Source organism: Neophocaena asiaeorientalis, unplaced genomic scaffold (assembly GCF_003031525.2).
Source record: "Neophocaena asiaeorientalis asiaeorientalis breed wild unplaced genomic scaffold, Neophocaena_asiaeorientalis_V1.1 scaffold4, whole genome shotgun sequence".
NCBI lineage: Eukaryota > Metazoa > Chordata > Mammalia > Artiodactyla > Phocoenidae > Neophocaena > Neophocaena asiaeorientalis.
The window spans coordinates 5,290,013-5,359,991 of record NW_020173682.1 but is presented as its reverse complement, the minus strand read 5'-3'; the positions used below and the strand labels follow the sequence as shown (position 1 = coordinate 5,359,991).

At 45.2% G+C, this 69,979-nt stretch overlaps 1 protein-coding gene across 1 annotated transcript; it reads left to right on the top strand.

Moving 5' to 3' along the window:
- The first annotated feature begins 9,323 nt into the window (after nt 1-9,323).
- Nucleotides 9,324-18,673, top strand: LOC112402920 (lysozyme-like protein 1). The gene is made up of 4 exons (XM_024750143.1): nt 9,324-9,463; nt 9,959-10,117; nt 17,685-17,763; nt 18,537-18,673. Exons 1-4 carry the CDS (start codon nt 9,325-9,327, stop codon nt 18,604-18,606), a joined length of 447 nt encoding a protein of 148 aa, XP_024605911.1. The 5' UTR covers nt 9,324; the 3' UTR covers nt 18,607-18,673.
- The last annotated feature ends 51,306 nt before the right edge of the window (nt 18,674-69,979 follow it).

Here is a 69,979-nt window from a genome sequence, read left to right as displayed (position 1 = left end):
GACGCGCAGGCTCAGCGGCCATGGCTCACGGGCCCAGCCGCTCCGCGGCATGTGGGATCTTCCCGGACCGGGGCACGAACCCGCGTCCCCTGCATCAGCAGGCGGACTCTCAACCACTGCGCCACCAGAAAAGCCCAGGAGTGTCTTTAACACATAACACAGGACCAGATTCTCGCTTGGCCCAAGTAAGTATCTCTAATTAATCTCCCCAAAGAAACCATAATCATCCCAAAGCCAGTCGCTGCTCTCTCAGCTCCAGAAACCAAATTAAATATGATTATTCTTTCTAGCAGGACACAGGAAAGGCATAACTAGTTTAAATCCACAGAAACCTCAACCTCATTTTTACCAATCATTTTAGCATCTCCTCCTTTGAAATCTTTTGCAAGAGCTGCCTTCAAAACAAAATGGGCCTGTGCCTACCTTTTCCCAGTAGCTAATGGAGATGTTAATCACCAGGAAAGTGCATGGATTGTGTGCAGAAACCAGAGACAGGAGGTTCAGATACTCCACAAACCAGGTTACCAGTCAAAGGAAAAATATAAAGGATCAAGAGTTTCCCCAAATCCCCAAATGAAATTAGAAATAATAACCGCTTGGAAGTGCCCATGATTTTTAACATCCGTGGAACGCTTGCTTGAGCTCATATCAAATATTATTACCACATCTGGGTCAGCAAATGGAATTGCCATGAAATCTTGGATCCTCGATTTTTCTTAAGCAAACTCAGTGGTGCAAACTCTGCCATGAAAACCCATCCAGATTCGCCAGCAGTGTTATCTTTTCATCAAAAAACATTAAATTGTGGAAGGCAAAGTGTAAAATCCTGGGCCGTGGGTACACGGGAGCAACTATAACGTGAGGTGCTGGCCCGGTGGCAGTACCTTATGGAAACAGGCTGAGGATCTACTGCTTAATGAACGGAGGTGAGCAGAGATGGGGGCCGGCCTTCTGAGCACTGAGGGCTTGGCGTGGGGGGCGGGCCAAGGGTTCTAGAGATGGTGAAAGAAATGACAATTTCTAAAGGGTGCAGCATGCCCTTAATCCAGGTCAGCCACTCCCCAATTAACTGTATAAAGATATTGGGCAACAGCAATGATTATGTAAATAATTCTTGCTTAGAATTCTGCTAGATGATTGCTGTGCTCAGAAGGGAGAGTGATGACTCCAATTGTTGTTGGTGATATTAGCTGGTTTGTGGAAAGCTGCATCACTGGGTTAAATGGTTGTTCATTATGATCGGCTTTTACATTGAGTTTCCATAGATATGTCCTATTAACTCAATACTTATTAAGCTCTGACTAGGTAGGGCCAGGCACCAGGAAACTTTTTCTTATAGCAAAGTGACTTAATCACAAAGATTCATTCAACAGGCACTTACTGCATGCTCACTTGGAGAGAAACTGTGCTACACGTTAAAACGCAGCAAGGTAACGCTTCAAGCCGCATCTCTCTAACCAAAGACAGTACTAGACTATCACATTTCTAGAGTGTCTTTCTGGTTGAAAAAAAAATCTCATTTTGATTGGTTTTATTATTTGTTTATAAATAGTTTGTCTTTCATTGTAAACTTCAAGAATCCAGATTCGTTATTGGGATTTTTTCTGAATCTAAATTATAATCGGAAAGGTCACCAGACGATTCAGTTCTCACCATTGGAGTCTGCCAGCATCGAGAACAGAGATACACGTTAGGTGGAATTTTAAACACATGCTTACAAATTACTGCAAACCTCGGATACAATAAACAAATGACAGCAAGGGAATCAGGATTATTCCCACAGAACTTCCTTCCCACTTAAAAGTGGCAACGTAATCGGGATTCCAGCAGAGTTGGGGCCCTCCTTTTGGGGGGACACATTCAAGGCTAGAGGTAGTTTGGTGGGGACCTCACTCCCCAGTCATCTGGCTCCCAGGAGCATCTATCTTGCCTATGCCACACAGACATTTTCCTCTCAAGAAGTGAAGGAGAGTTCAGCCACAGTGCAAGTTTTTTCTGCATTGATCTTGGACTGCAAAAAAATTAGAAATGGAGATAACACAACACGCTGACATCTGAAAGTGAAAATGGGGAAGATTTGCAAAGATGATGGCAAAGAAAAAGGTCTACCAATAGGTGGGCATTTGTGGGGGGAAAAGGTAGCAGGAATTCGATGGGAAGGACTAAACACTAACACACACACACACACACACACACACACACAGATTCTCCCAGGATCAGAGCACGAATGACTGCCATAAAGTTTAGTTAGTGTGTGTTTCATGGAGTAATCAATGTTATCCTATGGTCCTGAACCATGCCTGAAGGACCTGGGAGTGTTTGGAACACTGGAGATCTTTCATTATGTATTCTGTAAATGTCAAAAATGTCAAGGAATAAAAACATTAAGAAGGCAAAACATTAAGCCAGGGTAAGATGTGTGTGGCATGAAAGACTCACGGAAGCTTCGTGTCCTATCCAAGCAGGTCCCTCGAGGCAGGGCAGAGGGCTCCAGGGGGTGAGCCGTCTAACCTTAGCGGAGCAGGCTCAAAAGTAGCAGTTCCTAATATTTTGGAAGTCCCAGATTCCTTTGGGGATTTGGTCAAATTTAGAAACCCTGTAAAGAAAGAACGCACGTGAATACCCTCACTGTACAATCACTTACAAAACGTTTTCAGATCTCCCAACGTGCTGCACTGAGAGCTCTAACTTGAAAATCCTCCAGACCCTTCCGATGAATGAATCTTTATTTAGAGTGGTCTCATGTTTCTTCATCAAAATAGCGACCCAACCTGTCTGCTGCTTTTACCTAAGACTTCATTTTCTTCCCCATGGTAATAAAAAGAGCCACAGCGGTCATCTCCATGAATGACGGTAGTAACCAGCATGTGTGGAGGCTCTTGTTATGTATCAGGCACTATTCTAACAGCTAACAGGTATCACCTTCACTTGGGCTACCAAGTAGCTACTCTGTTGAAGAAAGTACTGTTACGATCCCGTTTTACAGAAGGCGCCACTGAAGCACAGAGAAGTTAAACTAACCATTCGTAGTTGGCCAGGGCAAACATTCAGACCCTGGCAGTCCGATTCCAGACCTTGCATTCTTAACTTTCCAGGTTCTTCTACTCACAAAAATGGCAGAGAAAACTGTAAACATAAACAAACACGCATGGTTAAAAAAAAAAAAAAAAAAAAAAAAGATGAACCAAAGCATTTTTTTGATTGTTTTATCCCTTTTCCTTATTATTTCAGAGGAAGGTAGCCTAGAATCCTGACCAAAGTCCATCCCTTGTAAAGATGGGTTCCTCTCCAATTCCAGGGACCAGTCGCCAGCAGTCACATACCTGAGCTGTATTGTTCTTGAGTCTTTCATCCTATTTTACATGCCCCAGAGAAGCGGAGTGACAATAATATAGACACCCATTTCTTTCAGCTTATTGCAACATATGGCAAGTTAGACGGCCCAGATTATCACCAACGTGGTCCCATTTTATAAAAAAGTAAGATCAGGCTATATTAGTAGGGTTAACTGCATTAGTAGTTACTATGGTTAATTTTATAGACATGGGGCCTTTAAATAATAGAATCTTCACAATAATTTGTAATGAGAAGAGTGATCTCAAAAATCTTTTGTGCCATGGTTGCTGGGTTTGTCATGGGCAAGGTAGCTAAAAGTGTTGTCAGATTTAGCTATTAATCATTTTTATTTTACCATAAGCAAGTCCATCGAGTCTGTGTGTTTTCCCAGCACCACCAAGCAGCTCTTCAATTCTCAATGGACACGGACTGAGTGTCCTGTAATTTAACTCAGTCCTGACACTATCTCCATGGAGAAGCAGCCATCAGATCCCACAGGGTAAGGGCTCGGTCCCACAAGACAGCCAATCACAAATCCAGGTTGATACTTGTGCTTCCAGCCAACAGGCTATAATTTGGAGGCTTCCACAATCCCCTCTTCTGGTTTGATTCATTGGCCAGAGGGGCTCACAGAACTCAGGTAAACAGTTTACTTACTAGATTATCAGTTTATTACAAAAGCCATTAAAGGTTACGAATGAACAGTCAGATGAAGACATCCACAGGGTCAGGCCTGGAAGCGTCCTGAACACAGGAGTTTCTGTCCGGGTCGAGTTTAGGAGGTACCAGCCCCGCAGCGTGTGGATATGCTCTGGTTCACCAACCTGGAAGCTCTCTGAGCTCCTCCTTTTGGGTTTTTATAGTGGCTTCGTTACATAGACACGATTGATTAAATCACCGGCCACTGGGGACTGGACTCAACCTCCAGCCCCTCTCCCCTCCCTGAAGGCCAGGGGTGAGGTGAGGGGATGGGACTGAAAGTTCCAACCCTCTGATCACATGGTTGTTTCCCCTGGCGACCAGCCCCTATCCTTAGGTGCTCTGACAGTCATATCATTAACACAAACTCAGGTGTGGTTGAAAGGGGTTTGTTATGAATATCAGACACCTTTCTCACTCTTATTACTTAGGATGTTTCCAAGAAACCGGGGTGAAGACCAAATATATACTCCTTATTGTAAAGCACCGTATCACACAAGTATTTCACGTTTGCTCAACTTTGTAAGTGGCATCAGAGTTATGCAAACGAGCAGATATTTTTAACTTTAGATTTATTTATTTAGAACAACTTTAGACTAAATTTATATTTATCTCTATCTTCCCTTTACCCAGGTCCTTAACACTAACATGTGACCTATCCACGGCACATTTGTCAAAATTGAGAAATCAATGCATTAACTATAGGCGCTATTCAGATTTCGTCAGTTTTATGAATATTGTCCTTTCTCTGTTCCAGGAGCCGATGCAGGACAGCACATTAGATTGAATCATTGTATCTTCTTCACCTCTTCTGGTCTGTAACAATTTCTTGTCTAGTTTTTCATGACTTTGATACATTTAAAGAGTTCTGGTCAGGTATTTTGTAGAATGTCCTTCATTGGGATTTTGACTTATCTTATGATTGGACTGGGATTGTGGATGCCAGGGGAGAAAACCACAGAGATAAGTGCCCTTCTCATCACATCACATCAGGGGCTACAGAACATGACTCTTGACTGATGAGATCAACCTTCATCACTGGCTAAGGTGGGGTCTTCCAGGTTTCTCTAATATAAAGTCACTTTTTTTCCCCTTTCCATACTCTCTCTGTTGGAAGCAAATCACTAAATCCAGCCCCTACTCAAAAGGAAGAGAATTAAGCTCCATTTCCTAGACAAGGGATTATCTACAAAGATTATTTAGAATTCTTCTGTATATGTCCTTCAACATACCTGTTTTATTTTTATTGTTTTATTGGTGGTGCACTTTTGTTTGTTTGTTTTGCAAATATACACCCAATCATTCCAGTAGCATTTGTTGAAAAAACTCATTTTTCCTTTTAATTGCATTTACATCTTCGTAAAAATTCAGTTGACTATATTTTTGTGAGTCTATTTCTGGGCTCTCTATTCTGTTTTATTGTTCTGTGTGTCTATCTTTCCACCAATACCCTACTGTATTGATTACTGCAGTGTTATATGAAGTCTTAAAACCAGGTTCCAAGATCCTTCAACTTTGTTCTTTTTCAGAATAGTTTTGGGTATTCAGTCCCTTTACCTTTCCATAAAAATTTTAGAATCATCTTATTAACATTTCAAAACAACTTTCTCAGTTTTTGTTTGTGATTCCATTGAATCTATCAATCAAATCTTAATAATACTGAGCCTTCAAATCCATGAACATGGTGTATCTTTCCATTTATTTAGATCCTCTTGATATTTTCATTTGTTATAGTTGTCAGCATATAGGTCCTGCATATATTTCGTTAGAGTTAAACTTAAGTACTTCGTTTTTGTGCTATTTTTAAAAGTATTTTATAATGTCAAATTCTATTTTGTATTGGTGGTATATAAGACTATGACTAACTTCTGTATATTTACTTTATATCTCACAAACTTGCTAAACACATATATTTGAAGAAAGAAAAAGGCACCATCTACCTTGATTTTCTCACTGATTAGTAAAATCCTTAATTCAAAGGGAGTTGAAAAAGATGTTTGAAGACCAAACCTATAATATTTTTTATATTAGAGACAGTTCACAGAAAAAGATCCACAGATGGCTCCTGAATGTATGAAAGGAAATATAAATTGAAACTGTATTAAGAAACCATTTCTCACCTCTCAGATGGGCAAAGATTAAAAAGTCTAATAACACCATTGCTGGCCAGGCAGAGGGGAAAGAGCCTTATCTTCCTGGTACAGGCCCATGTCAAAGGCAATTTGGCAATGTCTAGCAAAATTACAAAAACACTCTAAAACTCAGCAATTCCACTTCTAGGAATTTATCCTACAGATATTTTTACAAATATGCAAATAACATATGTGTGAGATTAGTTTAATATGTTTATAATACAAGAATGAAACAATTTAAATGTGCATCGATACCCAGTCGACTAAATATGTTATATCACACTGCAATACAGCACAGTCATAAAAATAGATCCTTAAAATATATTATCAAGCTTTAAAAGTAAGGTACAGGAATAGTTTAAGAAGAAAAATCAAAGACTATATTCATATATGTGTGCGTATGTATCACATCTCTGGAAGACATAGTTGTATCATTTGTTGCCTGTAGGAAAGAAAACTAGTGCTTGACTGAGAGGGTGGGAAAGAGAATTTTTTACTATCCTATTTATGTTTTTGGAATTTTGAGATTTGGTACTAAAAATTGTCTTATATCTGCACACTTCTAAAATCTTAGCAGTACTTCCCAACCTCTTCTAAAATCTTCCAAAATAAAATGATAGGTTTCAAGGCCATTTATTAAAAATAGAAAACTCTGATTATTTCTAATTAAGTTACAAAAGCAAAGATTGATAACTGGAAAAGTAAAATTGTATTAGGTAAATTTCAATAAAATCTTTGATTAATTGGCATATAGAAGTTAAGAAAAGAATATAATGATTATTATGTGCAGCCAACAAGAATTTCTTTTCCTTAGATCTGCATACCACGATGAGAATTAATTTCAAATATCCATTAAATCTGAGCATGGAAATAAATGGATCTTGAAACTAGCCCTTTAGTTATTGATCCACTAAGCATTAAACCAAAGTTTTCAAATCTAATGAATCCCATCCAATCTTTCTGTTCTCACTAAAAACATTTTATTAATAATAACAATTCAATTAGAGAAAGATATTTTGTGCTGTTAATACAAGTTTTGAATGTTAATTTAACCTCTGTCTCACCCTTTTCCAAATTTTAGTTTTGTTATGTTTATAATTTACATCACGTATTAATACAGAAGAGCACGAGTGTGATTTATAATTCAGTGTACACCTACTGGGAATACACACTTAATTTCCTTTACCAATGGGATTTGTGATAAAGTTTAGAGACTGCTGCTTTAGAAACAAGCTCTCACTGGAATGGGAGGCCCCAGTGCAGTCGAGTAGTGAGGAAGAAGAAGAAAGGAGAAGTAGACAGTTCCAAAATGTAGTTACCACCTAAGTCCCAAGAAATAGAATTCTAGAATCTCTAGACAGTTGGAGACAGAAGAGCTAAGAATTCTTCTTTCTCTAAAGCTCTAAAGAAAGGTCCTTGGTTGAGGCCAAGATCGCTTGTGCCTTGTAAGAATCAGGAATGGCTTCATGGGCTACAGGAAGCTCCTGTGAGCTGCCGATCACTGATTGAGTAAGTAGAAGTGTTTCTCCGCCAGAATCACCTGGGGGGTGTCTGTGAGGCAGGTACCTTTTTAGTAAGGCCAAAATTACTCTAATGAAGCCACTGTCCCCAAGAATCAGCAATGGCAACCCCTGGCTTGAAGGATGTAGAACTTTGTACTTGGGGCCAGCACTGCTGTGGGGTTTTGTTTTATTTTGATTTGTTTGAGACCAGTGAGATTCTAAGACAAGGGGTGGAAACCATCTGAATTTGTAAGCTCTGTGTCATAAACCTCCTTGGTCTCCTTCTCAGTGCCTGGCACAATGCTAGGTTATAGCTCACTGCTATACCCCAGGGACTTTCGCTATAAAGGGCCAGATAATAAATATTTTAGACTTTGTGGTCAATACGGTCTCTAACACAACACTCAACTGGAAAAAGCAGCCATATACAATATATTACTGAATGGGCGTGGCTATGTTCCAATAAAACTTTACTTACAAAAGCAGACCTAGTTAATGACCCTTGCTACTCACCAGTATGTGTTCTAGATACCCCATCTGAGATGTAGTCACCTTATTGCTTAATTACTTTAAAGCCCCCATAATGATTCTCCCTCTGGCCTTGCTGAATACTCAGCCCTGTTTTTAGCCTCACCTCTCAGCTGGAAAACTTAGCTCCACGAGGAGAAACTAACAACTCTAGAAACTTCCAGACAGATAAAGAAAATGATACTGAATGAAAATATGTATGAATATCAGGTTCAGTATGAGGAACAGTATTCAGAAATTTCACTCCACCCTCATCCCAGCAAGGTTGTCCTATTTGGGGAAGACAGATTCCTTCAAGAGAGGAACCACTTCTGGAAAACCAGTAGCCAGTGAGGCATGGACCTCTTGATCCTACTCCCATTTTAAATAATTCAGTGGGGTCTCTTTACGCCCTCTCCACTCCCACCACCAACACTTTCCTACTCTTCTGACCCACAGTCATCCACCCCGTCTTGCTCCTCAGCTGACACCAGACTTTTAGGAAGGCCCGTGAAACAGTGATGGAAGAAACCCCAAAAACATTGCATTTGCAATGTAACACTGATATTTTTGAAGCAACATTCCCACATTTGGAAAAGTACCAAGGAAAGAGAAAGGAAGAAGGATAAGGTGCTAAATCTTCTCCCTTTAATAAACCTCCATCAGTAAATCTTAAAGTGGTCCATGTAGACCCATGTATATTTCATCTCTGGCTGAAACTGAGGTGTCTGTTTCCATGTGCATAGGGAATGGTTACCTCTTAGTATTCTATTTTTTGTTTTGTTTTGTTTCATAGAGTTAAAATGGGAGTCCTAGAAATGCTTCACACTCTGTGGTTTCCTTCCGGACGTCAATAGAGGGTTAATTTCTTTGCATGCCTGGTCCTGGGAACATAGCATTTACTTGAAAGTAACCATGTAGAAAGGCTTAGAGAGCCTGCACTCACCCTTTCCCTGTACTGTGTACTCACTGCCCTTGGTTTTTCCCTGATGCTGGCTCTGAATGTTCACAAGTGACAGGAAACATCTAGGCTGGCAGATTTCGAAGTTCTCATTGGCGATAGACTTAGTCTCAGGAATCAGGACAAAGCAGGGCTGTCTGATGTGGTCTCTCATTTTTGACAGGTTCTGCCTTCAACACACCTGGGGATGAAGGCTGCTGGTACCTTGGCCCTGATGGGCTGCCTGATCACGGTCGTTGAACCCAAAATCTACACTCGCTGTAAACTGGCAAAAATATTTTCGAGGGCTGGCCTGGACAATTACCGGGGCTTTAGCCTTGGAAACTGTGAGATTTCTCCCTTCCTGTTCTTTTTCTTCCCTTGGACTCTCCCTTGGGATGTCAAAGGCCCCATCCACACTCACTTCTGTTTGCTCCAAACCTGTCCATGCTCTGCCCCACCAGGGACGGCTGCTGGCTGTTCACATGTCCTCAACTGCTGCTCTCGGGGGCTTCTCTCCTCCTCCCTGCCCCTCTTGTCCTCACTCCTGGAGTCCTGTACGAATGACACCAGCAAGAGAAGGGGAAAACACCACCATTCTTGCTGACAGTGTAGGGGGCAGATCTGACGTTTAGTCTACTCCAAACTCAGCCACTGACTATGTGTGCCACCCTGCCCATCCTGTGCCCCTCGGGTGCACTACCAGCCCTGACCCTCCCCAAGCTTTGTCGGGAGCAGAACATGTTCCCTTAACCTGTATAAGGGAACTCTCCCCCTCAGAGCAGGGTTGGAGAAAAAAATGCATTTTTTTCCCTCACATTTCTGGCTTTTTCTCCCTCTAGGGATCTGCATGGCCTACTACGAGAGCCACTACAACACCACTGCTCAGACTGACCTGGAGGATGGGAGCACCGACTACGGCATTTTTAAGATAAACAGTTACACGTGGTGCAGACGTGCGAAGCTGCAAGAGAAAAACCACTGTCATGTGGCCTGCACAGGTATGCTTTTGACTCTACAAATATTATCCGTAGGGATAGATGGGAAAGTTGATCATGGAATATCCACCCACCTTCTGCTTTAACCAAAATTTGGAGTCCAGATGTGCAAGTAGGTCTGCACCAGGCTAGTAAATTATTCAACAGTTCCCCAAGGTGACACTCATGATCCTGTGGCCTACATCCAAAGATGACTTTTCCCTTCTAGGGTAGTTTTTATGAAGCCCACCACAAAAACAGGGGCCTGGATAAATGACCTTACTACCCTTTCATGCATAGAAAAGTTAAATATATTCATTAAGAAGGAAAAAGCTGTTCACCAACTGCTTTCCATAAGCAATTCACTCAATACATGCAGTTTATGCTTCTTTGTACAGAATGAGCCAAATAAATTCACTTCACACAGCACTTCGTAAACAGCAGAAATGACGCTAGAATTCGCTTCCAAGTCTTTTACTTCAATCGCTTGAGAAATATATGTGTGCACAGAACTGAGCATAGCAGGACGCATCAGACACGAATTCTGGTGTTAGGGAAGAGAATATGCGCTTATACGAAGTTCAATAAATGACTGTAAACAGGTGTGGGCTTCCGAGGAAAGAGATATTATTAATAAAGTCATGGGAAGCTTTGTAGACATAATGATATTTTATCTAAGATTTGGAAGATAGGTAAGATTTGGATATTCAAAGATAGAGAAGTGTCATTCCAGGTAAGGAGAACAAAAAAGCAAAAAGGTGCATGAAAAATAACAGGACATGTGGTTGTAAACGTTGATGACTACCTGACCGCACAGGACCTTGGGACCCAGGCTAAGGAGCATACACTGATTTCTGCCTGCACTAGGAAATCAGAATAGGTCAGTTGATTCAACATTGCTTCAGAAAAATTAATATACAAGCTGGGTGTGAGAGAGATTAAAGAAGAGATGATTTAAGTGAGAGATAAAAAGACCTGAATGATGGTCATGGCTGGTGGTATGGAGAAGAATATGCAAGGGACACTCAATGGTAGAAGGATGGAGTGAATAAGTGGTTGTCTTGTTTGCTCCCCCTCTAGAAGGTAAGTTCTGTGAGGGCAGGAGTTTTATCTGTTTTGATCACTGGTGTATCCTCAGTGCCTAGAATGGTCCTTGGCCATTGTTGGAACTCAAAAAATATTCATTAACTAAATGAATGTAGGGAAAAGAGCAAGGGTGAAGACAAAGAGTGATAAAATTCCTTAGGAGCAGGAAATAAACTTTTATTTCTCTTGGACACATACAAGATAATCAGTACATAACTGTGAATGTATGAATGATGGAACACTGTTAATTTACCTAATAAGTTGTCCCTACTCCTACAATACTATGGAATGCTCGCTACCTCCTGACCAATTGTTGGTCAACCCTTAATTTAGAGCATTCTTTTGTTGAGCCAAAATCCATGTCCTTATAGCTTTATTCCATGAATGCTAGTTTTTCCTTCTGGATTTATTCAAAACAGATTTTCTCTATTTTATACACAGCAACTTATTAAATGTTTGAAAATAATTAGTAGGTGTTTCTCATCTTCAATTCTTATCTCCGAGGCTCAAACATTCAGTGCCTTCACTTTGTTACATGTTTGACTTTTAAACTCGTTCCCTTCTTGGTCACTTTCAGTAGCATCTCCTATGAGCTTGCCAATAGAGTCTTCTAGTTAAACATGGTGGTTGGATGTGTATATTGTTAGAAGCTGGAAAGTGAGAGGACAAATGGTGACTAATTTAGCAATTAGAGAATTGTTAAATCCTGAATTTTAAACTGACCATGGGAAAGCCAAGAAGCAACCACAGGATCCCAAAAGGGCTCAGAAATTAGCAGCATCAGCTACTTCCGGAAACTGGAGTGAAGGCAGGTTGACAACAGGACGATCAGTTGGAAATCCAGTTAAGGAGCAGCTGATTCCCCTCCTGATTCCATTCATGTATTGACTGCTCCTCCTTAACCCTGGCAGGATACTGGGGCTCTCTCTCCTGGACAGGATAAGTAGAACATCTCTCAACTGAGAGACCTCGCCAACATTTGAGTGTGAGAGCTCCATACTAAACATGGAGTTAAGTTTCTGTAGTCCCAGTCACCTTCCTCCACTCCGATCCTGGAATGTTGGCAACCAGCCTAGCCTCTCCAGAAGAGAAGACCTTGTTCTGGGGAATCCAGCCAGATGGAAAGGAAGTAACTGAAGTGGGACTTCCCAGTGAACAAACTAGTTAGATCTCCCTACAGTGAGATGCACAGTTGAAAATCCCCACCTCTGTGTACAGAACTCCTAATCAGCTTTTTAGTGTCCCTCTCCTAAATAAGTGCAGATAACTAAGGGGCATTAGACTTCATAGGAGTGTCACTGACATGAAAGAATGAGACCACCACCACCACCAACAGCAACAACAAAAACCAGATAAAAGTAACTTATTGAAAGCAGAGATTATGCTGGGAAATGAAAACTTCAAAAAGAAACTATCATTAATATCTTTGATATGTTTACATTTATAGTGAATTTCTCATAGACAGCATATAATTGGGTGTTGCTTTTATAGCCAGTCCAACAACTTCTGCTTTTCAACAGTAATGTTTAGACCAGGGAACTTTTTCTGAAAGGGACAGATAATAAACAGTTTAGGTGTTGTGAGCCTTATAGTCTCTTTTGTAACTATTCGACTCTTCACGTAGCACAAAAGCAGTCACAGACAATACGTAAATGAATGGGCATGATTGTGTTCTAATAAAACTTTATTTACAAAAACAGAGGGTGGGCCTGTGGGTCCTACATAGTTTGCTGAACCTTGATTTTGATCATTTATATTTAATGTAATTGCTGATATGATTACTTTAAAATCTACCATCTATTTGTGGGATCTATCCATCTATTCTTGATTTATTTTTCCTGCCTTCTTTTGGATTAATTGAATCTTTCCAGTATTCTCTCTTATTTCCACCACTGGCTTATTAGCTGTACTTCTGTTTTATTTTTAGTTGTTCCTCTAGGGTTTACAATATGCATCACATTCTACCTTCAAAAAACATGATACCACTTCACATATAATAGAGGTGACCCTTGATTTTCTTGGGCTCCCTGTAGATAACGTGTCCTTTTTCCTCTAGCCCCTTTTTACAATTTCCTCTTTGTCACCAATTTTCAGCAGTTTGATCACAAATGTCTGTTTTTTGTGTGTGTTTATCTTGCTTGATATTCGCTAACATTTTGGATCCCTGAGTGGATAATTTTTTAATTTCTCCTTCTAGGGGTCTAATAACACATGTGTTAGATCATTTAATGTTTTCCTATAGGTCACTGAGGCTCTTCATTTTTTTTTCAGCCTTTTTCACTTTCTTTGTTTTTTTTCTTTTTCAATTGTTTCCACCACCCTATGTTCAAGTTCTCTGATCTTTCTTCTGAAGTGCCTAATCTATTAAATTCACCAGTTGAATGTTTCATTTCAGGTAATGCATTTTTTCAGTGCTAGGTAATTATTTTATATCTTTCATTTCTCTCATTTGATTCATGTTTTCCTGTAAGTCCTTGATAGCAATAAACATATTTATAAGCACTGTTTTAAGTTTCTTGTCTGCTAATTCAATCAACTCTGTCACTTCTGGGTCTTCCCTTTGACTGATCTTTCTCCTGGTTATGGGTTACATTTCCATACCTCTTCGTACATGTGATCGCTTTTTATTGGATACTAGACAGCGTGTGTATTACATTGTTGAGTGTCAGGATTGTGTTGTCTTCCTTTAAGGATTATTGAAGTTCATCTTGGCAAGCAGTTAGTTCTGGTCAGGGATGTTCTAGAGCAGTCATTATGGGAGGACTAGTTCAGCCTTACTCTCAAAGTATTTCCCTTTTAGCCTCTCTTGAATATCCTAAGGTTCGGCAAAGTCTCTCTCCTCTGGCCAGTCAGAAATCATGTCTCCCAGCCCTGACTGATCCCTGCAATTGTTGAGGTCCCTCACAACAGTTCTCTGACTAGTCTCATGGAGTTTTACCCTTGACATGCCCGGTTTGGTCTTCAGCCAAAGACTCAGTGACATCTCTCTGCAGAGCTCAGGCGTGCTCCTTTTGGTGACTCCTTCCTCTCAGGGAGCCTCTCGACAAATGCCAACTGTCTCAGCCTCTCATCTCTGTCTCCTCCACGTAGACTGCCATCTCCTGTCTGGGTTTTACCTTCAAGGTCTGGAAAGTGGCACTGGGCAGACAGTCACAGAAGTCACAAGGTGAGCCTCGTCTGGTTTCTATCTCTCAAGGATTCTGCATTCCCTGTTGTCTAATGCCTGAAAATCATGATCACATGTTTTGTCTAGTTGTCTAGTTGTTTACAGTAGGAGAGAAAATCTGCCGCTCACGGCCGTGCTTGACTTTACATGCAGTTTACTGATTGAGGATTGTCCAATGTTGTGCCAGTTAAGGAAGTCTGGGGTAAATGTATATCTGCAAGACAACCATGGATTCTCAGAAATTAAAATGTTAGATGGTTCGTGGTTAGAGGCGAAGGATCACTCATATCTGCTTTCTCATCATCAAAAGCCTGGGATTTTTAGGGACAGCTTTAAAATAGAAAACAGGATGTTGGTTTTATACCCTAATCACCCTCTATGACCGGCCGCCCCCAGGCTCAGGCCAGAGAGGCTGTAATTAGGGACAATGTCATTCTGTCCCATGGATTACAGAAGTAGGGACATTCGTCATGGGAACCTAGAAACAAGCTAGCATTAGAGTGTGTGTGCAAGGTAGGTGACACCTCATGCGTGTACAGGATACATGCACCTCACGCCCACCTCCTGAAGCTACATGCTCTTGTTAGTACCAGACCAAACCACATTCCTCAGATTGCTGCCGGCCTTCCCAAACTATTTGGACATAATATTTGTTATATATACATATATAGAAATATAAACATATCTATGTATACACAAACTCACATACCTATAATAATATAATAGCAATCTTTATTTCCCTCCAATAACTTAGTCCTCATTAAAATAAGAGATGTTTAAGAAAACCATCATTGCCCCCTGTATCTAGGCTAGCCCACTTACATTAATCTCTATTTCTCATATCAGCCTGGTATCTGAGTTGGCCATTGCCACTTCAGAGAGTACGAGGAGATGTAAATTCTGGGTTAAGATAGTGGTATTTGCATTGGGGGCCAGGACTATGCTGGGGAGAGACAGACTTTGCAGTAGAACTCATCTTACCTGAAAAGAACGAGTTTTTTTTGTGTAGATTGTTGCTGTTTTCTTTTGTTGGATGGGGGAGAATAAATGATTCCGTGGAACGATGCTTTGATGTTCAACCTAACCCTTTCCTTATCTGTGTTTGACTGGACAGAATTGTCTACTTGAAGTAAATGGAGCAGAAGCCATTCTTGGCTCGGGCGCCGGTATATACCTGCTCTCTGGGCTCATTTCTGCCCCTCTGCTGCCCCTCTGTGGCAATTTCACTGGGTTTCTCACATCTCAGCCCCGTGCCAGGTTCTTTATTCCCCAGCCCCGACCTAGCTTAACACATTAGCCTAAGGAAATTCAAACTCACGTCCAACTTGCACTTGCAAAACCTCTCAGTTGTGCAACAAACTGGGACATTGACAAACACGTTCCACCATCTGTACGACCTGGGCCTGCAGTACCTACGCCTCCCACCAAACCGTGCACAGCATCTCCAGATGGGCAACCTGCCGCACCACAAACACGAGCTTTGTTCTCTGTGTACTGGCCCCAGGGCTGCGCCGAGGCAGGTCTCACAGCGTACCCTCTGCTTCTTCCCTACTCTGTGTAATCTGTGTCCTGCCATCCCTGGAGACTCCAGAGACCCCACTTCTCCTAGGAAACAGGCCCCAACCACGTTCAATCACAAACCCCAGTGTCTCAAGCACTCATCAGGAATGTATGCACACGAAGTAAAGTGTTTCTAAGTAATCTGAACTTGTATTAGATACCAAGCCCTTAAGTTTGGATAATAATTACTTGAAAAATTAATGAAGTATTTATACTTTTATTATCGACTTTTTTAGCAGACGGTGTTACACAGGCTGGAACCTTGTTGCAGTAGCTCTGTTGGAAGGAAGTGGCCTTAGGTTTGAAGGCAGACTCGCTTACTGGGTGTATGACCTCAGTTTACAGGGATGATAATGGCTGTAGCCATGGTAATCCTGTAGTATGAGGGAGATAATGCATGAAGAGGCTTCATGTGTGCTGGACATAGGGTACGTTTTCCATAAAGGTCAACTAATAGCAATAGCTATTGTTATAAATAATTCTCTTCCCAGAAACAAGGCAAAAGACTTTTATAAGCTAATAAAGCTTTATTTGCTTTCCAGAAAAGTTGAATCCATTACACTTCCATCAGCAAGAACTCAGGAGTGCATATGTCATTGCACCCTTGTCAATATCGAGCGTTACCCAATTCCTGCAAAATCTTTGCTCAGTTGTTAAATAGAAATTCTGTCAAATGGTTTGGGTTTTTGTGTCTTGGATTGGTGGTTGTGGTGGGCGTGGATGTGGATTTCCCAGGTTCCCCTCAAAGGAAGGACATTTGGTCCCAGCTGCATTTGTGTGATTTGCACGCTGTCTACTAGCACCTGCTCGGGTGTCAAGAGCTGCATCCCCTAAGGTTCTGCCCCTGTGGGCAGCCCAAACCCGGGGAGTGAGTGCAGCACTCACTGCACTCACTGGCAACTCTAGACCAACCTGGGGCAACTCTGAGGGGTCCAACCTGGGCAACTCTGATGGGCAACATTCACCACAGGCTCAAGGTCAGGGGGTGAGGTTTGATGGGCCTAGATCACAGCTATGGTCTCCGCCTGCCCAGCCCTGCTTCTGCCCATTTCTTCTACAGGCGTGGATCCCTAATAAATACCTTGCACTCCAAAGCCATCTCAGCAACTGCTTCTGGAGAAACCAACTTGCAACAGAAATGATGTTGGACTTTTTTGTCCATTTGCCTTTTTCTGTCGTGTTTGTGTTGAGAAGGATTTTGAGGTCACTTCTGATGAAGCAATATCAATGAACACATTTTCAGTTGAAAGATTTGTTACATCTGAAAGCCATAGAAAAAGTAACAAAGGCAAAGGTTGATGTATTTGACATAAAACTTAAAAATTTCTGCATGTGAAAAACACCTTGGGTAAAAAGAAAATTATTGCACAAACCAGAAAGTTCCAATAGGCAAAAGTTTAATAATTATCTATAAAGAGATGTTCCATGTCAAATTAACACAAGTAAAGAAAACACTGTACTGTCCTCTCTCACTTGTGTGTTTCTTTAGGACATAAAAAACATTTTCCTGTTGTGTTTTCCCTAAACACATTTCCAAAAACCTTTCAGGGCTGGTCCATTCCTCTGAAACATCAAGGAGTCTGAAATTTTAAGGTATGGATGGTCTAGAAACAAAAACAGTTCTTTGATTTGTGGAGAAGTGTAACAAAATAAGGGTATGGCTCATGGTTCTTCCAACCCACCTGCTCCAAAAGCAGTGAGAAAAGTGAAGAAAATCTGATTCGGGCCTCCCCAGCTCCAACAATAAAATCTCAGCTAACCCTCTACTCTCTCTTACAGACTTGATCACTGACGACCTCACAGATGCAATTATCTGTGCCAAGAAAATCGTTAAAGAGACAGATGGGATGAACTACTGGTAAGAGTCTTTCCTTGGGAGACAAACTGATGTGGGTGGAACCTACAGTGTGTCTGTCTGTCACCGCTGCAGGGGATGGAGACAAGTTCACCTCTGCAGGGTGGTCCAGTGATTTTCATGTGACTTAGTCTATATCCTCCTCTCTTAGGGTGTGGGTGTGCAGTGAACCTGGTAGAAGGGATTAGTATATGGGGAGGAGAAGTGGTAAGGAGTCAGAATAATTTGCAATTGCTTTCAACGTCAAGGTATTCCAAACAATGAAGAGGGAGGTGCTTTCTCATGTGAATTGGAGAGCATCCGTGAAGACAACACACCAGAGGAAAAAGCTCGAGTTTGCTCTAGATTTGGATAAGGTTTTGGAAGTCTATGGCAGGGAGAGGAAAATGACCATGTCAGTTGCATGAGAAATGGACAGGAAACTTCCCCAGGTTGTGCATGAGACATGGCTACGCTGGCGCCCACGGTCTTCTCTGCGGCTGTGTTTCTTGTGAATGTTGTTAATCAGGTCACTCACTTGGGGATCCCAAATTTTCAGAGATGTGGATGTTTGACCAAATGACCCATCCTTATAAAAGTTGCTTACTTGTTGCCAGGGCTAATATGGGCTCTAGGAAAAAACCAGGGAGAGGAAAGTCGTAACAAGGCAAAAGGATGGAGTCCTTGGATCTCAGAAGCAAATGACGCTGAGCCCTGGGCACCGCGGGTTACATGGGTTAATTGTCTGTGGTGTTTGAACCTCAGAATATTTGTTCCTGCTTCCCTCTCCTCCTTAGGCAAGGCTGGAAGAAGCATTGTGAAGGCAAAGACCTGTCTGGGTGGAAAAAGGGATGTGAGGTTTCATGAACTGGACTGGCACCAAGGATGCTTCACAACAGCCCCCTAGGATTTGTAAGAACAGTCGTGTCATCTTGTCTCCCTTCCTCCTAATAGTCCTTCTAGAGTTGGAGAGGGAAAGTTAAGCTATCTTTTTAAGGAAATAAATAGTTCCATTTAAATGTCTTGACTTTACCCTGACTAAATTTCAATGATGTCATAATAGCACATGGTTAAGACTTGAAAAGTAACCTACAAAATGTTCTAGCCCTGGAAGGAACAAGCTTCTCTTCTTTACTGTAATAAGTCCTGATTCCTGTGGCCCTGAAATGGCTGCTTATTTTAAAAATACGATTCCCAGGTCAAGGAGAACGCTGGAGGAATGACCATAGTTTGCTGACCTCCGTCCTGGAGCAGTAAGCCCTTCTTCTCCTGGTCATCGGATGAATAGCCCTTCCTCAGCTCATCTCTGCCAGAGAGAATGTTCCTGATTCCTCCAGGCAGTTATGATGGGTATTCTAATGGGACCAAATAGATGAAGTTGCAGCTCTTAGCCCCAGGGTTCCCCATGTTATTCCAACATCCATTTAAATTAAACCTATCAAAAACCACACTTACATCCTCATGACAAAATTGTTTCCAGACTTAGACCTACAGATTTCATTAGTTTGCTCGGAAACTGGCCTGACTAAAGATATTTCATTAGCTGGAACAGTGGGCTGAGGAGTTCAGATCCCCAGAGATATTCCCAGGATGCCCTCTGCTCCGTGCAGGGGTGGCTCCTCTACAGCACAGCTGCACTCTGCTGAGTGTCGCCTTGTCCATCCTCTGTCCTGCTAGGGTTAGAAGTGCTTGGGCCTGTGTTGTTGGAACTTTAGGGTCAGGTTGAACGCAACCTGACTGTGAGAATGCACTGAACTGAGGTTTGTTGGAAAAACGGTTATGCCTGCAAATAAGTTGCCCACTTAGAAGAAAGTCCCCACGAGTCAGACTGATGGTTTCGTCATAGCACCTAAATAACCCATAAACACTCTCTAGTGGCCAGCTGCCTCGGTTTACTGTTGGCTCATTCCGCGTCCACTGGCTTTACTTGCAGACATAGGCTTTAAAAGCAGAACGCTACTTTCCAAAAGAATATAAACGTTTTATATATGCCTAAGCAAACGTAATCCTGTGACAATTTAACAGGCATTACAAAGCATGGGGGAAAAAAAAAGCTTTCAAAACTTCTGATGTAAGAATCAAAAAATAATTACTTAAGATGGCTGAAGAAAATCTGAGAATTTTAGTGTCCGTTACACAGTACTAAATCAACAATCAGTGCTTGTAGAGGTCCATAAATATGTATTTTTCATTATTATTGTCTTGTCATTCATCCACCTTACAGTCTCCATTCTTAGTCAAACCTGCATTGTTAAAACCAGTGGTACCATGTTAATGACGTAGGTGGGCATGGGTCCCGGTGCCAGCTGTTCAAAGACTAGGGGAAAGTTTTTTAACAAAACAAAAATCCAAATCCAAAAAGTTCTTTGAAATCCAAGGTGAAGGGAAGCTAGCTGGCTCTACAGTTTGATGGATCTTTTTGCAAAACTCATAAATGTTCTAAGCATGCAATCTTACTATTTCTCTTCCCAAGTGTTTCATTTAGTATTTCCATACATAATAATTTAGGATAAAAAATGCATTATCCTGGATAATTTTCCACAATCAATACCCTCTTAAATTCAAGGGGAAAATATTACTCCTATTCCTGAGTTATCTTTATTTATTAAAATAAACTAGATTTACATTCGCTTATACAGTTTCCAAGACATTTGGAAACAGATTTTCAATTTCCCCTCACAACAACATTGTCAGCTCCTTACCAGAAGCAATGAGCACACAGCGGTGTAGATACTGGGGTGTAGAGATGCTTATGGGGGTACATTCTTTCTTTGGGGACTCAGCTCTGCCTGAGTCTTGGGACTGCCCTCCACTAGGATCTGTCCCTTTGCTTCCCAGCTGCTTCCCTGTTATTACTCAGCACTGTCTGTCTGGTCCATCACTTTTTCTTGATGCACCCTGAACCCAATATATCATTTGCCCTTGGGTGTCTTTGGTCCCGGTTTTCCCAAAAAAGCCAGGGAGATTGTACCATTTCCCTGTCACCTATTCAAGCCCCACCCAGACTGCATGAGGCCTCTCTGCTCCACCAGCCTCCTAATGGTCTCCTCTATGGTCTTCCCTAATGGCTCAGTGTGGACTATTTAATGTAGGTGTGAACCATGCAATGAGGTCATCAAGCATTGGTGATCTCCCCTGGTTCGTAAGCTCCTTGCGGCCTGGATCATGTGTTTTACTTCTGTATCCTCCACAATCCTTTTTGCAGCGCTAAGCACATAATATTTGAGATTTGAAAATGTTTGATATTGATTTTTGGTACTCCTGGACACATGCAGAATCATGGAAAAACTAGGAATAAGATCTTGCCTTTACAACATTTTAATTTTCAAATCAGGCTCACATCCATTATTCCAAATGCTCTCACAAACATCTTGGGACATAGAGTGTAACATAATCTTCATTTTATGCAGAAGCCATTGAGATATGGGAAGGGTGACTGTTTTTCCAAGGCTCACAGTGCCACAGTGAGGAAGCCAGGGGCCATGCCACCCTAGAAGAATCTTCAGAACCCAGTGCAAGAACAGTGTCCTAGTCCCTTTAGGGACAAGATGTCCTGAGCCTCTCCTCTGTGTTCAATACAGCTACTTCCTTGAGTACCCTGCTGACCTAAAACAATAAAACAGATAGTTATTTTACCAACAAAGTGGGTTTATTTGGGAACAGCAAGGAATTGCTCTTTAGAACATGCAGTCTATGGTGAACCAAAGTCAGGTCCAGAGAAGAAAAGAAAGGAGCATTCTTTTATAGAGGAGAAGGAGGAGTTGGGAAAGGTTGTTATAAACAAAGAGTCCACTGGAGGAAACTCCAATGTGTGAAGTGTGGTGGCTTTTCATTGGCTGAGTTGTGACAGTCTCTCATTGGCTGGGCTGTTGCTGGGCGGAGAGAAATTCTTCCTTCCTTGTGCTGGGTGATAAAGTAGTAACATTCCTGCTGGAGATGTAATTGACATGGAGTGGGAGGGCACTAGAGCGTCCCCTTCCGGCCTCCCAACTCCATTTTAAATGAGGTTTCTGTTTTCACAACCACAAATACAGCACAAGCTCTAGCCAGCCCCTGAAAGATCTATGAGAAAAGGGTAGGAAATGCTCTCCCACCAAATTTAATGTCTTCAAGGTGAATTTTTACAGTAAAGACTTCATTAGGAGGCTTAGAAAGATTTCCTGTGTCCTCCCAAAACGGAAGGAAAATGCTCTGGATTTCTAAAACGTGAAGCAATAAACATGTATTACTTCTTCCAACTAGAAGAATAATTACATTTTTTAATCAAAAAAATCTAAAACAAGAAAATCATTTCTTCCAGCATAAGCCGAGTGGCCACTACAGCCCACGCTCTTTGGGTTGTTCTGCCAGGGTCTTCTGGCCTTGCATTTCCTCAGCAGTGGCCTGAGAAAGCACTACAGACGTTACTGTCATCCAGGGCAGCTGCTCCACAGACTGTCAAGCCACTAGCAGTTCTTGATAGGCTATGATGTCCTGGACGGAGATCCACACAACCAGCTTCCAAAGGAGCCGATGCCTAGGAGAGCTGGGGATCCAGGGGGAACCCCAACTTTAGCAGAGAATTTGGACCACAGTGGGCTTCCTTTAGGGCCCCCGAGGCACCTACATGGTACTGTGACTTGGATAGGTGACCCTCTCTTTCCCTCATTTTCTTTCCATCTCATGTCTGGTTAGTTCTACAGTTCAGAAGAGTGGGAAAAGGAGGCACATGCAAACTGTCTAAATCACAGAGATACAAGCCCATCTGTTTAAGTCGGTCCTCCTCTAACAGCAGAAAGAGGGGGAAACGGAAGATCAGGTAGTAATGAACAATCTCCCTGGAGAGGGGAAAGGCGAAGAACGACAAAGAATATATTTTCTTACACTAAGCTGCAACTTGAAGCACGACAATAGGTTGTGCTTACTTGACAACACAAATGCGTGGTGTTCCCCTTTTCTTGGTTTTGGTACTTTTATTGGGTGGGCTCTGATTTTAACAGTACATATTCATTGTGGAACATATAGAAACTATTCTTCAAAACCATAAAAATATTCTCCCCGTTCATTGATAAATGCTGCTAATACTTTTGGTCTTCCTTCCATTTTTTTTTCTATTTTTTATCAAGTTGGAATTACGGAGTTTTAATTTTGTAGCCTACTGTTTTCACTTAATATACTGCAAGATTTCCCCCAATTAATATTTTCTAAAATATATGTGATCCATGAGAACAGCACCATAGTTACTGTGCTGTCCCATAATTCATTTTCTCTTTCCCCTATTATTGCATATTTGGGTTAATAACCAGGAGTGTTTTTAGGTCTGGACTCTAGGCCAGTTTTTGCAAAAAGGGGTCTTTCTTTTCCCAGTGCTTTTATTCTCCTCCAAACTTCACCAAAAGCCCTCAATCCGTAATGTTATGGGGTCCATGTTTCCACAGACTCCTTCGCTGCTTTGGGGATGACTTCAACAGAGACAAAAAGGTGATATCGGTCACATTTTCCCAACAATTAAGATCTGCCGGGCTTCCCTGGTGGCGCAGTGGTTGAGGGTCTGCCTGCCGATGCAGGGAACACGAGTTCGTGCCCCGGTCCGGGAAGATCCCACATGCCGCGGAGCGGCTTGGGCCCGTGAGCCATGGCCACTGAGCCTGCGCGTCCAGAGCCTGTGCTCCGCAACGGGAGAGGCCACAGCAGTGAGAGGCCCGCATACCGCAAAAAAAAAAAAAAAAAAGATCTGCCATTTGGTCCGACATTGAGAGAAAAGACTCAGAGCGGGTACTGTTCTGAAAAACCCAACCCCCATGGTTACCATGCCGTTCCACCTCCTATGAAATGGGAATAATATTTGCCACGCACAGCTGTGGTGACGATTTAGCAACAATGTCGGAAGCACTAGTGGCACAGACCAGACTTTTAATAAAGATCGGTTACTATTACTCTATTTCTACATCATTCTTTCTCCAGTATGTTGAACAGGCGATTTCTAACAGGGACTGCCTACAGCAGATCGAGCTACATTTGGTGTGAAATAATGGCATTTCCTGGAGGGAAAGGGGGAGATCTTGCCTGAAAGAAACCGCGGGTGAAACCGAGGCCGAGTGTGTTTCACTAGGTCCGTGCTGAGCTGCTGAGATTTCCAAGCCACAGGGTAAAAAGTTAAGGTCATCTCTAGGCTCCTCCGCCCGCTACCACGCTCCCACTGGCAACATAATTCTTAGGGCGAGGAAGAAAAAATAAATCTAGAGTTGCCTTGAAAAGCATTCATGCAAAATACAGGCAGGATTCATAAGTAATCGGACTTCTGCATCAGTTTTCAAAACAGTGTCCTGTTACCAGCTAGAGCAAACAGAGCCCTTTCAGCCCCGGGAACTGACAGGCGGTGCAGAGGGCAGACTGGAAAAGATTAAATGTTTGTCTTCACAAAGGGCCGCCTTCGTCGGGGAGAAAAGGAAATGCGAATCGGGGGAAAGGGATGCAAGAACTGAGAAGAGAGCCTTATCTCCGAGGAGCAGGGGCTGCCTCGGGGGGAGGAGGCGGCCAAGTGGAGAGCGGAGAACGAGCTGCGCCGCTGCAGCCTTTGGGCGCTGCGGGCTCCCGCCTTGGGCGCTGAGGCTGCACTTTTGACCCTGGCAGTGGAGGCAGGCCAAAGGGCTCCGGGGGGGGAGGGGGGGGGAGGAGAGTCCTGCACTTGCCAGGCTGTGATGGCAGAGAGGCCAGAGAGAGGCGCCCTGGGAGAATCCCGCGGGCTCGGCAGCGCGGCCTTAACTCCTAGGGGCCGGAGAAGGAAGGGAGGCTGAGACGGAGGCCCGCAGAGCGAACTGTCTAAATCGGCAAAAGACGTCCAAAGCGAAAGACCAGGCAAGGGAGGTTTTTGAAAATTGTTGAAAGTTGCAATTTTCAACTCCGCTGACAGTCTATCAAAGCCGGCGTCTGCCTCTGAGACATTTTAGTGGCTGCCAGGAACTTGGAATTAAAAAAAGAAAAAGAAGAAGAAGAAGGAAAGAGAAACCCCACACAATAATGTTCTGTGCAGGCAGGAGGGAGATGGCTGATAAGATGAGCCTCTTTCAGGAGTTGGGATTTTTCCGTGGACTTTGGAACTCCATCTGGCCCTACCAGGAGGACTAACACAGGATGCTTTGCAGAAAAAGCAGCCCCGGGGAGGCCCTTTGAATCCAGCTCCAATGACCCACTTGAGCAAGAGGAGGGGGGTCCCGAGGGGGAAGGACAGCCCGTGGTCCCGGGGGCGGCTTAGGCCTGGTTCTCAGCCCTTGCTGAACAGGAGTGTCCCTGGGAGGGTGTTTTTAATGCCGATGCCCGACTCACTTGTGTTAAATCAGGCTCCCTGAAGGTGGGTGTTTTTTTAATTCCCCGTTAATTCTGATGTGAGGTCAAGGCCATGAACCCCCAGGGAGAGACTTAAAGGGACCCTGCTGGGGGCAGGCCTTCCTTGGGCTCTTGCACCCGAGTCTCCTCCCTGGGGGAGAGCATCGCGTGCTCCCCACCTCCCCAGCTGCATCTTGGGTCCTCAGGAGGCCTTCCCCTCGGAAGGCGTAGAGGCGGTCTCTGGATCTGAGCTGAACCCCGTCATCCAAGCAGACGGGGGAGACGGAAACTAAAGTTTTGGTGATGAGCGCGCTGTGGTGTATACAGAAGTAGAAATACGATGCTGTACCCGTGAAAGTTACATAACGCGATAAACCAAGTTCACCTCTTTTAAAAAATAATTTAAAAAAAACACAGGGGGAAAAGGGATAGAAATCATACATAACTTATGGTTACCAAAGGGGAAAGGCGGGGAGGGATAAGTTAGAAGCGTGGGACTAACAGATACACACTCCTATATATAAAATAGATAACCAACAAGGACCCCCTGTATAGCACAGGGAACTCTACTCAGTATCTTGTAATAACCTGTAATGGAAAAGAATCTGAAAAAGAATAGAGATGTATATGTATAACTGAATCACTGCTGTACACCTGAAACTAGCACAACCTTGTCAGTCGACTATACTCCAATTAAAAAGAAAATTCCTCATCTATTGTAAGTAGCGTCCAAAATACAGGTATTCCTTGTGCCTGGCCCTGTGCTAAGTGCCACATGAAACAACTGATGTGGACCCATCTCTCCCTCTGCAAGGCTGCTGAGATGATGTGCCAGCCCCCCGTCTTCTTCTGAATTCCCGTCCAGCTGCCTTCTGAACTCACACCTGGATGCCTAAGTCCATGGTTCCCAGCCCTGACTGCCATGGGACTCACCCGGAGCTTTTAGAAAGTACTCGTGCCTGCTGCCCCCCGTCCCCCCGCCCCTGGACACTTATTTACTTCATCTGCAAAGGGCATCGGAATTTACTTACAAACCTGTACCTCTGATGGGCAGCCTGGCTGGGATGCTGCAGGAGGGGACAGAGGGGGAGAGAGCAAAGCTGGTTCCACTGCACTCCATGTGCCCACTGGGGGCACGTACTAAGCTCCTCACTCCCAGCTGCAGGGTAAGCGAAATTGAGTGGGTTTATAAGCTGCTTAAAGTTTAATAATCCAAAATACAGAGTGCCTTTAGCGCTGTGTAACAGGAAGAAGGCCAGCTGGGGAAGGAGAGGTCCGGGGTTAGGTCCTGCTTACGCCGAGGCTCCCGTTCCCTGGAGCCCACCCGCTGCGTGGAGGTGACAGGCACAGCCTACCGGGTTGGGCAGACCTTAGCCCCAGACCCATGTCTGCAGCGGAGTGAGTAACTTAGGCCCTCCTAGCCTCTGTCTGAGCTTCAATCCTACCGTAGTGTTACCCATGGGCTGTGATGGGCACTGAAGTGCTTCACAGTAATTCTAGCACACAGCAAGTGCCCAATGCGTGTTTACCATCATTATTACGAGTTAGCCAGCAGACCTCCCAGAACCATCGTGAGGATGGATGCAGAAATGTCTGCGCAGCCTTCAAGGGACTGCAAAGCGCCATCAGCGGGCCTTACTGTCACTGACCTCCCGGCTTTAATTAGCTGAGGCCAAGACACAAGTTGGGTGGATTCCAGAGTTCCTGGGAGCAGAATTAGGGTTTCTTACTCTCTCTCCTCAGTACTTCCAGAAGGGTCTTTTGAGTCCAAACTTTAGAGAGGTCTGGAACAGCCCCATCCTACTCCAATGGTGACCACAGTCAGGTTGACCAAGCAGTCTCGTAATGGTTTATAGTTACTTTCTCATGTGAGGCTGAGTGAACACCAAGCTCTTGGGGCCTGGGCAAAGCCTGCAGACAAAGCAGCCACAATGATTGGACCCAAGTGGTCAAATTAGGGGAAAAAATCAGGTGAGCACTACTTCATCCTGGATATTTATTCATTTACTTATTGAAGTATAGTGGATTTTCAATGGCTAGTTTAAATGCTCCTACAGTAGGTCTTAGAAGAGTTTAGAGAGATCAGAAATGCTTAGGTAGCATAGCTCAGAAACTGTGGAAAATTTCCAAACTTCCTTTTTTGTGTTTTTCACTATGAGAGCTGCCAGATGTACCCTGAAAAAGCTACTGAGTTCCCTAACTTTCTGGACACGGGTGAATAGAATAATCCAGGGCATGTAGCACCAGGATTATTTACAAAGGCCATCTGTCCATTTGATCTGACATTGTTCTCATCCAGTTAGAGAAGTTCTGCTGTAGCTAACGGCATAGCATATGGTTTGTACCCACTAACTCAGGCATGCGAGGAGTAACCTGCTACATGTTTGAACAAAGAAAAGGAAAGAGGAAGGGAGAAAAACGTCAACTAAATTCTCACAATGTCCTGCCACACTGAACATAAAGTGTTTGGTGCATGGGGTCATGGTTTGCTAGCTGAACCATCAGTGTTTCATATGTAGTAGATTCATGGGGTATTGCTGAGAATAATAATAATAGCAATGTTACCGAATCCAAGCTCATACTCTTCCACTCGACAGGCCAATAAATCAAGAGACAACTTGTTGCGGGAATGAATAGCAACTTTCTTCGGAAAGCCAGCAGACTGAGAAGATGGGGGACTAGTGTCCCAAAGACCCATCTTACCGGAGTTAGAATTCAGGCTTCTCTTATACTAAAAGGGGACAGGGTGTGGCTGCTTGTTGCAAACTTCCTGGTGCCGGAATCCTTTGTTCCTACAGCTGTCCACGTAGGTCAGGTCACGATGTTCCTATAAACCTCCAATGAGAGGAATGTTATTCTCTGTTCTGCAACTTTTTATCTCTGTACAAGTGGAAAATGTTATACCTTTAAAGGTCAGAGCCTTGAGAATGAGCTATGCTGTATATTTCAGGCTAAAGGAAGCATTCTTAACTTGTAGCAAAAGCAATAGAATACAAGATTAAAGTAAAAGAAACAGACCCAATATGGAGTCAGATTTGTTCTTCCCTATGACAATAATAATATTTAATAATAATAATAATAAATGTTCCTATATGTTGGGAACATAGCTAAGGATTTTTCATACATTAGCTACCTAAATTCCCTTAATAATCGTATGAAATTAATATTATTCCCATTTTACAACTGAGAAAGGTAAAACTGAGCCTAGTGAATTTGCCCAAGGTCATACAACGTTAGTTAATTAAAATAATTCAAGACTAGGTTTTTCTAGACGGCTCTTAACCATTACACTATACCACGTGAATACACACCCCAAACACAGTTTACCCAGAAATTCGGTCTCCTATCCTCAAGAAAATGTTAACAGATTCCAAAATAGAAAGAATATACAGTCATATTTTTCTCTTTCCTTCTCTCTGGGACCCTTCCCTCCTTTGTATCAGAGAGTAAGTAACAAAGACAGCCAAAGGCCAGGCAACAGAACGAAGGGACCAGGGAAGAAATCTGAATCGATCACGAGCCCACTGGACAAACGCCGTCAATGAAATTCACAGATGTTTCAAACGTTTAGAAACTTTAAAATCTCCATTCAATTACAAAACAATAAATATGTGAGCAAATTTTCTCAATGAATGAAGGACATAAATTTCTCAACTGTATTCCTGGCTCCCTCACCAGTAACTTGACCTGGTAACTTTAAGACCCAAGCAGAGCAGGACCCTATGGCCCTTCCCCCCATGTCCTCAGCCTGCCTTTTGTCTGTAGAAAAACTTTAGCCAAAGAATAAGTTTAATCAGAGAAGGGAGAAAATGCAGAAACAAAGGAAAGTTGTCCAAAAAAACAAAATAATAATAGCTTAGTCTTTAAGCAGAGTCAAGGACCTTTAGTTCCTCCTCAAGGGCTATAGGTCATATTCTGAGCTGTGTCCTGTGAGCTGTCCTGTAGGTACTGAAACCCCACCAGGTGGGAGAAGTTAATCACATGATGACCTGACTGTAGCCATGACAGAAGCTGCCACGATTCTGAGAACTGCCCTCAAGGAAATGGGAACAAACCGACCCTGGAACTGAAGATTAATTGTACTTGAAACAATCAAGATGGGGCTGGTCAGACGCCGTGCGACCAACGTCAAGACGACTGTCCGAGCTGACTGTGCCGTTTCTACATTTAGTCCCCTCCCTCCGTCTAAAAAAGCTCTTGCCCACTGGTTGTCCCGCGGGTTGGGGGGAGGAGTCGGCCTTTGGACAGGGGTCCACCCTCTCCTCCAGTTGCCAGCATCTAAAATAAAGCAGACTTTCCTTTCCACCAGCCCTCCCTCTTTATTGGCTTTTGAGCGGCGAGCAGCTGGACCCCGCTTTTGGTGACAATGGGACATATACCTCATGTCCCAGGAGGCTTCTTACTAACTTCTGTTCACTGATCAGCCATGTAATATTTTTAACTACTGGAAAAGCCTGAAACTGGGCAAAAGAGAACAGGAGGAAAGAAAAGATGGCGGTAGTGACTCAGTCACTGTCAAGACCACCAAAACGAGGGCCAGGTACAAGGCTCATTAAAGTGCGAACAGAGCGTCTAAAAAGTTCCATTAAGAAGGAATCAATAGCATTCGTGTGCTTTGCAGAAAAAAGCTCAAAGTTTCAAACTCTTGCTCACCAAGGGCTACCTCCTACCTAGGATCCATGACCCACCCTCCCACCCAGGGCCAAAAGCCAATGAGAATGTGCGTTACATCCTGCATATAACCATCCGCTCCAAATTTTCCCGTGAGTTCATAATTTGACCCCTCTGAGAGGTCTGGCTGCGTGCGATGAAGCTGTCTGTTGGGTTCGGTATTTCATCTCCAGCAGGAATTTCAGAAGGTCAAGGTCCCCATCGGTGAGGAATGCCATGTGAGTAATGAAACAAGGCAGACAAGTTCACCCTGGAGATGTACGTCTCTAAGTGAGGCTGACAAAAGACCTTTAGACTCTAGACGTATGGGACCTGGGATGGAATGAACAAGGAAGAAAATTAGCTCAGGGAGACAGATTCCTAAATCAGTGGGAGAAAGAAAAACATATGATATGCAGAGTTGCAAGCTACTGGGACATTTGGTTTCCATTAACTGTACAAGCAATTGTTTGGCTGTTTTTACTGATGTTGGGTGAGCCTGTGTATTATGTTTAATGGGCACCCAGAGCTGAGGCAGTAATACAAAGGCAGTGGGGTAAGTACGCAAAGGAATCAAAGCTAGAACTTATCAGTGTGTGGAAAAAATAAACCCGAACAGTTGCAGGTCCTGGGTTCTCCGAAGCCTGTGGTTTCCCACGCTTACAGGGAGTGCCCCAGACAGTGTCAGCTTTCTCATTTCAAACTCCAAAGCATCCTAAACCAAACACGAGGCTTGCAGATAAACGGTTTCTCTCTGATTTACACATCAGTATTTTTCTGACTGTTGATTTAGCCCAGTCATCCCTGAGATGCCTTACAGATGAAGGCGTCTTCATTTTCTCCCCTGCGATGCTGGCAGGGCCATCCATGGAACAGTGGCTGAGACACTCCAGGCTAAATCTGAGGACACTGGAAATTTCCTTTCACTTTCTCAAATTTCAGTTTTGTAGCCTCAAGCCCAATACTGCCATGTAAATAGTTTTCTTCTTTGGGTTAGTAATAGATTATGTAGTTTATTGGCCATAAATATACTCGGACCTCTCCTTACAGAAAGGCAACTGGGGAAATCGAGGTATCTATCCATTGGCATGTTTCATGGCACCATTTCTGTAACCGGAGTTCGGAATGTCTCAGCTGCATGAACTTCTGGGAGTCGTAGGGCAGTGAGAGATTTCTGCAGCAACCAACAAATCATTATTTGGAAAATTTATTAAAATAATAATAGTAGCTATCTTTTATTAAATGAGGAATGAGGAACACTCCCACTGCAGAAACTGGGGGGCCTGGGAAGGTCTCATAAATAGGCGGGGAAGAACCAGAACTTGAGCACCTGCATCCATTGGACTTTGAAGCCTGAGTCCATCCCTGTGTGCTTTGCTGCCTCTTCAGACAAGGCTCTTCCACCCCTGGCAGGTTTGGGATAAGATGCCCATCTTCTATCTTCATCTTCCCTCTCACTGTCTTCCTTTTCTTATTCTTTTATCTCCTAGATCTGATGTGATGTCTAGAAGGACCATCCCTGAAAATTTTCTTAAAAGTTGCTTTTAGCAGGTGTGGAACTTACGTAACGTACTTGGTGAGATGGTTGGTTTGTTGGATTTTTAGCACCAGGATGGAAGGATGGTTTGGAACCAAGATTGTCATAATGTTTCTCAGGAAAGCAGTCAGGACCTAAAACGTCGGAAACTACCATTCCACTTGGTATGATTTCCAAATATGAAGAGTGATGCCAGGAGCAGAGGAAATGCCAGGGAAGGGCTTCAACATTCCTGAGTTTGCTGCCATGTGGAGGATCTGCTGATTATGCCCAGATGGGCTCTGCGGAAGCTCTCCCGCACCTTCTACCCACTAGAGCAAATGTGACCCACATTTTGGTCTCCCAACCTCTCTGGTTTTTGTCAAGCCCCTTGGGTCACACTTATTCTGAACCAATCTTTCCTAGCTGCATAACCACCACTGGAGAAGGATTTAATTTTATACTCAATGCATTCACATCTAATTGAAATAAGTGTTAAGGGCTCTCTGCTTTGTAAATTCTCCCCAAATCAAAGAGAACCCTTGGAGAACCCCTGAGAACAGAGCGTTTACACAATTCCTGCCCGAAAAGGCATGGCGTCTCCCTTTAGTTCGAGTCGATAAGCACGTATGTGATCCTCAGTGATAGGGACCGAGTCCCTCGTGCTGTGCCTTTCACAGTGCTTGGCATTGAGTAAGTGCTTAATGTGGTTTATTGATTCGTGAGTCGATGTGTGTGTGTGTGTGTGTGAAAGAGAAAAAGGATTCAGCGCTGATGGCAGGCAGCAAGAGGAGTAACACAAAGAATTCAATCATTTCTTTAATCAGTGTTCGTTACGCTTCAGGACCAAAAAGGGAGAATGCAGTTGTAACGGAGAATCCTTTCTGGTTAGAAAAGAATGGTACTGTGTGTTCCAGATTCTGTTTTTCTTCCTTCCCTCCTTCCTTCCTTCCCTCCTTCCTTCCTTCCTTCCTTCTTTTCTTTCTTTCTTTCTTTGTTTCTTTGTTTCTTTCTTTTTTCTTTCTTTCTCTTTCTTTCCCTTTCTTTCTTCCTTCCTTCCTCCCTTCCTTTCATTCTTTCTCTTTCTTTCTTTCTCTTTCTTCCTTTCTTCCTTTCTTTCTTTCTTCCTTCCTTTCTTTCTCTCTCTTTCTTTCTTTCCCTTTCTTTCTTCCTTCCTTCCTTTCTCTCTCTTTCATTCATTCTTTCTTTCTCTCTCTTTCCCTTTCATTCTTTCTTCCTTCCTTCTTTCTTTCTTTCCTTCCTTCCTTCCTTCCTTTCTCTCTTTCTTTCTTTCTTTCTTTCTTTCTTTCTTTCTCTCTCTCTCTCTCTCTCTCTCTCTCTCTCTCTCTCTCTCTCTCTCTCTCTCTCTCTCTCTCTCCCTCTCTCCCTCCCTCCCTCCCTCTCTTCCTTCCTTCCTTCCTTTCTCTCTCTCTCTTTCTTTCTCTTTCTTTCCCTTTCATTCTTTCTTCCTTCCTTCTTTCCTTCCTTCCTTCCTTCCTCTCTCTCTCTCTCTTTCTTTCTTTTCTGGCCATCATAACTTTCAGACACAATTCACACTTGCATATTTTGCCTCCAGACACAATTTCAGCACACTGTTGTTGGGAGAATTTGCTGATAACCTTTCTAAAGTCAGTGTCTTTTAAGAGACCCATTTCTACCCAGTCCTTCCACTGGCTGGCTGAGGTCAAAGGAACGTGGACTACACACGTGTACCTTTGTTTCTCAGCATTTTTCCACCTTAATCTTCTTTCTTGTTCTCGCTCTTCCTTTTTGACTTATTAATATACCATCCAGGTTTTGTCGGGTGACAGTCACTCCAATGTTAGGTGCCTGCATATTTTTATAAAATCATCCAACTACACATGGAGGTGTCTTCCGCTTTCTCCTCATTACTACACATGTTAACAGGATGAACACTGAACTTCAGCATCAGAGACTTAGATTCAAGTCCTGGATTCATTCATTTACTGGTTGTGTGTTGGAAATGTGTTTAATCTCTACAGTTGACTCATCCGTAAAGGAAGATAATAAGACCCGACGTATGGTGCTATTCTTAGGACTAAATGAACAAATGTATGTAGACTATCTATCCATAGTGCCTGACAGTAAACACTCAGCATATACTTCCTGCCTTTGGCAGAAACGATGACATCCCCAAACCTCAGCCGGCCCATCAGTAGACCCTAGAATTCAGATAAAGGAAGAAATGCAAAACTTGCATAGAACACTGGGAAGAAGACTTCATAGCTCTAGAACCGTGTGCTTGACCACACATCTGCTATCTCCACACTAAGCAGAATCATCGACTCCCTACGATGCCCAGAACATTGATGGAGCTTCAAGAGCGTGTCGTCATCAACTGTTCATCACTGAGTGCATGAAATAACCGCTAGTAACCAGGGTGAAGCAAGAGAGGCACCCAGGGCTCAACCTGCATGGGCCTGAGAATATCTCCTTAAACTCTGTGCGATAGTAACAATATAATTCTAACTTTTATGTAATGAACTTTCACCTTTTTTAAGTCTTAAGAAAGAAACCATGTTGGATAGTCAGGTTAGATATTAAGGCTCAGATCTGATAAACAGAGAAACTGAGTCTCAGGAAGTGTAAGTTGCCTGAACAAAGTTCATAGCTGACCTGAACTCAAAATCTGACTCTCCCTACCCCTCGGCTAGTGTCAGCTCCTCCTTACCCTACCAACTGAATGACGTGCTCATCTGGACTAGTCTAGCCTACTTGACTGTCTTCTGACCTATTATTTAAGATGATGAAGAAGTAGAAAAATCTCTTTTTATTGAAGTATAGTTGATTTACAATGCTGTGTTAGTTTCTGCTGTAGAGCAAACTGATTCAGTTATACATATACATATATACATTCTTTTTCATCTTCTTTTCCATTATGGCTTATCACAGGCTATTGAATATAATTTCCTGTGCTGTACAGTAGGACCTTGTTGTTTATCTATCCTATATATAATAGTTTGTATCTGCTAATCCCAAACTCCCAGTGCAACCCTCCCCCACCCCCTCTACCTTGGCAGCCACAAGTCTGTTCCCTATGTCTGTGAGTCTGTTTCTGTTTCACAGATAAGTTCATTTGTGTCATATTTTAGATTCCACGTATAGGTGTTATCATATGGCATTTGTCCTTCTTTTTCTGAATTACTTCACTTAGTATGATAATCTCTAGGTCTAACCACGTACCTGCAAATGGCATTATTTCATTCTTTTCTATGGCTAAGTAATATTCCAGTGTGTGTGTGTGTGTGTGTGTGTGTGTGTGTGTGTGTGTGTGTGTGTGTGTGTGTATACCACATGTGTATCCATTCGTCTGTCGATGGACATTTAGGTTGTTTCCATGTCTTGGCTATTGTGAATAGTGCTGTTATGAATATCAGGGTTCATGCAATTTTTCCAATTATAGTTTTGTCCAAATATATGCCCAAGAGTGGGATTACCGGATCATTTAGTTTTTTGAGGAACCTCCATACTGTCCTCCATAATGGCTGCACCAGTTTACATTCCCACCAAAAGTGCAGGAGGGTTCTCTTTTCTCCACACCCTCTCCAGCATTTGAGAACTAAAAAAATCTTGAAAGGACCTACACGTTGGGGATGCAGTTTTATTAGTAAATACTGAGGCAATTTCTGTTTTTTGAGGTCACACGACTAGGTAAAACGCTGCAAATCTGGTCCAGCTAAGCTGATGGCAAATCCACAATCATTCTGGTCCAATCTGCGTGGTTGCCCATGACAGAGCATCCACCAGGGGCCACAGCAAATGAGCCCCACGTGTGCTGAGAGGCTGCTCCTGACCTTGGCGGCTCTGGCAGAGGGCAGCCTCCTTCCTGTATGCCCGTGTGCCTTAGAAATGTTGTCATTATATACATATATATGTGTATATGTATATATATATATATATATATATATATATATATATATATGCGCAGGGAGAGGCAAGAAGAAATCTCAAGTTGCTGGCTAAGAGCCACCAATCTCTTCTGCAGGGAGAGAAAGTCGAGTGCCAAGATGGATGTGAACCAAATGTATTCCTCTTCTTGGTCACTGGGCAGGAGACTTTAAGAGGGAGGAAAGGAAAAAAGAGCATTACTTTTGGCCAAGTCCTCAAGGTGCTAACAAAATAGCGAAGGGGGTGTGGGTCCTGACTCCTTTAAACCTAAGATTTGACCTCAGATCATAGCAACTAGTTTTGCATTTTCAAAATGCTCACTATTAGTGTTCCAGATGGGACTACTGCCATGTAAATGCTTGAAGATCACCCAAGAACTATAAATTATTGTGTTGGGTTGAATTCTGGCCCCCAAAGATATGTCTGCCCAGAACTGCAGAATTTGACCTTATTTTGAATAAGGGTCTTTGCAGATGTAATTAAGGTAAGGACCTGGAGATGAGACCATGCTGGATTAGGGTGAACTCCAAGTCCAATGACAACTGTCTTTATAAAAGACAGAAAAGGAGCGGGCACAGAGACATAGAGAGGAAGGTCATGTGAAAACAGAGGCAGAGACCAGAGTTACAGCCTCAAGCCAAGGGGTCACCAAAGGCAGCCAGCAGCTATGAGAGACTAGAGAGGAACCTGGAATGGATTATCTCTCAGAAACTCCAGGGGAAACCAATCTTGCCAACATCTTGACTTTAGACTGTTTCCTCCCAGGACTGTGAAAGAATGAATTTCTGTTGTTTTCAGCTGCCAAGTTCATGGTCATTTGTTACAGCAGCTCCAGGAAACTAATACACTTACTTGCCTTCACAAGAAACCATATATTGACTCACTTAGCACAGAGACTCAAAGCTGAGGCAAGGGACAAAATGTCACTATCTGTCCTTACAGATATAGAAAGTGAGACAAATAGATGTGATCTCTGTTGGGCTGGTAAGTCAGTGACGAGGGCGGGTCTCCCCATCCCACCCCAGAAGGTGGAATGCAGCCTCTTGTAGAGGGAGAGAACCTGAAAGCATTTAAGGCCATAGAGCTACTGTGGGAAAGACATAGTCAGCTACAAAATCCCAGTGAGCAAAATTTTCAAGGATCTACTCCTATCGTCTCCAAGCAGGTTTTAAGTCATCTGTGACTTGAAATGCCACCTCCCACACCCTGTATTACCACACAGCCCAAGCTTTGACCCCTGATGCTAGCATAGGGGACCTTATTCCACTATGAGCTACAAAAGGCAGGAACTGAATCTCTTTCCCCGCCATATCCCTGGCACGTAGCACGGGGTTTAAAGAATAATGGTTGAGTAAGTGAGTGAGGCCACCCTGTCTAAACCTGGCATGCCAGGATGCAGCTGATCATGTTTGGAGAGTTTTCTCTGGAAGGTCACCAGCTGAGTCACTGACTAGCCACACGGATGGCCCCCAAACCTGCACTTGACCCATCAGGCCCACGTGGGCCAGGGTGGAGGTGGTGTGGTTACCCCAGCCTGCCACCCTGTAAGTCCACTCACGTCCACCCCAGGCCATGGGATGAGTGTGACATCATTGTGGGAAAAATACTGGATCCTTTCTCGTTTTTTCACTAAGTGATTTTTGAGGTTAAGGGCTCTTTTGCTTACAGCTCTTTTTTAAAGTTTTATTTATTTATTTATTTATTGCAGCACAGTTCCAACTGGCAGGACTGACCGACACATTTCCATACTGGTGTTGTAAACCTCTGGTCTAGACAATGGCTTTGCTCTCAGCTCCTGAGATTGGGATGCCCAGCCATTTTAACAAAAGCATATCAGCTGTCAGTTATAGAAAGCATTGGACACTCCACTGCAGAGACTCTGGCCTCATTCATGGGTTCCTGGGGGCAGATTCCTGGGCAAAGGCCAGGAGAGGAAAATCCATCAGGTACAGCACCTCCAGGTTAACAAAACCGACCCGGCTGTTCTACTGCAAAGGAAACGGGCAAAATCTCAGCCCACTCCGATGAATGCTTTGATTAAACCCGAGGGGTCTGCGGCCACGTGCAGGAGCCTGGCAGTAGGAAGCTCCAGCCTTGGAGAGGACGGAGCTAAAACCTCTAGGACTTGGGTTTAGATTTTGCCCAGACAACTGGGACACCACCATCATTTCAACTGACAACTGATGTAGACCGGAAATCAGCTGTGTTCTGAGAGCAGGAAAAAGACAGATACCTGAGTCAGGCATTTAGATACATTGCAGAGGCCAAGCGCAGCAGCAAGGATCTTCGCGAACGTGACACTCGTGCCCAGTGACCTGGTCTAGAGAGCATTCGTAGCACTTGTGAACCTCAGCTGCCAAAGGCAGAGATGAATGACAGGGACCCCGGTACAGAGTAGCAATCAACACGTGCTAGTGACTCCCTACTGCATGTGGAGAGTTTGAGACAGACCTAAGCCTTGGAAGTCTGGAATGACAGGTGTTATCCGGCCCAGGTTCCCTTTCACTGCAACCCTTTCCCTTCACCGCCAACTACTGAAATCCTACCCGTCCTTCAAGGTCAGGTCAAAGGCAGACTCCTTTGTGAAGCCTCTTTTGATTCCATCTCCAGCCCCATCTTCACAAATATGATCCTTTTGTCTCTTTGAGCCTCTCATAGCATTTAGTTTCTACCTCTACGATGACACAAATCACAGTCTGCTTTGGAGAAGTTATTTTCAAATGAGTCAGATTTCCAACAGGTTGTAAATTCCTTGAAAGCAGAATCGTGCTTACCACTGTAGCCCCTGCAATGCTCAGCCCGCGGTCCTGCACAGAGCAAGTACTTAAACTGCACTGGGATTAATAACTGAAGCTTGGGGATGATGAAGAAAAGGTTCAGGGCAATTCTTGCCCTCCTAGAGTGTTTTTAATAGAAGGATCTCTCTCTCTCTCTCTCTCTCTCTCTCTCTCTCTCTCACACACACACACACACACACACACACACACACACACACACACATTCTCCCTAACTCCCCTAAAAAAAGAAAGCAGGAATTAAAAGAGGAGTTACAGCAACAGAGTATGGACACCAGAAGCACAAGCATATCTGGATTTTCCAAAACTGAAATTTCAGTTTTACTGTTATTGGAATATTTTCTTTATATATACTGCGAATTAAAATTACGAAGTAATCATATCTTCTAAGAAAAAGTATGCTCACTGGACTGAGAGTACAGAGACCTGTATTCTAGCCCTGGTTTTACCGCTAACTAGTCACGTGACTCCGGACAAGGTAAATTTTCTCGGGACCCAAATTTCTATAAAACTACTGAATTTGATTAACTCATCTCTATGGCTTGACAATTTTGTGCTTTCTTTTAATAAAAATATTTTATTTGTACCAAATCCTCTAAATTAAGATGACCCTCAGGTCCTTATGAGAAAATCAAAAAGCAAAGTCAGCTCTCTACTTAGGAAAAAAAAAGATTTTTTGAAATTTTCCTTTATTGTCCTCTGAGATTTTTAACATTAAAAAAATTTGGGGGGGGGTTGTCAAATGGTCTTGTATGGAAGTATTTTCCTCCGTTGTTCTTACATTTGCACCCACCGCACCACTGCCATGCCACCATTAACACGGCAGCCCAAGGGCTGGGCTGTCCCAGGATCTCTTCAGTGGTTCCAGGGAGTTCTCTAGGTAAAGATCAGTCCTGCACCTGTCAGGCAATGTCGACAGTCTCCTCAAAAGTGACGTTTCCACTGTGTTGCTTAATGTTATTCTGCCTCTTTCTGTCTCTTGGTTGTTCCCTGAGGGTTTTGATCAGCAAGGCAGAAGCAGAAAGTACCCCCTCAATCCGGGCCTGTCTGCTCTGAATGGTCAGTTTCACGGTCATCCTCAGACCTTTCCAATCACCGGTTGCCTTGGTGATGCCATCACCAACCTTACCTGGAGACTGGAAGCTCCTTGAAGGTAGGGACTGGGTTTGTTTTAGTCTCTAGAGCCTTAGAATGTAGCAGACTCTCAGCCAAGTCCCACGAACAAGTGAAAGGCTGAGTATAAAGCTAGCACTGGCGTCTAGAAGCTGGCCTTCATGGGTCTGCACTCAATGGATGAGAAAGCCACAGCACAGCAGAGTTTGTTACACATGCGGGTCTGGGGAGCCCTGGGTTTGCACCCCTGCTCTCAGACACCAAGGTCCAGGCAGGACAGCACTCATTCTGGAAGCTGGTGGAGCTTCGTCACATTGTATTGTCATTTATGTCTCTGTGGTTAATGCCTGACTCCCAGATAGTCTGTAAGCTTTTTGAGTGCAAGGACTTCAGTGGAATTCAACTGCTAGACTTGGAGCTGAGGGCATCTGGGTCCTTTGTCCTCAAGAGCTTCTGAGCTAGGAGGGGCTGGTGAAGACACTGTTGCTGGAACGCCGTCCCACTTCTACCCCTGTTGTAATACACAATACACGATGCAGGAGGACAGAGGAGAGAGCAACGAGCTCTAATGGAAGGAGAGGCTTCTCAGAGGGCATGATTTTTAATCTGTGGCTTTCAAGGATAAATGAAGAGTGGCAAAGAAGGGAGGCTGGTGTGTGAGACTCCCAGGTAGAGGCTGCAGCTGGAAGAATGTGGAGGCTGGAAAGGGCCCATCCTTCTTGGACAGGTCACACGTTATCAGCAAAGAGGAGCTGAGTGAAGTTCGGGAGAGGAAGCAGTAAATTTATGTTAGAATCAGGTGGTGATGGACCAAACATCAATTTGTCAAAACAAGAAGCCATCTAGGTTTCCATATAGGAATGTGTTTTGGAAGAATTGCTTGAACAGCTTTGGAACCAGTTGGACATGGCAAGTGAAGGAAAGGAGTCACATGTCATTAAGGTTCCTGATTGAACTAACAGGTGGATGTGATGTAATCAATCAAGGTCCAGAAGACCTTGAGAATGGAAGGATGGGAAGGGTGATAAGGGTCGGTGTTAGACACATGAAATCATTTTTTCTTATAACCCAGTACAGAGACCAGTGTGTTGTGGGCATTCTGTGAATGTTGATGAAAATGATGGTAGATACCAGAAGGTCAAGGCATTAAGAATCTTCATCATTAAACTTATGAGCACGGATAACAACTTACATCCGTACAGATGTTTATAAAGCGTTCCATCCTCGGTAAACTCAGTGAGGTAGATATTACCCTGCTACAGATGAGCAAACCAAGACTTGGAAAGTTTGTAAGTATTATAAGTGGCTCGCCCCAAATCACACAAGTAGTAATTGTCAAGGCCAGGTTCTGGACCTGAGCTTGGGACTCCGGACACGGTCATTTCCCACAGTATCCTGCTGCCCACCACAGCAGAGGGGGGCTGCAGGGGCAGGAGGCGGGTCTACAGGCTTCTCAATGTGCTGATATAGCTGAGTGAGGGGAGGGCTCTTAGGGCTCACGTCGCTGACACACCTACACAGCTTTTCTTGAGGTTTATAGTGTCTAGGGTAGGAAAATGAGGACCAGCTGTGTTCCTTGCTGCTTCTCAACTCCGGAAGAGAGATATAAGGCATCACTGAGATCTTGGAAGAATATGGAGGATGATGAACTATTGGTCATCATCTCACAAAAGTGCTGGAGACCCTGGGATGAGGGTTAACCCTTAAAGTAGGGCGGCGTCATTCTTTGAGGAAACCCTAAGCATCTATACAGGAATTGGGGGAATAGGAAAGAGAAGGAAGACCGGATCTAACTTCTCTGTGGTCTTAGACTCTATGCCCCGATAACAAAAGGTAGGAGAGGAAAGGGTAGGAGAGGAACAGAAGTGGTCCAGGTACAAGAGTTTTCCTTCACCAGCTGCCATTTCACCCACACGCGCCCCAAAGACAGGTCTTCTCCTCGAAGACCTGCTGAGAACACAGGAAATTGGTGAGACCTTCTCCAGTGCCTCTTGACTCAGCTCATGCCATTTCCCAGAGACCTGGGACTGCAGGTCTTGGCATCTCTCACGATGCCAGCCCAGAATGCTCCTTGACTCTGAACATACAAGAATTGAAGCGTGACAAAGATTCGGGTGGTCGCCTCTCTCGTCCCTCTGTCTTCGGGCTAGAATTGCCCTGTCCTGAAGTATCTCAGCTTCTAATACCAACCGCAGATGTCACTAAACTTTCCCAAGTCTCCTTTCCAGCCAATCCGTACCCCAAATAATATTAAGAGCAAGCACGCAAGATAAATGGGGTAATGATTTTGTTACTATATTGATAGGGATGCTGTGACTGTGTAGTTGTTGAGTGCCTCAGGCCAAACTGTCATCTTTGTATTTCCAAGGCTTTAATTTTCCTCAATTCCATTCTCCTCTGTAATCTTTGGCCCATTCGCTGGGACTTTTTCTAGAGCCCGGGTAGAAAACGTCAAGGTGTAGTGCCAAGGATAATTTTTTTTTTCTCTCCAAACGCTCCATTTCCCACTTAGCAAAAGCTGGCTCCGCGCTGACTTGCAGAAGCGGACGCCTCTGAGAAATCCGCCCTAAGTGCAGAGTTAGCCAGGACACATTTTCCTGGGACGACGCCCCTTACCTGACAGAGCAGGAAGGGGGTCCTTCCTTCCCAGGCCCACATTTGCCTGTAAGGCCTGTCTGATCATTTACTTACAATTATGCTCAAACCTAACTTGAAAGAGGTGTGTTTTTTCATTCCCACTTCCTGTGGCCTGAAAAAAACCTGACAGTTCCTGACAGTTTGAATTTTCTCTTTCCACTCTGGGAGCCAGCCGCACAGCAGAATTATATTCCTCAGTCAAACAAACGAACTACAGAGGGTCCATTATGTTGCCGCTTCAAAACAGGAAGCTGGGGTGAGTGATGGCAGAGGGCTGATTTTACATAATGAGGGATGCTCGGGGCAGCCATCGCCGGCCTGCCTGTTCCAGGCTGGAGTTTGGAAAGCAGGGCCCTTCGGGGTCTGCTCTTTCCCACCCTGGGGGCTTTGTTCAGCTTGGACAGACCCCCCCACCCCGACCCCGGACCTGGATGTCCAAGTTCCTTTCCCTGGAGAAGCGCCGGCCCCCACGTCTGGCACAGGATCTACTTGTAGCTCTGAGAATTGACAGAACCGTGGGGAAGTTTCCAAATACGCTCCCCACTTCTCCACTCTCCTCTGGGCCTCTAGGGTAAGTTTGTCTCCGGGCCCTGTGTAGGTGGGCCCAACCGCAGAGGAAAGCCTCAGTGACCTCCGAAACCACCGAAGGAAGAAGGGAGCATCTAAAGGGTCCAGATGTGACCAGTCAGGATGAGAAGAGGGAGAATGGTACACGCCATCTCCCTTCACCTCTGCGGTCACCCACCCTGGATGGGGCCAGTGCTTCCTTTTGTAACTATGGCTCCAACGACTACAAAGAACCTTCCAAAAGGCCACCGGGAGGTCTACATTTGAGAAACCCATCATTTCCCCATCGCGGAGAAGCGGCCAGAGCAACCTAACCTTGCCCTCACCTTGGGTAACTGGACTTGGCTAGCAGTGCTGTGAGGGAGTAAACTCCTGATAGGCCCCCAGAGAGCCCTGTGTTGCTCATTTGTGAAGTTTTAAAACAATCGCACGTCCTCTGCAAACGGCCTGCAGGGGCCACCCACACGGACATGAATCACTGGTCTGTGTATCACTTTCATCTTCCAACAATGCCACCCACAGGCTGTGGGACCCAGGGGCTTTCAAGGGAAGTTGCAGGCAGGGAAAGGAGCCCAATTTAGGTCCAAGTTCACCCGCTCGGAGGGTGTGTATCCTTCAGGCCATGGAGGGGTCAGATCAGACCTCCTTTAAAATCCTTCCTAGTGACCCCCCAGAGTGAGTTAAACCAGCAGGAACTTGGTTTCCTTCTCTCCCAGACCAGATTTCCTAAGCAAACTCCGAGATCCCCGGAGAGCTAGAGATTTATGACCAAGGTCATAAATTTACACGTGAATTTTCCCATCAAAGGCTATTAAGAATACAACTTTATAATATGGCATGTGTGCACATTTTTATTTTTACTTTTAGAAGGGTCCATGTGCTCAAAATAGTTGGCATCTCCGGTCAGAAGTCATCATGAGAAAGATCCACTGTTCTCTTAAGCAACTTTTACAGCTGAACCAGGTCCTAACACCCCACGCAGTCCAGGGCGCCCAAGCCCTGTGCCCAAGCAGAAATACATCACTTAATTGGTTAAAAAAAAAAATCAGGCAGGAGGATACTTTCAAGTTCCAGAAATGCAGACCTCAAGCTATGGGCACAACTGATTTATTTCATGTTCCTTCTCACCTGAAGAGTGTGAAAATAGCTTAATTTGATTATAAGAGACTCGTATGCCCACCAAACAGAGGCCATTAATCGCTGGGGGACAAGGTTTGCTTTCAGTACTGGGAAATAAACTTTAATCTGTCAGGTACAAAAATGTTCCTGGGAATTAATAATGCAAGTAGCGCGGTGCTTCTGAGTGTGGCTATAAAAGACTGAAATGACCTCCTGTTGTGTGAAGCTGTGGGTTAACTCCAACCTTCAGGAGATCCCAGGATCTGAGAGTCAGGGTTTGAACTCCTTCTGAGAAAAAGAAATGCTAAACCCTTAACTACCACTGCGTGAGGAATTCTAGTGGCCCCGCTGCACAGCAAACGTCCCCAGTGTGGGGAGAGCCTACTTGGGCAAAACAAAGTGCCTGGAAAGTTTAACACCACTGAGGCTAGTTTATGTGAAAACTACACGAATACTTTAAACGCTTAGCATCTGATCAAAAAGAGATTAGCTCTAAGCCTTGGGAAGGTAGTATAGGAGTCATTACACGTCATAATCATTTTTTGAGAAAACAGATCCAGGCAAAATTCAACTGGGGTGAATATTTAATTAATTTGAGCCACGGGGTCCCCATTTGGGAACTCTGTCTGGCCTGTGGCCGGGCTGACTCGCACACCCTCTGACTCGGTGGTATCACCCGGTGCCAGCTCACATCCTAGAGGCAACACTGAGAGCAGAGCGCCACAGGTTGGGAATCTGGTGGCAAGAAGGACACAGCGGGTCACGCAGCTGAACGAGAGGGGTTCAATGGTGACCCATACGGATGTTACAGAAAATAGCCACACACCAAGGTGCCAGAGTTTTCACCCCAGGCCACTGTGGAGAGTCTCTGAAACTTAGAACTTTCCAAAACCAAATAAGGAAATGAATCTGAGAGGGTATCTCCCCAAGGCCTTTGGCCTCCCCAGGCCCACACGCCCACATTCCCAAAAGGCAGATGCCTGCGTCTTTGGTGGGATTTCCCAAAGCCTCCTGCCAGGAGGTGACACACTCGCCAAGATGGAGGTTCACGGTGGAAACCTGGGATTGACTTTGAACACGGCCGGTCTCCACACGCTCCAGAAAGTGGCCCCCTTCAGCTTATCTCGTTTGTTCCTCTCACAGCCCAGGGAGGGAGGGATGTTCTGGGGCCCGCTTCCTTTACTGCAGAAGGAAGGGAGCACATCACTGCAACCTGCTGGTAAATTGCATGCCTCCCCTTCCTAAGGGTGAAATCAAACAGAAAAAGTTGAAACCCAGGGATGTGGGAAGATGGGGAGTGAAACAAAGGAAAACCAACTTTGTTTGCAAAACGAAAGAAGGTAAGGGAGGGGAATCCCTCCTCCGGATCTCCTGGTGAGGGGCTCTGTGGTAACCAACCGCGTGGTGTTTACACGGCACAGGGCGAGGGTGCTGGGGGCAGAGGCCACATCCTCAGCATTTGGGGCTCCCCAGTGTCTTACTCATGCCTGGGACACAGTCAGAACGTGGCAAGTGCTCCTGAATAAGCAGATACTAAAGGGAAGAAGTCAGAGTGGATTTAACTTAGAAGAGGGTTAAAAGAAAGATGTGCATCCCCCCCACACCCCCATAAGTCCACAGAAAGTGATTCGAATTAGGATAAATGTGAAGGCAGGATCTCTGGGGGAAAGGGCTGGCAGACAAAGGAGGTAGGATTCTAGATTGTTCCTGCAGACTCCTCAAGTATCTTTTCAAATACAAACTCCATCTTCACTTAGGAAGGCAAAGAGGTAGAGCTTGGGATTATGTTTGCTGGCAGCCTCTTTCACGCAGTTGAAAGGGATTCAATAGAATAGTTGAGGCTGGTGTGCCAGGACTCCCCCTGAAATCTCTACTCTTGGGACTGGGAATACTGGCCAGGACAACTATCCCGAACAAATATACTGTGTATATATACTAAATACACACACACACACGCACACACACGCACGCACACACACACACACACACACACACACACACATATATATCTATATGTGTGTATACATATATGTATTTTTAACTTCAAGATTGGGCCTGTGAAAAGCCATTCTGCTTTTCTTTTTTAAGAAAGAATTTTCCACAGGAAATTGAATTTCCAAGATGTGTTCTTTCTAAATGGGAAGCTGAACCATAAAACAAAAGATCTTCATTTTAATAATTAACTTTTGATCTAGTCACTAACATACTAAGGGGGTTTTTTGGTTCATTTTGGGGAGAAGAGCTCAAAATAAATATTTTTCCTGAGTTTTGGTCATCTTACAAGATCAAGTTCGGTTCTTCATTTAACACTGTTCTTCTTAGGTTGGGAATGCTATGATACAGACTTCTGGGAGATTTCTGAGAGAATGGTCTAGGTAAGCATCATGGACAGATTAAAACTAAGGGAAAAAATATGCCATCCAACCTCTCCAAACGTCTTGCCTGTTCTCCTAGCATCCAACACCCCCTGGAGTATGAGATTACTGTGACGGTTAAAGGAGTTGACCACCTGGGTCCCATTTTCACAAAACGTTTGCTTACATTTATCATTTCTTTGTAGGCTTTTCTCAGCTGAGATAAGCTCTTCGGATTCTTTAGTTACAGAAAAATTTCCATCATGGCTTCCGTATCCTTCTTTATTTCTTTGTTGCGTGGTTCTTCCCCACAGCAATGCTCGCCCTTATCTGCTCAGTAGTCTAGCATAGGGTTCATTCATTCATTCCATACCAGTCTTTATGGAATAGTGACAGAGCAATAGTGACATAAGCTCCCTGACCTCATGGAATTGCATTCAGTCAGCAACCAAGCAACAAACCAAAAACTAGTTACAAGGAAGCTTTTGGGGGTTTACTGCAAGATGAAGAGAAAGTAATTTAATTGACCCCAGGAAAAAATATATCCCCTTAAGCACAAAGGGGATAAGGTGTAGGGAAAAGCAGGGCCCTGTTCAGGCTGGGAGTCCAGCGCCAGCGTGTGACTCCTTGAGAGACAAGGAAGGGGACACGGTCTCATCAGTAGGTCATCACTGTTCCTTTAGAGCGGCTCTGCGCTGGGGCGTCTTCCAGGGCCCTGCTCGCAGCCCCACTAAGTGACTTCTTTCCAGCCAGGGAATTATTTATGTTTGAGGCATCTACTTATGCCAAACCAAGGCTGCCCTCACCACAGGAGGTTTCTAGATGGAAACTTGCCCAGAGAAGAGTGGAGAGTAAGCCCAGGCCTGCTCGGTCTGTACCTGGATGTCTTTACCAGCGGGCTTCTCGCCCTCCACCACCGGCCCCCGGCCACACTGGTGGTTCTGCATGGCCTCCGGTAGAAGCTGACTTTCCTTTTCTGCCTTTTCAGGGCGTTTACAGGCTCCGCCCAGAGCCAGTCAGAAGAGGGCGGGAGTCACTGCTTGCTGTAGGGTCTGCGGTATGATGAGGTCGACACCTCATTACCTCTGGTGGTGGCATCGCCACCAGCCTGGCTCTCTTCCAGGTACAAATCCCACACCTGCAGACACGATGGCTACACACGCTCCCCATGAGCAGTCCCTAAGGTCTGGGGCAGGAGAGCTGGGTGATTTTGATGAGACGTAAATGCAGTGGCCACGTGTAAGAGCGCCGTGAGGGAAGTGCTGGTAACAAAGTCAAGTGCGCCCAGCTGCCCACCGCACCCCACACCCAGCTGCATCCACACTCAATCTGACCCCCCTCCCCCACTGTTTAGCTGTTACACAGTAACCGTGGGCACTTAGTAGACCCCATGAAGGCCAAACATTGTTTCTTTGTTAAAAAAAAAAAATACCCACATCTTGAAGGAGAATATACCTGGAGCGTTTGCACCACCAGACAACAAACATCGCTCTAAAGAGACAGTAACTATGACCATGTGGTGTTGGCACCAGGGCAGACAAACTGACCAATTGCCAAATATGGAGTCCGGAGATACGCCGGTTCCTAACATGAAGACCTGATTTGTGACAAAGGGAATACGCCATTTCATTGGAAAAATCTCCTCTTTTGAATAAATGGTGTTGGATCAATGAATATTCCTTTAGGAAAAATATGTATCTTGACATCATACTATACACAAAAAGTGAATTCCAGTTGGATCATAGATTTAAAGTAAAATCATAAAAGAAAAAAATATAAGAAAATATTTTTATGACCTTGGAGTTGACAAAGACATCTTAAACAAGACATTAAAAAACACTCCCCACGAAACGATAATGTGGCTACTTGGATTATATTAAAAATAAGAACTTCTGTCCCTCCAAAAACACTATTAAGAGAACGAGGAAAGCAACCCAAAGATGGGAGAAGTTATTAACCACATATACATCTGACCAAACACGCATATCCGAATATACGAAGCACTCCTACGAATCACTTTTTTTAAGTCAGCCCAATAGAGAAATGAACAAACACTTGAAAAGACACTTTATAAGTGAGATTATCCAAATGGCTTGTAAACCTATAAAAAATGCTCAACTTTATCAGTCATCAAAGAAATACATATTGAAATCACAGTGACATACTACCCAAATGATTTAAATGTAAGTAAAAGCTGCTAACTATTGGCAAGAATGCGGAGCAGCTGGAATCTCCCTGCACGGAATCTCCCTGAGACTATTAGTTGGCACAAGCACTTAGGAAAATTGTCTGGCATCACTGACCAGAGCTAACACATGGTACCTTTGGATGGGTACTTCCCAGGTACCCATCTGGGTACCAGTACCCAGGTACTTCTATGTCCAGCAGAAATGTGTGCCCTTGCTCACCCAAAGACAGGTACCCAAGGGGCCTATCTACATCCTTGAATTCTAGGCAAGGATAGTTATTTTATTTCTTGATAGTTAAACACATTTACAAAGGCATCTTCAGTTTTAAAGGTGGAGACAATACATTGGAGGCTGAGACGGAGGTTGTCCGTCTGATGGTGGTTTGGATGATGGGTCAGCCGATAAGTCGACTCCTCCCTCTCAGGAGGAATGGCTGGTTGGAGAAGGGGAAAAAGGAAACTGCAAACTCTGACTCATTTGCTGGTGTGACCAAGGGGGCATTGAGGGATGAAAGCGACACACCTGAGCCAGACTTGGAAGCCCATTGCAAAATTGTCCCCAAAGCGTGGTCCAAGTAACTTAAACATTTTGTCATATCTGGAATCTCGGGTTTTCAGCACTCTTCCGTTTCCAAGTATTATGGGTTGAAGTGTGTCCCCTTAAAATTCATGTGTTAAAGTCCTAGCCCCCATTACTTTAGAATGTGACCTTATTTGGAAGTAAGGTTCTTTCAGATATATTAGTTAAGATGAAGTCTCCTAATCCAATATGACTAGTGTCCTTATAAAACGGAAACATTTGAAGACACACGCACATACACAGGTTAGAACACCACTGGAGGTGATGCTTCTACAAGCCAACGACCACCAAAGAGTGCCAGCAAACTACCAGGTGCTGGGAGTGAGGCCTGGGACAGGCTCTCCCTCACAGCTTCAGAAGGAAGCAACCCTCTGAGAGCTTGATCTCAGACCTCCAGAGCTGTGAGACAATAAGTGTCTGCTGTTGAAGTCTCCTGGCTGGTGGTTCTTTGTGATGGCAGCCCTAGCAAACGAATATACCAGGGGTTAAGATTTCAACGGTCCGATACAAATCACAGACCCCTCAGCCAGTGACCCACAAGAGCATGTTAGCCGCAGTTATAATGATATCAAGGGCGTGTGTATCTGAATACGGAAATTGCAGAAAGTGTTACTTTTGCCTTTGAAAACTAATCAAATATTTTGCCAGTTCCTTCCCCAAGAAGTCTTCAAAGTTAATGGGGCCTTGGAGATCACCTAAGGTCCAAACCCTCATTTTAAAGATGGTGTTGAGGACCAGAGCTGGGAAATGACCTGCCCAAGGTCAGCTGGCTTGCTGGGGACACACCTGAGGGTCCTGGCTTCCAACTCCCAAGTCTGAGATTTTTCCACTAGCTTGTACTTCGACCCTTGGAAAGTTTATGCAGACAAAGGGAATGTATTGTCCTCCTGTGAAATGCAGCTGTGAGCAAAGTGGCAGGAATCCCACCCGAGGCCCTGGCGAAACCATTACTTCATGTTGTCAAGATTAAAAAACAAAAGTAGCAAAATGCTTCAATATTCCCAGTCCAAAGAAAAACAGATGAGGCCAAAATCAAATTATGTCCCTGAATCTTTGCTTAATCCTACAGGTTACTTGGCATTCCTATTGCCACATTTTTTGGGGATTCCACTATGGAACTAAACACATTGGGTACATTTAATTTCAGACTTGTAACAAATCCGATGTGCCAAGCCACACAACTCCACCTCAAGTTAATTTTCCCCAGTGGGAGAAAATGTAACACGGCGGCAGCCAAAGCGTGTGCGTGAGTTGTAAACACCCACATTCCTAACCTAAGTCTTATACCCCAGTCATCTGTGTCTCTCCCGCCCTCTTCCCCACTCTCTCTGAATCCTTTCCAGCTCTTTGATTCTAGCAGAAAACGAAAGAAAAGAGACTTTCATACCAAAACCTAGATGATTGATCAATTGACCTTGAAACCAAATTCAGTTAATTCATGACTGTAAAGGTGTGAACTTGAATAGTGCAGATAGCTGCTGGAAAAAAGCTTTTCATACTGAAGGGCAGAAGAGAAAGATGAGAGAAAGGTTTACTTTTTCAGTCTATTCAACCTTGATATGACTCTTAGTCTAGAAAAAAATGCATTTTGGATAATAGATCCCAACTTTTTAGCACTCTGGTGGCAAATTCAAATGGCTCATTACTCATTATTTGGCAAACAAATAGTTAATATTAATCCTTCTAAAGACCAATGAGATTCTCAGGAAAATAAAAAAAAATACTGTCCTAATTACAAAGGGAGGGAAGGGCAGTTTGAAAAATCATAATAGACTGGAAAAGAACTGACAAGGTAGCATTTAAAAGCTGCTAATATATCCAATGTATACAGCATCTACCTAATATTTTCATGATTCATCATAAGTTATAATCCAAAATGATTATTTGTCTCTGAGCCAGTAATCTTAGATAAAAGCTTATGGCAATATTTTATTAATAATTTTACATTTATTTTTCTGCCTGTTTTTTTCCTCTCCTCTGAAATGAAATGGTGGTAAATTGGCATAAATTAACACATATTTGAAATATACCAGGTTAAACTTGTCTAACTATCCAGGTCAATGCATCTAGCAAATACTTTTGTGGCACAGAGACCGGAGTGAGGGAATGGAATCCCTAGGGACCTGCCTTCAGCCCTGGGTCATGGACCAAACCAGCACCTGCACTGGTGCTGAATGCAGAGCTCAGCTGGGGTAACAGATGCAAAATACATATTCATTCAACGAACAGTGATAGAGAGTCATTGTGTAAATATGAGAGTTCAATAGAAAATGTATTTGTAAATAAATTTTCAGGAAAGAAAATTTCCCATGCCCATCAAACCTGGATGTTCAATACATTCAAGATGTTTGGAACTCCATCTTTCAAAAAAGTTTTCCTTGGAAGAATAAAAGCAGAAGAGACGCCACCTACTGGCTGCAGTGCGATAGTACTTAAGACAATCCCAGAACTGTATTTGTGCAGCCCTTGGGGCATAGGAGGACAGTTAAAGGGGATCCATTTCCAGATTCTCAATTTCCACAACGTATTCTTCCCTAAAACTGCCCAAGAGCACATCTGCATTTTCTGGGTCTCCTTTTCCATCTCCCGTTTCACAATCACTTTCTTTCATTTTACTAAGGTAACACTTGCTTTTTCCCATTTCACATCTTAGTAGCTGTGCATTGCCCTAAGGTGTAAAAATGTACACCAAACACAGGATCATTTAAAATATAGGGGTAAACAACATAAAAAGAATGTATAAATGCTTATAACTGAATCACTTTGCTGTACAGCAGAAATTAACACAACATTGTAAATCGCTCTACTTCAACAAAAAAATTAAAATAAAACAAAATAAAATATTGGGGTAGGTGAGACCTCTTGTTAAGACCCAAAATCCATTCCCTTCCCATCCATCGCATTAAGAGATGTGGTTCCAATACATTTCTACCTGTAAGTTTAATAATTATAAAAGTATGTAAGATATTTGTTAATTTCATAGACCATGCTAGTAACAGCTGTATTGACAGCTATTGAAGAAAAGAAATAAAAGCGTTTTTAAACTTTGATTTTATAATCTTATGTTTGCTTCAGAGAAGCAGGAGAGTTACCAGTATGAAAATTTCTAATAAAAGTATACTAACATGATATTTGGGAAAGAAAATGGGATAAAAATATGATTTCAAATGAAACTTCCAACTCTTGAAGAACTTATTCATGATTTTTAATGAACAGTAATAGGTATCGAATAACTAATATTCAGATTCTACTAGATATGTTTAAAGAGAGCTATAACAGGTTTATTTCCCAATGTCAATATTTGTACTAGACTAGAGATTTATAACTTTTATAACTATTTAGATTTATGATGAAAAATTTTAGGTGTCAACCTAAAATGGGCCAGCAGATATATAATTTTTCTAAATCATTTTAGGGAGAATTGAACAAAAAGCTAGAAGACTACTGTTCAAGACAGTTAGGGGATCGGGAAGAAGGAAAGAAGGAGAGAAAAGCAGATTACATCATATGTGGAACTGAGTGGGTAACTTGAGGCCCAAAACAGTAACAGGACGTAAAAGGTTATAAGAGTGAGATGCTTTTAACATAAGAAACAGGAGTGAACAGGACAGGTTGCTATGATTTGAAGCTGAGGAGAGATGCCCATTGAATATGTGTAAACAGACAATAATGATTCAGGAGTAAGAGTCCACATGTAGCCGAGTTTCCTGAATTTGACGCATCCCCTTCCATTCAGGACAAAAGGCATATAGTGGTTTGAAAACCCCGTAGTAAAACCAGGCTTAGAAAAGGCAAATGGCTTGGTAATTCATGCACATAAAAATTTACGCTAAGGTACTTTCCATTAGGGAAGCTAAAGCTTAACTCTAATATTTATAACCTTCCTCTTAAAAGCTAAAATGAAAACCTCACGTTGCTGAGAGTATTCAGAGCCTAGACTGCAATGCTTCCAGTTAATTGCCCTGGTCTGGAAAAGAAAACACTGCTTTCACAATAGGCAGTTTTCACAAGTGCATTGAAAGCCACTGACCGGAAAAAAATAATGAGTACCACTTCATTTTCTTCTTCCCTACATTTGGGTTAGGAAGAAAGTAACTGATCTTCACTCTAAAATCCACTCAGCAGACAGATTCTCTTCAAAATGTAATTATAACCTTATGATATCACTGATATGTGGAACCTAAAATATGACACAAATGAACTTATCTACAAAACAGACTCAGATACAGAGAACAGACTTGTGGTCGCCCAGGGAGAGGGATAGTGGGGGAGGGATGGATTGGGAGTTTGGAGTTCACTGATGCAAACTATTATATATAGAATAGATAAACAACAAGGTCCTACTGTATAGCACAGGGAGCTCTATTCAATATCTTGTAATAACCTATAATGGAAAAGAACCTGAAAACATATGTGTATATATATAACTCAATCACTTTGCTACACAGCAGAAATTAGCACAACATTGTAAATCAACTATACTTCAATTTTAAATACCATATACTGGGCAGCTTCAACAGCAGACATTTGTTTCTCACAGGTCTGGGGGCCGGAAGTCCAAGATCAAAGTGCCAGGTGATGGGGTTCCTGGTGAGGACTGTCTTCCTGGCTTTCAGAGGGTCACCTCCTTGCTGGGTCCTCACACAGCAGGGAGAGAGCAATCTCGTCCCCTTCCTCTTCCTATAAAGCCTTCTAATTACCTTCCAAAGGCTCCGTCTCCAAGTACAGTCACATCAGGGGTTAAGGTTTCCAACATACGAAGTTAGTGGCAGGAGGGGAACAATCCAGGTCATGGCAATACTCTTCTCTTTTCTAATACTTATGAGAAAAGCTATTTACTCTTGAAAACCCAGACCCCTTTTAAGCTCCTCTCCCTCTAAGTATTTCTGTCTTCCCCATTCAGACCTGGCCTCTTGAAGATAATTACCCCAAAAAAGCAGCTCTTCACCTAGCTAGGCAAGTCAAATCTAAAACCATTTTTGTGTTTCCCCAGGTGCTCTTTCCAGTTAAAAGCTAAGCAGGGACGCATGTCCCCGAGAGGTACCTCAGGGAACCAGAGGTACATGGGCAGTTCAGGTATGTTGCCTGAACTGGAAGCTTGTGGAATCCTGCCGCTGTCAGAAAGTGAGATGGATGGAAGAAGGTAAAATGATTCCATTTTAAAAATGTAAATTAATCAGAGTAGACAAATTTAAATTATGTATAAATATGGGGTCCCTGGAAATTACATTTCAGGGTCAGGGTCCGGGGATGACTAATGGGAAAAAATACAAAAGATGTATCGTAGAAGCCTTGATTACTAGGGGGTGAGGGGAAAGACCTTGAAAAATGCTAAGTTAGCCAGTATATGAATGGAAGCATTGATCTGGGAAGCACATGCTTTTTTAAAGTTTTCAGTCCGAAAGTTAAAATTTACACCCAAAGTTTTGTTTCACTGCATCACATGTTGACCAAATTTCTCGGGGAGTCTCCTTCCTTTAAGATCTTTCACAATTGACCCTGTTATAAAGGCTGATTTCCACTAAAGATACTTCTTTTCTGGTTTTCCTTCCTTATAGAGTTTTTAAAAAGTAGACGTGCTGTCTGAAACTGCTTTGCTTGATATCTATAACATGAAAGCAAGTCTAAGAATGACAGAGGTTACTAGGGAAGTATCACCCAGCTTGTAGCTGTGTGCTCTCCGGAGGATAGCAACCTGTCTGCACAAAACCCAAACCTTATGGTATAAATGGCATGGCTGTCAAATCAGGGCCATCCGGTCATGTACCAAATAATTCAGCAGAAGGACTGGGTCCGTGGGCCACCCAAAACTAAGTGCAGTGGCTGAGACTGTGTGGGGATGTGGCCCTGTGGCCACATTCAACATAAATATTAAAAGTGGGTCACCATGGGCAGGGGTGAGAACAACTCCATCTACTGAAAAGCACCTTCCCCCAGCCCATCACGACTGGGAATAATTTCTCTGGATTAAGACAGTCTGTCTCCTGAAAGTTCTTAATAAAGGGAGAAGAAACTATGTGGGTAATGGATGCATTAAGCCATCATCACCCAATATCACCTTTATATAGGTCATTCATTCAGTAAGTGGTATCTGAAAGTCTACTGTTGGGAAGGTCCCACGCCGGGCACTGACAGGATGGATTGGATGTGGACCAAACCTGCAAGGCTCCTAGATCATGGAACTTACATCGAAGTACCTTTGACCTTTGGAGCATCTTCTCAATGTTGTTCGTTCTGACGGGGTTAACAGCTTGACTCTGGAGCCAGACCCCCTGGTTGAATTTAGGCTCCATCACTAGCCTGTAAAATGGAGATGATAGTAGCTACTTCGCTGTTGAGATTAAATGAGTCAGTTTATGAGAAATTTTTGGCAGGTGCTATGACAGTGCAAGCCTTTAACTGCATTGTCATTTTTAATTAAAAGACGAGGGCACTGGCCAACCCAGGATATCCACTGGGTGGTGCTAGGAAACACTGCCTCACGGCGAGGAGGTCCTCTTCAGGGGCCTGGGTTGCAGACAGCATCAGGACGGGCAGTTCTGATAGACGCTCCAGGCCACGTTCCCTGAATCCCTTTGGAAGTGTCACCTGCGCTTGAGGTTCTCAAACATTTTTGCTCGACCCTGCCTTCTGAGTGGGATCCTCACTCAGCCGACAAACAATTACTGAGTGCCTCCTGCATGCTCAGTGCTGGTGATGCAGAGATGAATGGGACACAGCCCCTACCCTGATCATCAACTCCACCTTGAGCTCATTGATTTGAGGTTTCTACGGTGCTTCCAGGTGGAGTTGGATATTCAGACGGAAGCTCAGGAGTGACGTCCAGAGTGTAGATCGTAACTGGGGAGACATCACCCTGGGTGGTAGTTGATCACGAGCGGGGAGCGCATGGCCCAGGACGGGGCATCAAGTGAGAAGAGCTGTGAGTGGGGGACCGGGTGGGTGTCCAGCAAGAGCAGAGGGTCTCAGAGTCAGAAGGATGGCCCAGGGGACCACGGTCAGAAGCCAGACAGGGGAGTGTCCAGAAGCCAGAAGCATGAACGGACAAAACAAGAAAGTCACCAGGAAGACAGAAGGACGCCTCCTGGATTTGGAACAGGGCGAAGCCCCTGGCCAGCTGCCTGGGGACGGGACGGATGGGAGACGGTCCGTAGAGATAGGCATCTTCCAAAGGCGTGTGCGTGAGAAGCAGCAGAGAGAGGTGGAGGCCCTACCAGGGCCCTGAGGGTTACCTGTGGGAGGAGGGCTCGGGGTTTTCATTTTGGGGGGGGGATTTGTTGGTTTTCTTTTTTAAGTTGGAAGAAAGAGATCTGATGGTGTTTATGGGTGGAGGAAAGCAGCTGGTGGGGAGGGACAGGCTGACTGCAGCCCAGGTGGGGAAGGTGGGCCCGTCCCCTTCATCTCAGACAAGCCGGGTGCCTGGGATGACCTTCTGCTGCCGCCCACCCTCACACTTCTCACCTATAAAGTACAATATACGGAGTAAAAGGGAGAGCTGTGTATAAGGCTTCTCCAGGCCCCAGGTCCAGCCTTTCAGCCATCTGGACCGTAAAGGGAAGAACTGTACAGGTTAAGTGTGTTTAGGTAACTTTCTTTGAAATGGAAACCAACCTTACAATCTGACATCAGCAGATGAATGCGTTCGATAAAATGCAAAGCAGCCCGTTCAAAATAGTCATTCTCTGGGGCGGCAGATTTGTGAATGACAGGCGTTTCTCTCCGCACTTGAATTAGGGGCCCCGTGGACTCACCCCTCATGGCCCAGTCGAGTCTTCTGATGCAGACTGTTTACATTTCCATGTTTGAACACTGGGTGGCGTGATCCTGGTACAGCCCTGTTGCAAACACGGGGTTAACACTTGGATTTGTAAATCATTCATAATTCGACTTTCTGGCTAATCACAAGAGAGAATTTGTATATGCACGTGAGGATATTCAGGCCCAGAGAATATTCAACAGTCTATATATACACCTCACAAATTGCAGGAAACATATTCAGATTACTTCCGTTAAGGCCCAGACCATGTTTAATAAATAGGCCCATTTTAATACGGAATGTTTTGACTAGTATCCTCACAAGATACTATAGCACTCCACAGAAAGCCACAATTGTCTTGTTCATGAATATCGTAAAACTCGTGGCCAGGAAGCCCTTGGCAGGCGTGGTTTGGGCCCCAGCCATGGAAGGGAAGTGGTAACTTCATTGCCTTGATGCACAGACATCCTGAACGTCTCTGTGCGTTTCCAGGAGCCCGCATGCTCTGCATCTAGCTTAGCTGATGGCAGGTCCCACGGCCACTCACTAGACAGCTTTGAACTGAGTGACACGAACAGGCAGAGGACAAACTCCATTACCTTCCGTGACCTAACAACTCGCCAGGGCGCTGGCCCTTCCTGACACAATACACAGGGGTCAGCCCGCAACACGGAGCCCGGACTCCAGACACAGGAGTCTCTCAAAAAGACACAATTCGGTGACCCTGTTTCTCCATCTCCAGGATGATTAACACGTAATTAACGTTAAAGTTTCTTGATTGGCCACGATAATGGCCGAGTTCAGAGGTCATTCAGGACCCCTGCTTTTCCCACCACAAGGCAGCCCCATGGAGAGGGGACACACAGGAAATCAAACTGGTCACTTTGTTTCCAGGATCGGTTCTCAGGTTGGGAGACTTGCTGGCAGGAGAGCAGGGCCGTTTGTCCAGGAGAAGACGCTGCCGTGTGTCTGTGTCCTGCACCTCCCTGCTCCCCCGAGGGCCGCTGTCTGTCTGACACCAGCGTGCTGGCATTGATGTGCCCCTCACCTTCCATGTGTTCAAACACTCAGTGGTTTTAATTAACTGGTTGCTGCTCCAAGAACTGCCATCAGATGCTCTTGCGATCTTCCCTGGTGAGGCAGGAGCTGCTGGGCAGAGGAGATAGGAAGTGGCTCCGCCCGCAGCCCCTGCTGGGCCACAAACACCCCATTAAGGCTCGGCTGTCGCTTACTAGAGAGCGTCGCTGGGGAGTCGCCCAGCCCAGTGGCCTCCAGCTGAGCCCAGGCTGCCCGGGGGAGGGGAGGGAGGGAGGGAGGGAGGGATAGGGCCCGGGGGATGCACGTCAGCTCACACCGATCAGCCGTGAAACCCTGGCCCGCACTGTGCAGATAAGGCACAGCGAAGGGGAGCTGGTGACCGTTTTATGAAAAAGGCGATTCCGACGAGGTCTCTCTTTAAATCGCTGGAATGAGTGTTGCAGAAGAGCTGGGGTGCAGTGCAGAGAAGTCAAGTCGGGAGCTGAAAAAAAATGACTTAACTGCCTTGCCACATATACACATTTTCGCAAATGAGAGGTGCAACGGGAAAGACTGCATCACCGCGATGTTAAATCCTTGGTTACTGCAAGCAAACACAGCCGCAAACCTGGACGGAAAGCCCGTCCAAGTTGAAATGGACGCGAGACTGGCTCTAGTACAAACGGGGAGAGGTATGGGCTTGTGGGCAGACAGCTTTTGCATTCCTCTGGCCTGACGTCGTTTTCCAGAGACGCAGGGCCGGACACTCCGAGCCAGAGGGTGTGGATGCCGACCAGACCAGGCGTGTGGTTCTGTGTTTCAGCTGTCCTGGAGGTCTGTGACCGAGTGGCTCAGTCTCTGCTGTTTGTAGATGAGCCGCATCTTCCCAATTAAATTGGCAAAGCACACATAGTCCTCTTCTGCCATGAGCTTTCGCCTCGGACGTGTAAAATGCAGAGCTGAGAGGGGTCTGTGTGGCCGAGTGGACTTGGCCTCTCTGCTGAGCCAGGTCCCGCCTGCTCCCTCGTAGGTGCGGGAACTCAGGCAGGTCAGCTTCTGTGAATGTCCCGTTCATTACCTCTAAGATCGAGTGAATAAGAAGAATAGGAATGGCAATGCCCGCTGTATTTGTTGTCTACTGCTGCCCAACAAATCACCCCAACTCAGCAGCTGAGAACGACAGACATGTACGATGTCACACACTTTCTGAGGGTCAGGCAATGAGAGCAGCTCAGCGAGGAGGCACAGGTTCGGGGCCTCCCACGGGGCAGGGGACGGCCGGAGCCCCGTCCTCTGGAGCCTCGTCTGGCGCTGGGGGTCCACCTCCCTGCATGAGGCTCCCCACACGGCCGTGCGCCTGAGGCCTCAGCTCCTCCGCTCGTGGGCCTCTCGAGGCCACCTGAGTGTCTTCACGACGCAGCAGCCGGTGTCCCCTAGAGTCAAGGATCCAAGGGAGGTGAGGAGAAGCCACCATCTGCCATCACTGCTGCTGCGTCCTGCTGGCCACACAGACCCACCCTGAGTGGGGCGACTACAAATGCACGAAGCCCGGGGGGCAGGGTCGTGGGGATGCCACGCCCACTGAAGGGGGCCCTGGGGATGAGTGATGACCCTCAACTAACAGGAGAGAGAGGGAACTGATAAAGGAAAACATGTGTACAAAAAGGGGCAAGTAAGAGCAACTTTCACGCATTCTGCCCGTGTTCACAGAGCCTCCCGTGTGCCAGACACTGCTCTGGTTACTTGGATTATATTAATACACAAAGCCAAGATCACTTCACTCATGTAGCTGACATCCCAGGGAGGAACACGGGCCGTTGAAACAGACATAATTAGTCAGTAGGTTGTACAGCCTGTTACAAGCAAGGAAGGGAGCACAGATGAAGCGGCATCAGGAGGGTAGGCGTGGCAGATGCAGATAGAAGTATGAAACATGGGGTCGGGGTCAGCCTCCCAGAGACGGGAGGTGGAGAAGGGGATGGGGGACGCGAGCCAAGCCAGTCCCCAGGCAGGGGCGGAGTCAGGTGCAGGCCCTAAGGCGAGAGCGCACCTCACCTGCGGCTGGAAGACGCCACCATAGAGCTGAAAGTCAAAGAGAGAAAGCCCGGGGGAGGGACGAGATCACGCGGGGCCTTGGTTTGGGTGGGGGCTTACACACCCCCCAATACAGGAAGTGAAACCGACCAAGCTGCGGGGATAGGAAACCCAGGCTGTGTCTGCGCCGAGGCCACGCTTCCCAAGGCTGCTCCCAACCAACGCCGGAGCAAAGCAGGGCTCTGATCACACACTTGTCTGGGAAGTACGGACTCCTCTGCAGGGGATGCCAGAGGCGTGCCCAGCCGTCAGGAGCCCACGCTCGGCCTGGCACCTTCCACCCACCTTTCCTCCGTCTCTCTTCACCTGGGGGCTGACTCACCTTGCAGCCTGATGGCTCCCCCTGCATCGTGCTCTCTCCCGATTTTTCCTTATGGGCAGGTCCTCTAATAAAATCCTCCCTCATTTAATGCCACCTTGGTGCCTGCATCTCAGGGGACAGACTAACACCCCAGGGGAAGAGATTGTCTTGCATCGGATGAAGAGGTGGCTCTTGCAGTGTCTGGAGCAGAGAGGGGACACAACCTGAGGCGTTTTTAAGGAATCATTCTGGCTGCAGTTTGGAAACAAACCCTCGGGAGAAACAAGAGTGCAACAGGAGTCCAGGTGGAAACACTGCAGTGAGTCAGGCAGCGCTGAGGCTGGTGTGGGCCAGGGTGAAACAGGGGGGACTCTGGGGGGCCCAAGTACAAATCCTTTCCACACTGCCTCCGTTTCTTGTTTGTGAGAACTAAGCTTCATTCAACCTCCTTGACCTTCCCTGAGCTCCAAAGTGCAGGTCCAAACAGCTGCTTCTCAGGGAAGGGAGGGGATGCGGGGACAAGGGAGGAGCGGTCAGGAAACAACAGTGCATCAAAAAGTCTACAAACAATAAATGCTGGAGAGGGTGTGGAGAAAAGGGGACCCTCCTACGCTGGGAATGTAAGTTGTTGCAACCACTATGGAGAATGGTATGGATGTTCCTTAAAAAACTAAAAATAGAGCTACCATATGATACAGCAATCCCACTCCTGGGCATATATCCGGACAAAACAATAATTCAAAAAGATCCACACACCCCAATGTTCACAGCAGCACTCTTCACAACAGCCAGGACGTGGAAACAACCTAAGTGTCCATCGACAGATGAATGGATGAAGAAGATGTGGTACATATATACAATGGAATATTACTCAGCCATAAACAAGAATGAAATAATGCCGTTTGCAGCAACATGGATGGACCTAGTGATTGTCATACTAAGTGAAGCAAGTCAGAAAGAGAAAGACAAATGTTATATGATATCACTTACAGGTGGAAGCTAAAAAAAAAAAAAAAAAGAACTCATTTATATAACAGAAACAGACCCACAGACATAGAAAACAAATGTATGGTTACCAAAGGGGAAGCAGGGGGAGGGATCAGTTAGGAGGATGGAATTGACACACGACTATATATAAAATAGATAACCAACATGGACCTACTGCATAGCACAGGGAACTCTACTCAGTATTTTGTAATAGGCTATAAGGGAAAAGAATCTGGAAAAGAACAAATACGAACCTTAAAAAGAAAATAGTGCAGCCCTGGGGCAGGGCCCTGGTTCCTCCTCATGGAATATACATAACAATATCTTCCGGTGCTTCTGCAGGAACAAAGGCCCCCATCCACGCGGAGGATGAGGACGGTGAATGCAGGCTGAGCGCAAGATTCCTGGAGCACCGCCCTGTTACCTCACCACTAGCCAATCAGGAGAAAGTCTGCACACACTGGAAGATAACGAAGACTCTGACCCCCTCCCCAAATGATTCTCCCTTTAAAAACTTTCATGGTGGAGCAGAATCTTTGAAGTTGGTTTTTGGACATGAGTCCACCTTCTCCCCAGGTTGCTGGCCTCCTGAATAAAGCAGCCTTTCCATTCCAACTCACATTCATCTCTGGATAGCGGGAAGCAGCCAGACCTGCGTCTGGTAATGGGGTGCGGGGGGGGCAGGCGGGAGGTGAGGGGCGGTCTGATTCGGACCACAGTTTGAAGGCAGAGCCGATGCAGTTCCTGGTGCGTCAGAGGTGAGACGTGAGAAGAAGAGGAGTTAAGGATTTTTCGCCCAAGAATCTGGACCGATGGAGTGGCCAATGCCTGGGATGTGGGAAAGCTGTAGGTGTGGCAGGTTTGGGGGAAATTTGCACACATCAGGGCTGATGTGTCCTGGGCATTCACGTGAAGGTCTTGAGTAGGGACTTGGATATACACACTTACGTGCGGTTTGGGACAGAGGTGTGAGCTGGGCTAGTCATCTGGGAGTTACCACGTGGGTGCATGGAGGGGGACGGGGCCTTGAGGTCAAGCAAGTTGAAGGCCGAGAGCTGGCCATTGGATTTAGCAACGTGGTGGTCAGAGGTCGTTAGTGAGTGTTAAGGAAAAAGATGGCCCCGCCTTCCCTCTAAGAGGCCACCCCTCCCACCTGGGGGCGCTGCCCATCGTCCCCCGGACCCGGGCCCTGGACGGCTCCACACACCAGCCTTCCCAAGCAGCTCTGCATGCCCCAAACTCCCTTTCAGGGACAGCCTTCCGGTTAGGCGAGCCGCTCCCTGCTGTGGTGGGGACCAAGTGCCCGCGGTGGCAGCTGCACTGCACACCCGAACAGGTGGCTTCCAGACATGGCGTTTCTCAGTCCAAGGAGATTGCTTGCGTGGATGGAACTTCACCTTGCAGAGCACGTCTGGACTCGCGGAAGTAGCACAGGGTGACACAGGCTGGACCGGCCGTGATGGGAGCAGCTGGCTCTTCCAGTTACCAGCTCTGCTGCTGCGCTATCACAGCTCACCTTTCTGGGTCTGGGCTGCTGGTTCTCTGAAATAAGGGCTTTGGGCTGACAGATGCTCACGTGTCCCGAAGCACCACACCGGGAGCATCTCAAAACATCATGGATTTCTGATAGATCTAATTTTATCATAAGAAATGGTTTAAAAATTCCAGCACAAAAGGAAAATTCGGCCTTCTCTCCATAGGCTTGTTTGACTGATTGGACTCTCTGTGTCTTATTCGACATGGGCTATGGGAGGGGGTAGGGAACAACGGTTGACCCCCATTTGTGGGCCTCCGGAGTCTCAATGTCGAGTCATGTGTTGCCTGTTCAGTTAGAGATGGGCGGTATTTACAATGATTTAAGAAGAGTGCATGGGAGAAAACTGTAAGTTGAGAAAATTCTACTCATTAACTTATTTTTTTCCCCGGGACTTGGGGGAAAGATCAACCACCAATGATTACAATTCTGGAGCGACTTTGGCCGTAGGAAACTAGTTTTCTAGGCTAGAATCACCCCTAGACAATTGCTAAAGCCCCCCTCCAGCTGTATAAGTGTCTGAGATTCTGCAAAGGGACCCCTTTCTCCCCTTCAGCAGAGGGCTGCGGTTGCCGCCAGAGCTGAAGCTGCCGTGACACTGCGTGCAGTGTGGGCCCCCGAGGCCAGGCTGCACCCCCAGCATCTGACTGGCTTCATTTTATTTTAGTTAATGAATTAAATAAGGTTCCGGGACAGGAGGCAGAGGGGGACATCTAAAACTACCAGCCGTATCAAAGTGGGGAGCCAGAGGACAGCGTAGAAAGACCATTTAGACTTTCAGCCTCAGAATCAAAATATCTGTGAAGACACAGACACGTTTGAGCATCCCTTAGAAAGTAAAGCAGGGAAAGAAGAATCAATTAGTTCTCGCCGCACCCACCCCTTCCTTCTCTCCCACTTCTTTGCTTAGAGAGGTACCAGTGTAATTACCCGCATTAGCCGCGAGATGGCGGTCAAGGAAAGGAAAGATAAAATTCTCTGCTGAAAGATGGAGACCAGCAGAAAGGGCTGGATTCAAGCTATAAAAGGAAATATGATTTTTAAAAATACAGCATCATAAGAGTAAATAGGTAAAATGTGAAAAATAAAACCTAAGACAGACAATTCTTGCATATAATACATAACCAACCAATCCTTTAAGAGAAATCCCGTTAAAATTCTACCTGGAACTTTGAAACCAAATCTGTAGCTTACTTGGGACATGTTTTTGCTAATTCACAGTTGCAAGGCCAGTATTTATGCTTCGTTTTATGCAACAAATGCTAATGTACTACGTGACTTCTGAAGTCTCTAGGTTCCAAAATTCCCTGAATATACTCCTGAAAAGTGGTGCAAATTCAGTTTTTGTAACCTGAATCGTATAGGCTGATAGATTTCAACGCAGTGTTCATTTTCATTGTTCTGCTCTGCCTAGCAGTTCCTAACCCTTTGGAACTAGTATCTGAAATGAGTCAGTGATATTTCCTGGAGCCATTCATTCGTGGGAGAGCCTTGCGTGGGTGTCCCCTTCCAACCCCCCCACACACGCCCCCAGAGCTCCGGTTGCTCTGGGCATTGTTGTTGCCTTAAGGGTCCGGAACCTAACACAGAGCAGGGGTTCAGCAGTGGAGTGAGTGCAGTGGGGCCACCTGTGCGTCATGGGTCCTTAAATGAGCCTGCAGCTCTGCTGGGATGGGGGTGGGGCGCTGGACCCCCGAGGGCTTCTGCCCCAGCGCAGGCCTGTAGTCTAGTGACGGGTTGCTGGGACCACCTGGGTCCTCTTCCCCAGAGAGACCTGAGTGCAGAACAAGGCACTGAGGCCAGAAGCCTCTTGGAACCAACATCTCAAAGGAAGAAGCAGACCTCACGTGCAAGGTCAGCGAAACTTGAGGCCAGCCAGCTCTGCAAGAGCAGCGATGCAAGCTGGTAAAACCGGGGCCAAGGATCCAAATGACAAACTTCCAGTTTCATGGATGAATGGCCGCCTGGTATTTCGCTCACGTAAAACCTTATTAATATGCAGTTCAGAGAAAAAAGTGTGCTTGACGCTCCAAAGTGTTTAGTGTCGAAATTTCTTTTTTAAAACACTAAGGAACTTTTACAACAAGGGAGACTCATAGAGTCGGGACGGACCCCAAGAACTCACCTGGTCAGTTCCATACCTCCAGGTAGAGCAGGTCCTCCATCACACCAAACACAGAACACGAGCAAACCAAAAACACTTTCCTTTCTTTTGAGTTTCCAGAGGAGACTGACCAGGTCCTCTGCCTCTTTCTCTTCACTGTTAGCACGTTTTTGTTCGTGTTCGGCTATGGATTAAGACAGACAACTCACTTTCCGGCTCCTCCACTTACGGGCTGTGTGAGTTTAAGCAAGTTATCTGCCCTCTCTGAACTTCACTTTCCGCACTTGTAAAATGACTATTAGAATACCCCCCCCCCCCAATTAGAGGTGTTTCAAGGCTTCAATTAAAAAACGAATGAATATATCCAAAAAGAAACAAACTCACAGATATAGAGAACAAACTAGTGGTTACCAGTGGGGAGAGGAGAGGAGGGATGGGTGAGATGGGGGAAGGGATTAAGAGTTACAAACTACTAGGTATAAAATAGATAAGCTACGAGGATCTATTACACAGCACAGGAAATGTGGCCAATATTTTATAATAACTATAAAAGGAGTATAACCATTAAAAATATGAATCATTATACTGTACACCTGTGACTCATTTAATATTGTTTGTCAACTCTACCTCAATAAAAAAATATATGTCAACAACTGCACCTGTGGCTCAGCCCCTACAGCCGATCAATCTCTCCCCTACTCCCTGGGCTGGGATGGTGGGGTTGGCATAACGATGGGGGAAGTGTGATGGTCTGGGGTACCAGACCCTATTTTTCTCCCTTTAGTCCCGCGGCATGAAAATCATCTCATGACCCGTATGGCTGTCAAATAGCTGAGCACTCGCGGAGCTGACAAAGCCGGAATGATCCCAGCCCGGAACATAATTCCATCGCACACATAAATGGAGCATTTCCCACATGGTTCCAAACACACTGAGTGTCCTGGCACTGTACGCTTTGTTGTTGATCCAAGGAAGATGGTATTGTGTGTTGTTTGTAACTTTACCGAGAGCTGTTGACGATTTTGTAAAATCACAACCACGTTAGGTCTAGACTAAAGTAGATGAGTCACCCACTCTGTGTAACTCTGTCCGTCCACACTTGAGTGGGTGAGCGCTTGGCGGTTAAGTGCAGAGGGACACTGAAATCACCCATCCGTGGTCTCATCTGTTATGTCGACTTAGAATGAGCTTTGTGTAAAGGAGGTTCTATTAGCCATTCATTTCAGCATAGAAAAAGGGGTTTTAAAAAATTCTTTATTATCAAACAAGGGCACTGGGTCTGATTTGCAGCTGTCACAGTTGGTGTCCACAGCCCCCAGCCCTCAGGGGTCTTCTGGGCCTCCCCCTCTGCATGTACTCCCAGGAGGGTGGACCCTTCTCAGGGAGGGTCCTAGAGGCTGCGGGGACCCCTCTCAATGCACCCTTGGCGTCAGGCCTCGTTCTTAGCAACAACCAGGTTTTCTTATTTTTTAATTGAAGTGTACTTTAGTTTCAGGTATACAACATAGAGATTTGATGTTTTTATAGATTATACACTTCAAATAAAGTTATAAAATATTGGCTATATTCCCTGTGCTGTACAATTACATCCTTGCAACTTATTTATTTTATACCTAGTAATTTGTACCTCTTCATCCCCTTCCCCAACCTTGCCCCTCCCCCTCCTCCTCTCCCCTCTGAAAACCACTAGTTTATTCTCTGTATCTGTGTGTCTGTTTCTGTTCGGTGGAATCTGAAAAATAAAACCAATGAACAAAAAGAACAAAGCAGCAGCCAGCTTTGAGTGAGGTCCCCAGGGGAGTCCCCTAGAGATCCCCACTCACCTGAGCTTACTTTCCCTCCAGCTCAGGCCCAAGGGAAGCTGGCCATCCCCTCACCCCGTCTCGGCTGAGAAAGACCCCTGGGGCAGCCAGGGCAGAGTCCCAGCCTTGGGGCAGGCCCAGCTGGGGGCTCACTTCCCCATTCACGTCCCCCTCAGAGCTGCCAGACTTGGCAGATCACTCGGCAGTCTGGGGACATACTTACACCAAAATAACGGTGTGTTGTTTCTCTGGAATTCAAATTTAACTAGAATCTGGGTCTGATCTGCCCCCACTCCCCACGCCTTCCCCCCAGGGTGAAAGGTCAGAGGGGAGTCAGGGAGGCCGTGGAGAAAGAGGCCTGGCCAGAGAACCTGAGGAGGACAGGTCGCCTGGCTCAGACCGTGGCCGGGAGATGCCAGGGTTGCCTGCGGAGCCTGGTTGCAATTACCCAGGACGAAGCCGGTCCTCAGTAAGCTTTCCCAAGCCCCCTCCCCTTGAGAGTTAGTCAGGAAAGCATAGATAGGCTTTTGTATACTGGCGTCTGCAAAATCTTGTTGCTCTAAAGTGAAAGAAGCAGAAGAAGACACACAGTCCTGTGACCCCAGGGGAACCCGTCAGGCCTGGGGGCTCCCGGATGGGATGACCCTGGTCCGTCACAGAATCAGAGCTAATACAGGAGCTTAGCGGTCACCTCTGGGACTAGCCCACTGGTCAGGGGAGCACACGGAGGCCAGAGAAGCCAGAGGGGCAAAGCGACTTGCCTCGGAACCCAGAACATTGTTCTCTCCAGGCTGCTGGAGCAGAGGGAGTGGGACGGCGAGCTCTAGACCAGAGTCACGGTGAGTGAGGTCATCGCCCCTAAATTTCCTGAGTGATTCGGGGTTTCCTGGGAAGTTATGAGTTGACGCATCACGGAGAAAACTGTCTATTGGGCAATCATAAGTTACCTGCAAATCTTGATCTCTTGAAGGTGGAAGCTGTGGTTGTGGGACTAGATAAGAGCCTTTTTTTTTTTTAACATCTTTATTGGAGTATAATTGCTTTACAATGGTGTGTTGGTTTCTGCTCTATAACAAAGTGAATCAGTTATACATATACATATGTTCCCATATCTCTTCCCTCTTGCGTCTCCCTCCCTCCCACCCTCCCTATTCCACCCCTCTATGTGGTCACAGACACCTAGCTGATCTCCCTGTGCTATAGGGCTGCAGATTTCCTCAGTACCAAGGGCTTCGTGACCTAAGTTGTAAGGCTTGTGCAAGATGTTTACGACACGTGCGTGTACCCTCTTGTGAGACAACAGAATATGTGCATATTGGTCTCTGCTTCCTGTTCCAAGCACAGAGCTCCTGAAACCCTTGTAATTTCCCAGGTGGTAAGAATGCTAGGAGCGACTCTTCTTCTACTATTTGGTCTTTGACCCCAGTTCCTGACACAGGGCTCCTATGTCCCTTGGGATTTCCTTGGCGCTAGCAGTATCTTTTGTTCTTTTTTTTTTATTGGAGTATAGTTGATTTGCATTGCAGTGTTAGTTTCAGGTGTACAGCATGTGTGTGTGTGTGTATGCATATCTATTCTTTTTCAGATTCTTTTCCCTTCTAGGTTATTATAAAATACTGAGTATAATTCCCTATGCTATGCAGTAGGTCTTTGTTGTTTATCTATTTTACATATAGTAGTGTGTATCTGGTAATCTCAAATTCCTAATTTATCCCTCCCCTCCCACATTTCCCCTTTGGTAACCATAATATTGTTTTCTATGTCTGTGAGTTTGTTTCTGTTTTGTAAACAAGTTCATTTGTATCTTTTTTTTTTGTTTAGATTCCACATAAAATCAATATCATAGACAGTTGTCTTGGTCTGACGTACTTCACTTAGTATGACAATCTCTAAGTCCATCCGTGTTGCTGCAAATGACATTATTTCATTCTTCTTCATGGCTGAGTACTATTCCATTGTGTATATGTACCACATCCTCTTTATCCATTCCTCTATCGATGGACATTTAGGCTGTTTCCATGTCTTGGCTACTGTGAATACTGCTGCCGTGAACACAGGGGTGCATGTATGTTTTTGAATTAGAGTTTCCTCCAGACATATGCCAAGAAGTGGGATTGCAGGATCATACGGTAACTCTATTTTCAGTTTTGGAAAAGTGTCTTTTGTCCTAATGAGGTGACTCTGGGTGTGCCCCTGGCTGGGTGCTTGTCACCAGCAAGACCACGCCAGGATTAGAAGCTTGGAATTTTCAGCCTCACCCCCGGCATTGTCCAGAGAGGGGAGAGGGGCTGGAAATGGGGCTAAGGATGGATCATGCCCACGTGAGGAAGCCTCCCTAAAATCCCAGGTTGGTGGGCACGCGGAGGTGCTGGGAGAAGAGTGCCCCAGGGGGAGCAGGGAGCTCTGCACGCCTCCCCACACACCGTGCCCTGGACGTCTCCTCCATCCTCACCCTCATCTGTGTCCTCTACCGTGTCTTTTACCGTGAACTGGGAAACAGCAATTAACTGGTTTCCTGAGCTCTCTGAGCCGCTCTGGAAAACCAGTCAAACCCAAGGAGGGGCCTCCGATCAGAAGTACACGTGACAACCTGGCCTGATTGGTGTCTGAACTGGGGTCCGGGGGGCCGTCTCGTAGGACTGAGCCCTTACCCTCTGGGTAGACAGTATATGAGCTGAGTTAAGCTGTAGGACACCCAGCTGGCATCTGCATAATTGCTTCGTGTGAGACACACGTGCGTGCGCACACACACACATGGGCACACACATCTGGTGTCAGAAGTGAGTAGTGCGAGAGTGAAGGAGAGACACACACGGGAGAGAGAGGTTTTTTCTACTCACCTCTGCTTTCAACAGTTAAGGTCCCCTCGACCTTGAACTAGGTCCTCGAGGGGCTGAGCCCTCTCCTGGTGGCTAACTCATGACACTGCATCTCCTAGGATCTGCGTGGGTCTGGCACTCTGAGCGGGGCAACCCTCTGTTGCAGGGCCGACCTGTGCACTGGCTTCTACCCATTCAATACCTGTAGCATCTCCCCGCCACGTTGTGACAGCCAAAATAGTCCCTGGACGTTGCCGGGTGTCCCCTAAGAGCCAAACCGTCTCCACGTCCCACCACGGAGGATCCCAGATCCACAGCCCTGGACCCAGCTCCTCTTGTATGCTGTACATCACGGGTTTGTAACTTGCTTATTTTATACCCAGGAGTTTGTACCCAGCTCCCCTCAGACACCGCTCCAGCCTCGTGTCCTGTGAATCACCACGTACACACACTCGGTTGAGTCCCACCAGCGAGGGTTGCAGTGATAACTCTTTAGCCAAAGCTCAAGCCCGGATACCCCTGTTGCCAGGAGAGACAAGATTGGCTCAGCTCCACACACACCCAGACCCATCCGCCCACATCACGGGGCTGTAAAATCCAGCGTGAGCTGCAGGGGCATTGGAAGAAGCCACCTCTGATCCCCTGTATGTTTTCCATTTCCTCGGACCCGGGTCACTGGGCTCCACCCCCAGCTGTCTCACTGCTCCCGGACCCTTCCTTTTGGTAACTCCCTGGATGCGCCTTCTACCATCTAGATCCTTGCCCCTGGCTTCCACGGCCCCTCTAACTCTACTAAGAGCCCCTGCTTCAGTCAGAGCTGGCCGTCACAGCCAGGAGGGCAGGGGTACGTTGGAATTTACTAGAGTTTCAAAAGCTAGCAAGAGTACCCCAGTCAACCCAGAAGTTTCCATTTCTGGCGACCAGGTGAATAAATCCAGAAGAAGCTTCCAAGCTTTCCACCCAGCTTCAAAAGGGTCACCACAGCCAAGAGCAGAGGAAGGATGGAGGGGAAATGAAAGGCATTCTTGTTCTGTGTTGTGTTACACAAAGACCCATTAGGGGGAGCAGTAATCCATGCTACAAGGTCATGGGA

What these genes read in the sequence shown, in the direction of transcription:
- LOC112402920 (XM_024750143.1), top strand. Translation starts at nt 9,325, where the DNA reads ATGAAGGCTGCTGGTACCTTGGCCCTGATGGGCTGCCTGATCACGGTC. An exon ending in GGGCTTTAGCCTTGGAAACT is followed by an intron (nt 9,464 to 9,958) that starts GTGAGATTTCTC and finishes TTCTCCCTCTAG; the next exon opens with GGATCTGCATGGCCTACTAC. An exon ending in CTGTCATGTGGCCTGCACAG is followed by an intron (nt 10,118 to 17,684) that starts GTATGCTTTTGA and finishes TCTCTCTTACAG; the next exon opens with ACTTGATCACTGACGACCTC.